The 64,748-nt window shown below is 38.1% G+C and overlaps 9 protein-coding genes and 1 pseudogene across 16 annotated transcripts; 5 read left to right on the top strand and 5 right to left on the bottom strand.

Moving 5' to 3' along the window:
- Nucleotides 1-4,058: 4,058 nt before the first annotated feature.
- Nucleotides 4,059-4,688, bottom strand: LOC129730410 (uncharacterized). Its single transcript, XM_055689726.1, has 3 exons — nt 4,521-4,688; nt 4,264-4,434; nt 4,059-4,204 (listed from the first exon to the last, which is right to left on the bottom strand). Exons 1-3 carry the CDS (start codon nt 4,578-4,580, stop codon nt 4,190-4,192), a joined length of 246 nt encoding a protein of 81 aa, XP_055545701.1. The 5' UTR covers nt 4,581-4,688; the 3' UTR covers nt 4,059-4,189.
- Nucleotides 4,689-10,262: 5,574 nt separating this feature from the next.
- On the top strand, nt 10,263-11,444 carry LOC129731431 (ATP synthase subunit b, mitochondrial). Its single transcript, XM_055691426.1, has 3 exons — nt 10,263-10,422; nt 10,593-10,912; nt 10,968-11,444. The coding sequence occupies exons 1-3, from the start codon at nt 10,395-10,397 to the stop codon at nt 11,334-11,336; spliced, it is 717 nt and encodes a 238-aa protein (XP_055547401.1). The 5' UTR covers nt 10,263-10,394; the 3' UTR covers nt 11,337-11,444.
- Nucleotides 11,445-12,026: 582 nt separating this feature from the next.
- Nucleotides 12,027-15,827, top strand: LOC129732862 (uncharacterized protein DDB_G0284459). Its single transcript, XM_055694215.1, has 4 exons — nt 12,027-12,483; nt 12,551-12,658; nt 14,156-14,200; nt 14,257-15,827. Exons 1-4 carry the CDS (start codon nt 12,141-12,143, stop codon nt 15,624-15,626), a joined length of 1,866 nt encoding a protein of 621 aa, XP_055550190.1. The 5' UTR covers nt 12,027-12,140; the 3' UTR covers nt 15,627-15,827.
- Nucleotides 12,648-14,268, bottom strand: LOC129732863 (uncharacterized). The gene is made up of 2 exons (XM_055694216.1): nt 13,637-14,268; nt 12,648-13,566 (listed from the first exon to the last, which is right to left on the bottom strand). The coding sequence occupies exons 1-2, from the start codon at nt 14,140-14,142 to the stop codon at nt 12,669-12,671; spliced, it is 1,404 nt and encodes a 467-aa protein (XP_055550191.1). The 5' UTR covers nt 14,143-14,268; the 3' UTR covers nt 12,648-12,668.
- Nucleotides 15,828-16,316: 489 nt separating the features above from the next.
- LOC129732859 (HEAT repeat-containing protein 5B) lies at nt 16,317-25,760 on the bottom strand. Of its 6 annotated transcripts, none has more exons than XM_055694208.1 (8): nt 25,624-25,760; nt 23,038-25,029; nt 22,707-22,980; nt 22,562-22,594; nt 18,688-21,829; nt 17,459-18,061; nt 17,368-17,382; nt 16,317-17,306 (listed from the first exon to the last, which is right to left on the bottom strand). In XM_055694208.1, the coding sequence occupies exons 2-8, from the start codon at nt 24,996-24,998 to the stop codon at nt 16,966-16,968; spliced, it is 6,369 nt and encodes a 2,122-aa protein (XP_055550183.1). In that variant the 5' UTR covers nt 24,999-25,029; nt 25,624-25,760; the 3' UTR covers nt 16,317-16,965. The 6 variants fall into 6 exon arrangements, with proteins under 6 accessions (XP_055550183.1, XP_055550185.1, XP_055550184.1 ...); XM_055694210.1 differs by having other exon boundaries at nt 17,368-17,379; XM_055694209.1 differs by having other exon boundaries at nt 25,545-25,748.
- A 4,526-nt stretch (nt 25,761-30,286) lies between these two features.
- LOC129732864 (putative glutathione-specific gamma-glutamylcyclotransferase 2) lies at nt 30,287-32,277 on the top strand. The gene is made up of 3 exons (XM_055694218.1): nt 30,287-30,463; nt 30,537-30,776; nt 30,841-32,277. The coding sequence occupies exons 2-3, from the start codon at nt 30,582-30,584 to the stop codon at nt 31,321-31,323; spliced, it is 678 nt and encodes a 225-aa protein (XP_055550193.1). The 5' UTR covers nt 30,287-30,463; nt 30,537-30,581; the 3' UTR covers nt 31,324-32,277.
- LOC129732861 (uncharacterized) lies at nt 32,162-36,855 on the bottom strand. The gene is made up of 4 exons (XM_055694214.1): nt 35,121-36,855; nt 34,980-35,049; nt 33,792-33,827; nt 32,162-33,722 (listed from the first exon to the last, which is right to left on the bottom strand). Exons 1-4 carry the CDS (start codon nt 36,705-36,707, stop codon nt 32,521-32,523), a joined length of 2,895 nt encoding a protein of 964 aa, XP_055550189.1. The 5' UTR covers nt 36,708-36,855; the 3' UTR covers nt 32,162-32,520.
- Nucleotides 36,856-42,804: 5,949 nt separating this feature from the next.
- LOC129728088 (lanC-like protein 3 homolog) lies at nt 42,805-44,378 on the top strand (annotated as a pseudogene).
- A 145-nt stretch (nt 44,379-44,523) lies between these two features.
- LOC129728087 (pyruvate dehydrogenase phosphatase regulatory subunit, mitochondrial-like) lies at nt 44,524-49,518 on the top strand. Of its 3 annotated transcripts, none has more exons than XM_055686472.1 (6): nt 44,524-45,648; nt 45,712-46,552; nt 46,614-46,753; nt 46,809-47,432; nt 47,494-47,684; nt 49,161-49,518. In XM_055686472.1, the coding sequence occupies exons 1-6, from the start codon at nt 45,052-45,054 to the stop codon at nt 49,414-49,416; spliced, it is 2,649 nt and encodes an 882-aa protein (XP_055542447.1). In that variant the 5' UTR covers nt 44,524-45,051; the 3' UTR covers nt 49,417-49,518. The 3 variants fall into 3 exon arrangements, with proteins under 3 accessions (XP_055542447.1, XP_055542448.1, XP_055542449.1); XM_055686473.1 differs by having other exon boundaries at nt 46,809-47,444; nt 47,509-47,684; XM_055686474.1 differs by lacking the exon at nt 49,161-49,518 and adding an exon at nt 47,755-48,551.
- Nucleotides 49,518-50,913, bottom strand: LOC129728090 (39S ribosomal protein L47, mitochondrial). Its single transcript, XM_055686475.1, has 3 exons — nt 50,383-50,913; nt 50,046-50,325; nt 49,518-49,975 (listed from the first exon to the last, which is right to left on the bottom strand). The coding sequence occupies exons 1-3, from the start codon at nt 50,475-50,477 to the stop codon at nt 49,550-49,552; spliced, it is 801 nt and encodes a 266-aa protein (XP_055542450.1). The 5' UTR covers nt 50,478-50,913; the 3' UTR covers nt 49,518-49,549.
- Between the last annotated feature and the right edge of the window lie 13,835 nt (nt 50,914-64,748).

Genomic DNA, 64,748 nt, shown 5'->3' with positions numbered 1-64,748 from the left:
CCTAGAGCGTGTTTAATCGAGCCCATGTCCTTTATTTTGAACTCTTGATTCAACTTAGCCTTTATTTCATTTTTCCAGGACTTGCAGTTTGTAAACATGATAACATCGTCCACGTATACCGCTACGAACAGTACTTTATCTTCGCTAATCTTGTAGTATAGTATAGGTCATACATGGTGCACTCGAGGCCAAATTTTCGAAGCGCAGTGTTCAACTTTGTATTCCAGACTCGACTAGATTGCTTTAAACCATAAAGCGCCTTATTCAGACGGAGGACCTTGGTTTGATTTTGTGCATCCATAAAACAAGGGGGTTGCTCCATGTAAATTTCTTCCGAAAGATTACCCTGGAGAAAAGCAGCGATAGCATCTATTTGATCGACCTGTAGATTCCATCGTGCTGCTAATGAAAAGAGATACCGCAAAGAACTGTGACGGACAACTGGGGCGTAGGTGTCTTCATAATCCACCCCCTTTCTCTGCGCGTATCCTTTTATCACCAATCTTGCTTTATACCGATCAATATTGCCGCTACCATCTAGCTTTGTGCGGTACACCCATTTACATTGGATTGCTTTGCGTCCTTCTGATAGATCAGCAAATGTCCTCGTGTCATTTGATATAAGGGCCTCGTACTCGTCCTTCATTGCTTGCTTCCAGCGTTCCGCATCATCACGGGACAGTGCTTCTTGATGCGTGGCAGGATCTTCCAAAATTGACTGTTGAAAACAGACACCAGACTCGGTACTTCCAACAACATTATTTAAATACTTGCCTTGGGGCAGGCGCCCTCCATCGCAGAGCATCAACCCTTCTTGCAAAAAATTGCTAGTAGGTCTTTGATTTGAAAACGATGAGGGCGCAGCGGATTCCTCGGTTATTTGTACAGACGAGATCGTTTTTTGATTATCTGTAAATTTTAAAGACGGCAATCCTTTGGTCTCCAATTTATAATCTTTATACTTGCCTGCAAGAAAGCGCTCCCTACCACTTTGCCCCAACGCCTGTGATTTAGGCGGTTTTGAAATTTGTTGTGGTGGGAGCGCAGGTTCTGTTACAGTGTCAGCAGCATCCTCGAATGATTCATCACTTGGAGTAATTTCATCATTTTCTCTCTCGTCATGATCGTCATTTTCTGGTGTTTCGGGATTAACTTCATCATCTGGCATTGTGAAATCCAGCTGAACATAGTTTCGCTCTGTACCCTTTGGTCTAAGTACTGTAATCATTTCACGCTCATCGATTCCTTCGTCGATAAAAGTTACATCACGGCTTCTGATGACTGTTCTTGTTTTCAAGTTATACAAGCGGTATGCTTTTGTTTCGTCGTCATAACCAGTTAACACGCACTATTCAGCCTTTTGGTCCCATTTTTGACGTTTCTGCTTTGGAATATGCGCCATTACAGTCGTACCGAAAATTCGAACGTGGGACAGATTCGGTTTCCGTTTTGTCCAAGCTTCTTTTGGTGTTGTGTCGATACCTTTAGTTGGTGATCTATTAATGAGGTAAACTGCTGTTGCTACAGCTTCTGCCCAAAATGTTTTCGGCAGCTTTGCTTCGTATAGCATGCACCTTGCTCGTTCCACCACGGTCCGATTGACACGTTCAGCGAGTCCATTCTGTTCGGGAGTGTATTCCGTTGAAGTCTGATGCCGGATGCCTAATTGTTTTAAATAATTCTCAAAGCTCTTATTTTTGAACTCCCAGCCATTATCCGTTCTGAGCACCTTCAACTGTTTACCACCCTGTCTTTCGACCATGTTACGAAAATGTTTGAATTTCTGCAGTACTTCCTCTTGTGCCTTGCTTCGCAAAAAATAGACGAAAATTTTACCAGTTTTATCGTCTGTAAATGACAAATAGTAACGAGCGCCTCCCAATGAAGTCTCTTCCATTGGCCCACAAATGTCCGAGTGAACGAGTTCCAGTTCGTCATTCGCCCGTGATCCAACATGGTTAAACGGTAATCTCGTTTGCTTTCCAATGGTGCAAATTTTGCAGCTTCCACAATCCACTGCGTCGTAATTGATACCAACAGCTAATCCTTTTCCAAGTTTAACTAAAGATCCGGAACTGAGATGTCCCATCCGTCGATGCCACAACTTTGCTGTTGCTCGAGTTGAACACGCAAGCGTCATGGAGTTTTTCTGCTCTAGCCTATATACCTAATTCGTTTGTACGGCATCCAGTAGCAATAATTTTACCGCTGGGATTTACCACTTCGCACCCAGACTTTTTGAAAACAACTGGCCTTGGTCAACAATCTTACCTACTGACAGTAGATTCACTGCTAACTCAGGAATTAGTTCTACATTTCGAACTTCTATCGTTTCTGAATTACAAGTGGGCTTAAGCTTGGTAGACCCTTCCGCAACAATTTTCATTACACCCTTGTTTGCCGCGTAGATACTACCAGCGGGAACCCAATTCCAATTAATTGATGTGCTGTTGAAATCATCCGATTCACGTATGCCTCCATTGAACCGCAGCTATTCAAATTTGTCATAATGAGCTTGTGCAAAAGTGCCCACTGGCGGGTCATTCCTGTGTCCTCGAAGGTGTTGGTCAGCTTTTCCCAAACTTCACGCGCCGTTTTCACTTCCTCGACGTGGATATAATTCACCGGATCGATCAGTAAAATAATTTTACCTCGCACAATTCTATCCTTTCTCGCATCCACTACAGGAAAACTTCCGTCGGCATTCGGGGTTGGCTGCACCACGTCCCAGAGGTCTTCAAATTCTAAATAAGTTTTCACTGCAAACTTCCAAGTTCTCCAGTTTTCGCGTCCAATCAAACGCTCGATTGCCAATTGATTTTGCATGCCTACGCGAGCTTGAGTTCCTGTTGAGATCGCCGTATCTTCGGAACCAGTCCTTTCAGTATTTGACTGCATTTTTTTTTAAACGAAACTACTCTGGGCCCATAACCTGATAGCCAGAGTTTATTAAAAAATACGTGTGTTTCGTTTGAAGGTTAAACACAAAGTGAAGATATTTTATTTTCGCTAACTGTGGTACAACTAAATATTAAACATGGGTTGCCTTGATTCATTCTAATAGTTTATTTTTGAGACAAAGTCTAGCTAGAATTCTTGTTGATAAGAAGATATAAACATTTGATATACTTATTGCACTTTGACTGGATATTTTCAATGTGCTTCTTGAAAGTAAGATTCTTATCATAAATTAGCCCTAAGTATTTAAATTGATCAGACCAATTTAAGACCACACCGTTCATCTTAATAACGTGGTTATGGGTTGGTTTGAGAAATGAAACTTTTGGCTTATGAGGAAAAATGATTAACTGTGTTTTAGAAGCATTAGGGGAAATCTTCCATTTTTGAAAGTATGAAGAAAATATATCTAAACTTTTTCGAAGCCGACTGCATATAACACGAAGGCTTTTTCCTTTGCGGAAATGCTTGTATCGTCACAAAACAGAGATTTCTCACAACCTGGTGGTAAATCAGGAAGATCAGAAGTAAAAATGTTATATAAGATTGGTCCCAAGATACTCCCCTGAGGCACACTAGCTCTAACAGGCAATCTATTAGATTTACCATTTAGATAGTTAACCTGAAGAGTGCGGTCAGTTAAATAACTTTGTATCATTTTTGTGAGGTGAAGCGGAAAACTGAAATTCGACATTTTAGCTATTAAACCTGTTAGTTAGTGATTGATTCCTGGGTAGAACCTCCGGCTGTAGGGTTGTTGCATTCTGACGATGTTTTTTACTCCCGTGCTTCCGAAGGATTTTATCTACAGACTTCTGTCCAAATCCATCCAGTTCAACAACTTTTCAAATTTCATCTTTTCCTATGCTAAATTCCTTTTTTCATTCTGTAGATGAGCATAATAATACTTGCAATGATGGTAAAAGATTGTTCTTCAAGTTAATTTTATTATGAGAGCAGAAAGTGTTGTTACCTGGTCCGGTTTACGTTTTAGGTAACGTGTTTTACTTTTTAGATAACTTGTATTCCTACTATAGTCATTTACTATTTATGTCGCATATCAATCGAATTTTAGAAAAAAAAATAATAGATACAATATGTACATGCATAGTATTTGTATTACATTACATTTTATAGTCATATATATTAAAGCACGATTTACAATATAAATAAAATCATTCTCATAATATGTACACTTTCCAATAAATTACCATTTCGTAGTATCAAATCATCAGTCTTGTTGCCACTGCGAAAATAAAAGTAATCAAAAGAAATTTAATTTACTTTTGTTTATATGATGCTTACTCTCAAACTTGGTTGCCCTCCGCCTATACGAGCTGCTTCTTCCTCGCGTTTTTCGATTTCCTGTGCTCTATACTGCATGCGCATAACTTTTTCAGGGTTCTTAATACCTCTAGTTTCGTTTTGAATGCGACGTCGTTCAGCTGCTTCAAGTTGTTGTTGCCGTCGAACTTCCTGCAATGTGAATCACGGACTTTTATGGTAGCCTTTGAAATATATAATTCGGCAGCTTCCTAATCTAGTTATTCGTGCATACCTACCGCACTTGGCGACAAAGTTTCAGTTTCAGCACTTTTAAAACACGATGAACATAATCCCATATCGTAAACAACTTTTTTTTTACAAAATGCAATAATAATATAACGACGCACTTGTACGGTCGCTAATGTTGTTACTGTTTCGTTGTTTTGAAATCCATGACAATTCTTGCACAAAACGAAAAAAGGGCAAATATATAATAGAGATACTCAGGGGGAGAGATATGCGCGAAGAGAATGTTGTGAGTCATACAGGGGAGTGCTTCCGTCAAAATTTTGCTTACCAATCATAAATTCATCACGGCATCTAGATTTTACTTAAGATGCTTACACACAATATCTTATTCATTGAAAGTGCACATTGTACGAAAAACAAACGTTAGGTCTTGGTATTTTTCATTTATAAACATATTTGTTTGAAAATAAGTCAGTGGCAAAAGGGTGTTTTAGGGGTATGTATATTATTCTTTCTTTTGATATGAAATGTCAGAAATATACATAATCCACTGACTTTTTTTAATTTAAACAGTAGAACTATTGAAAAAAATCGATTTCGAATTTTAACAACTGTAAGTGATTTTAAGACAAAACCTGCCGTTAAGAAATCATGACACAGTGGTGCCAGGTCATTTTTCAAATGTCTTTACACTCCATAAAAAATGTCTTCACACATAAGAAATCTGTAAACATGGTCCCCATTGAAAGTTGGCAAAAATCCCAGTGAAAACATTAAATCGGGTGCGTGTAATTAACCGACTATAAGGCTTCCACTCCTTCACACGAGCTCTAATGTCTTCGAAATTGAGACATGTCTCCACATTTAGCATCCCTGTCATAACACGCGTACCAGGGTTATATTTCGACAGGCCAGCAGTATAAATGTCACCTTGTGGTCTGTCAGAGTTATATTTTCCATAAGCCAGCAGCAGAAATGTCATTTTGTACCCTACCAGGGTTATATTTTCCAGCAGTAGAAGTGTCACTCTGTGCACTACTTGCCAGTTAGTGAAAATTTAAAAAAATCTAATTTTTCAATTTAAAAATTAAAGAAAAATCGTGAAGATTTAGTCACGGAGTTGTGATATAGGTAGACGGGTGCCTGAAATTGCAACGATAAATACTTTGTAATATCGAATACTGGAAAAAATTCACAATATATCAATAGGGTCTTGCCCCTAGTCAGATACAATAAAGAGCGGTCCTTATACGGTTTCTATTGCTAAATAAGCATAGTTTACAGTTTCAAGCAAGTGAAAAATTTGACAAGTGAAAAAGCGTAAATTTTCGCTAGCGAAAACTGGTATGAAAACCCGTTTGTGGAACACGCAGGTATTTCACCAGCCTGCAGTTTACAGTTTAACCAGGGGCCTATAAACGTCAACATTTTGCCTACCAATCATATATTCATCACGGCGGTAATATTTCATTTCAAATACTTACAAAACTTATCTTATGCATTAAAAGTGCACATTGTACTGAAAACAAATGTTAAGCTCTTGTTTTTTCCATCTAAAACGACATTTACTCGAGAATAAGTCTACCGAAAAAATGGGACGTTTACTCTATTTCACTTGTTTTAGGGCAAACCAACCAAAAAGTGGGTACCAGAAACGCTGGTACCAGAATCAATGAGTGGTAGATGGAAAATGTATGGAGTTTGACAGCCACAAGAGCCCCTTGAGTTTAACCCATTCCCCGCGGGTAATATCATATGGCATCACCTGACATATAAACTTTGATAACAGTTCAACAACTATACTGAAAATTCTAACGATGAAAATATTCTAAGCAGTTAGAGAACAGATTGATCTTCAACATGCAATATAGTTCGTGCCAATTATGCATGCAGTCGCTGAGTAATAAGAGTTCGAATGTCATTTTTCGATGAAAACCTGATTTCTCTCCGCGGGGATAGGGTTAAGGGAAGCGAAATTCACGAGTTTACACTCTGAGCGAAGTGAAAATTGGCTGCAACTGACATAATATAAACGCACTTAAAATCAAGTTTTCGCTTGCTGCTGCTTTTTTCACTAGCGTTTGCATGCGTGAAAAAAGTAAACTCAAGTGAAAATGATGAGATCCACAATCTTCGATTTCGCTGGATCGAATTTGTTTACAGTTCCAAGCAGCGTTGCCAGGTCATTTTTTCAAAAATCTGGAAAAGGCAAAATAAAAATCTGGAAAAAATCTGGCAGTGGGGTGAAAGGTTAATTTTTCGAATAAAAGTCTTGGGGTACGCAAAATTTGGGGTGACAAAATTGCAAAATTTCGCGCCGAAATTGAAGTGATGACCTTTTTGCGGAACAGAGAAAATAAAATCTGGATAAAATCTGGATCATCCATGAAAAATCTGGATGATTGGACATCAAAGCTGTCTACCTGGATACATGTTCAAAAGTCTGGATAATCCAGCTAAATCTGGATACCTGGCAACGCTGGTTCCAAATGAAGTGAAATTTTTTGCAGGTTGCATTTTCCACAGGCTTGAAAAAATTAACATTTTGTATGAGATTTTCACTTCGCTTGGACCTTCAATAGGATTTCAATTGGAAATGCTCTAAAATTGCATTACTCAAGTGGAAACAGCAAAAAACCGGTAGAGCACCCGAAATGTTTACTAGTACCGGTTTCAGAATCCAGTTCACATCTCAAGCTCTATTTAGAGTTCCAAGCGAAGAAAAAATCTTATTTCACTTCGCTTGGAACTGTAAACAAATATGATCCAGTAAAAGTCCAGCGTTGTGGATCGCATCTACACACTCGTGAAAAAAGAAGCTTCTAGCGAAAACTTGACATTTCAGTACGTTTATATTCCGTCAGTTCTTGCCAATTTTCACTTCCCCGTGGAATGCAGTGACTAAAAGTTTTTCGGTAGATCGCAATTTATTATCCACGGTTTGCGAATACCCATAACTGCTGCCAAATTTACTTTTTATATTACACGTTTTTGCCTTTGACTTTTTCTATATAAAACGATCTGAATTTATGTACTATAATAGACCATTTTATGAACTGAGAGTAGACAGCGTATTTTGTGGTTCCCCATTTGACATATGCAGTAACGCTGGCGCTGATGTCGAAATACATGACGCAGCGCGAACACGACAGCAGATGGTGCTAGTGTTACTAACGTAAAGTACTAGAGTCATCCTAACGATGATTTTATTGAAAATTTGTTCTAAGTGTTATGTCTGTTAGTCTGTGCTTCTATGTTTGCACAGACATTCTTAATGTGTGTGCAATTGTTTACCTATGTCAGCGCATTTTTTTCCAGACATGTTTTAAAAAGAATTGAAAGGTTTTTCGAACAGTTGCAAACGTTTTCAAAAACATCTGGCATCTCAGAACAGAAACAACACCCTAATTTTTTAGGTATGTCAAATATCACTATTCTTTTTTCGCCACATGATGTTAACATGAACATGATTATATAACGTAATCAGCATGAACACAATTAGAATGTTGTCAAATTTATTTATAAAAACAACTGATACTTTTGCGAAACAAACACCAATAGCGACAAACCCAGGGGATATAGTCGAGTTCGTTTTTGCGGTGTAGCTACATCAAGACTACACTTTTTTCCAGTATCTTTCTCCACTTTCCGGACTACACCCGAAAAAACGAGGCGTAGTTTAAAATTATCAACAACAAAGCCAAATGCTGTCAACTGCCGTACGAAGAAATGACAGCTGAATGTAATTTTGTTTGGCTATTCGCTGCAATGTTAAGTCTAGGACGGTGTAGCACCATCGCACAAACGAATTCAACATGAGCAGTGGCGTAGCGTGACCAGACTGATGTCATGGCAACAGTTTCCTGAAGCCGCCGCCGATGATGATGGCGCTACTGTTGGAAATATGGTCATAAGCTACGTTCATTGTGCCGCATGTGTTACTGTACGGATTTTTTGCGTGCTTCTAACTATATTGAATGTAGGGCTATCCGGAACGTGTTGAAACATGTTTGAACGTGACCATTTATGTCCTGCACAAAATCCATTAAACGTTCAAAACAAAACAATCGTTTCTCGCTTTCTGCATTTCTTCACACCACTTGCAGCAACAGTTGATCTCGCATGAACGGTGCTTAATCGGCTGTTTCGCAAGCACTGACAGCCTTTTGACGCGTAATCGAGCCAGAGAGCCAGAGAAAAACGGCTTCAAGCGAAATGTATGGGGATGACGTTCGTGACAGGGATTTGAGCGTGACCGGGTGACACTCGGGGCGAAAAATTTGGCTTTCTCCATGAGTGTCACCTCCGCCAGGTTGCAGTGAAATCATTTTGTTACCCAAAATTGTGAGAGATATCACGTTCGTTTTCAATTTACCCAAATCTACCCATTTTTGAAAAAATGGTTGCGATTATTCTCTTAAAAGCAAATTTATATAATTTTCGGGGTTACAGTGACCTACACCTAATTGATAGTTAATCTCACGGATATCACCCTTTTGAAGGTGACACGTATGGAAATTTTCCTCATGGTGTCACCCCTTAAAGGGTGACACCCGGGGCGGACAGCCCCCGCCGCCCCCACCACGCTACGCCAATGGACAAAAATTTCAGACAGAAAAGAGACACAGGGATTTGTTATATGTTCGTGATGTGTTTGCTGCGGCATTTTGTTGAATTTTTCTTTGAAAACTAAATTCAACATCAAGTTTTGAGAAGAAATTTCTTTTCCTATCTCATCCCTATGTAAAATCTAGGCAACTGAGTCAGGCAATGAAGTTTTCTTTATTGAGCTTTATTGATACCCAGCGAAAAAGATATCATAAACCTAGGGGCAAGGCGCCTTCGATATATTGCGAAATATTTCCAATAATTTATATTTATTACAAAGTATTTATCATTGCATTTTCAGGCACTAGTCTACCTATATATATATCACAACTCCTTGACAGCACATTATTGTCTGAGTCTGTCGGAGTGATATGAATGTGACAGATAAACGATAAATATCAAAATATAGCCACCACTATCGTATAATATTACCGAAATATTTCTCTTAAAAATAGAGTTGTCACTAGTCATAAACGGAAAGTGAGAACAAGTTACTACTGTGAAGCGAAATGTCACTTATTTTGGCGCAGAATCAGGTGTGGAAACAGCCAGGCAGTTTGTTGTTTGCTCATCAGACAAAGCGCAACCGCGTTCACTAATGACTGATAATCTCACTGTGGAGCTTTCTGAACTATGAAAATATCGTTTGATGAAAGAAGGGACAATTTTCACCCCCTTTTTGATTCAACTGCATACCGGCTCATTTCTAAAATCGTTATTTTCTTTCGACCTTTTTCACGCGTTAGTCTAGATTTTTCGTTTTTGACTGAGTAGCCAGCTGCCAGCAGGGATGCCACATGTACAGATTAATCTGTATTTTACAGATTTTTGGCCGAAGTAACGGTACAGAATCTGTATATACAGATATACAGATTTTCGTCGAAAAGTACAGATTTACAGATTTTCCGAAATTGACATTATTTTTAAAAACAATCCAAATTTTATTTCATTAAACATTGAGCAAATTGAACATATTTTCAACTCCTCACACGTTTCAAGCTAAAAATTTTGTTTATGTACCATAAAAACTTAAAAAAATACAAAGTTCTTTATGTTTAAACAATACAGATTTTTTTTACAGATATTTTTGTTACAGATACAGATGCTCATATTTTTTCAAGGGAAAACACAGATTTAAATGTGGCAACCCTGGCTGCCAGCTAAACATCGCAAATTTAGTGACAGTGACAGCTTTATTCGATTTCATTATCGCCTGGGCGACCATTTTTCCCGTGCTCGATCTTACTGGCAAGTGCGTGTGATTTAAGAACATTTTTGGGGTTTTGCGAATAAACCTTTGAAACATCTTAAATATGTTGTCAAGAGCTGCACTTTTAGCCGGTAAGTATGGTGGTTTTAGATTGTAATTGCCTTTTATAAAGCATATGTGAAAACTCGTTTGTAATAACTAAGTGAAAAGTTTATGTAATCATTTTGCAAATGTCAAAACTATTATGAACTAATATGCTTATGACATCTTCATATATTTCTAAATATGTAATCATCATCAGCTGCAAAAAGACCTACCGCGCTTGTTCTCGCTAGAGGGTCAGCGTCTGGCTCAGAAGGCAACCGACCAGTTCGACCAGAACTCCCCGGCAAGGTTCGACTGGGTTTCTTACCAGAAGAATGGTTTACCTTCTTTTACAATAAAACCGGAGTGACTGGCCCTTATGTGTTCGGTGCTGGTCTGTTAACCTATTTGTGTTCTAAGGAAATCTACATCATGGAGCACGAATATTATAATGGCCTTTCGCTTGCCATTATGGTCATCTATGCTGTAAAAAAATTCGGACCAGCAGTTGCAGCCTTCTGCGATAAAGAGATTGAAGTAAGTTTAAAGTTTATATTTTTCAATAGTAATTTTTACATACTTCTATGTATAGAAAGTCGAAGATGAATGGAAAGAAGGCCGTGAGGCCAATATTAAACAATTGGTCGATGCAATTGAAGACGAAAAAAAGGAACAATGGCGCGCCGAAGGACAAACTTTGTTGATGCAGGCTAAGAAGGAAAACGTAGCTCTTCAGCTTGAAGCTGCCTATCGTGAACGCGCTATGACCGCTTATCGTGAAGTCAAGAAACGATTGGATTACCAAGTGGAGCGCCAAAACGTTGATCGTCGTATTTCCCAGAAGCACATGGTTGATTGGATTGTGAGCAATGTAGTTAAATCGATCACTCCTGATCAAGAGAAAGAAACATTAAACCGGTGCATATCTGATTTAGGAGCCATCGCTTCCAGGGCTAAGTAAAAGTGCGCCCAATTGTGGCTAAACGTAAATTGTAACACAAATAAATTTCATGTTTTTGGTTTGGCCAAACAATAGTGGAAATAAATGATCGATTCATACCAAGTTGAAGCGAAATGTTTGGTGCTTGCGATTGGTTCACGATGACAATGATAAGTTTGTGAATCGATTTGTTATCAATGCGATATGTTTGTTTATGTTTACGGCCGCCGTATCGCAAATGCGAATTGACAATTTGCATTCCCTTTTGCGTTTGAAATTTGAATCAATTCGAACGTCTTTACCCGACTAAAAAACAACAGAAAAAACTAAAAAACTGCTGTCAAATATTGACCAGAACCCCAGGCCATGAGCGGCCTCAACCGGCGTAACAGGTTATATCGAAGACAAAAAACAAATTGTCGGTGGTGTGTTTACAAAAAACGTGTAAAATTGTGGCAACCCTGATCTGTCACTTCTATGCCAGGGATACCAGAAATTTGTCTGCAAAATGCAAATTTTTAAAGTCCGTGCTCAGATTTTTATTGATTCGCAGATATTTGCACTTTTTCCATAGTATCTGTAGATTTTTGTCAGACTCTTCTTATATTTTTTCGATTTACAGATTTTTTTTTTCAGATTTCAAGTAGATTTTTCCTGCGCGAGCAGTTGCAAATGTTTTTCAAAAACATCTGGCATCGCTGTTATATTTGTTTTGCTTGTGTCACAGTGTTTCTATAAAATATTTTTGTGGAACAGAAAAAAATAGAATAGCGGTGCATAACTTTTCAATAGAGGTTGAACTGTAATTAAACATCTATAGCAGATATGCCAAGTCAAAAAAAGAAAAGGGGCACAAAACCAGACACTAAGCCAACTCAGTCAATACCGGTCTTAGTCAAATCAGAGCCACTGGACATAAAACCACTGAGCGCATTCGTAGACGAACGCGTAAAATTGATTCGCCAAGCGTTCATGTGTCTCAAACCAAAGGAAGTTAAAGCGCTAGTTCCTGATTTTATGTCAGGTAAATCAATCGAATCAATCCAGGAACAATGTTTAGATGAACTGCTCGGAATATCGAAAAAGCGGTTGCTCTCAATTATAAATAGCACAAAGTGCCCGACAGACACAGAATCATCGTCGGATGAAGATGCTCAGCCTCAGACAGGTAACTTGGCTAATTTCTAGCCAGCTAGTTTTTTGTTATATTAAACGCAAATCACCTTCAATTCCAGAACATATTTCTCTTGATGAAATATCATCTGATTCGGAGGTAGAAATTAGTCAGCCGGCAAAGAACGTCAAATCAAAAGAATCCAAGAAAAGAAAAAATAAGGAGAAAGGTAGGTATGTTTATTCTGTGCAAGTAAACTGACACGACAGCAGATAATCATCCGGAACGTAACGTAATTCTATGCTTCGAACAGAATGTTGCCTAACACTGGTCACTGTCAGGTTGCCTGGTTTCAAATATCCAAACCGTCTACCATACACAGTCAAATACTTGATCAGTGCCTTGTGAGATTGTACATTACTCGGTATAGCAATGGGGATGCAATATTTTTTCAAAAGCAATTGATATGCTTGATCTTCATGGTCAATAGCTACAAGTACACAGCAAGGAAGATTTTTCCTAGACAAACTTTCAGCTTTGCTTACATCCTTTGAGAGATATAACATGATAACATTTGCTGCACATTGATTGCTGGCATATTCAATGCACTGTTCTATAACATCATTTTCTTGAACTATCACATTGTTGATACAATTTTTTTCGTTCGTTTTCATCTGGTTAAGCTTTTCTAATTTCTCTTTTATCAAGTCAATCTGTTCCATATTTGTTAAAACCCCATCAATGTTATGAAAAACAGTTTCATTGATAACCAAATTCACCTCATTAGTCATATCGAAAATTGTGGATATCTTTTGCTGTCGGCAGTTTTCAATTATTGAGTTGTTATTTGTTATAATTCCAACTGCATGTTCAGCAAATTTTTCTATCGTTTCCTTCGAAAGATACAAAGCAGTCCTAATCAAGATATTGGGAATATGTTGTTGACTTTGAAAGTTTTGTCGAATTTCATGGATTGAACACAGTATTTCTTGATTGTCTGCATCCGGTACCATTATATATTGACACTTATTCTCAATTGCGGTCCGGCACTCTTCAAGTTCTTTCGAACTAACTTGCCACTTTCGAGGACAATCAATAAGTAAAACTTTTTGATATGAATAAAGTTTTACTGGAAAGCTGTAACATACGGTTTGAAGTTATTTTTCGAATAAATATACTTTCAAAATACATTCAAATTACTTCTTACCTAAAGTTTTCCACGCATTGCTGTACGCGACAAACCGCAAATTTTCCCTGGATTTTGCAAGTTATCAATCGAACCTGCCCAATTCTCAACAGGTCTGCTCGCTGTAAACTTCGCATCTGATCGGCAAAATTTGAAACATAGATTACACTGTCAACAAATTTATTTTCATAGTTTTGATCAACTGTTAGAACTATTTTCTGTCCTGACATAACGACATGGAATCCAGGATTTCGCCCGAATTTTACCCTGGGAATAGATCCACTTAATTCAGCCGCAATTCCAACTGTGGGTTTCCATGGGGCTACTTGAGAGTGATATACCGCAATTGCTTCATTTGCCACCTCTAATATGTTTCGTGATTCATACTCTGAGTGAAGTCCGAATCTTACGACTAGAATTTTGGCTCCTCTATGTAAGGATGCCAATATGCTCGCGACAGACTCTGTGTTACACAATTCAATAGCTATCTTCTGCCACAGAAAAGAATTTTTAGCAATAAAAGTCATTGCTTTTTTCTAGAGTCCAATGTTACCGAAACTGTTGAAAAAAATGGAAACAAAAAAAGTAAGTTTTAGTTATACCTGGCTTACTGCGCTTTATATTAATTCATTTCATTTTAGATGAGAAAGAAATGACCGTTCTGGAAATACTGGAACTGCAGGCTCGGGCCAGAGCCATCCGATCACAATTAGCGCTTGAACCTGTTACGAAAATTGAGCTTGACTCTGACCAAGAACACGTTTCTGGAACAGAGGCAGAAATGCCTAAAAACTCAAAGTCTGCTCAAAGGATAGCTACCATGAATACCGACGCCCGTACTATAGAACAACCTCCTCCGACGAGCGAGCAACCGAAACGCGTTCGTTTGAAACGTAATTTCCGAATTCGACAGGTTGGTGATGAAGATGCACCCGAACAAATAACACCAGAACCGCAAAAAAGCAACGCATCTGATGGTAGAAGGAAATCTAAGAGCGCATCGCCCGAAAAAGAAGCTGAACCTAAGGTAGTTGAATTAGGTGATTCTGCAACTGAGAAAGAAAACAAGTTAAGCAAATCGAAGAGTAGAGATAGTTCCCCGGAAGTCATTCCTTTAATTCCGAGTCCGGAAACACTTCTTATTTCCTCAGATTCTGAGGAGGAAAAAACCAATAAAAAAAGGTTATCCATTTTTGTCGACAATGTTGAAGAGCTTGACAAGGAAAGACAGAAAAGTAAGTTGAACGAAACACAAAAACAAACTTCAAAACCTACTGAAAATGAAGAACCCGAGGAAGGGGAAATTTCTGCAGATGAGCAACCCTCTATTAGTAAGCAAGATTCTGTGGAGAACACTATATCCGAAACCGCGCGTCAAAATGAAACAGGTAACAATGATGACACCATTGTAACGACTTCACTCGGACAAATGGAAGAAGAGCTTGATTACGAGATCAAAGAAGTTTCTGATTCTGAGCCAGAATCGAATGCACAAGGTAATGACTCATCCAAAACGTTCGAAGATGCTGATCAAAGTAAATCAGAAGTGAATACCACTAAGACCTCCTCTGCTGACGGAAAAGATTGTGACAGTGATAATGATACGACTAGCACCAGTAATAGTGAATCCGAATCTACTCACGAAGAAGAGGATGATCCCGACATTGTTGAAATACACGACTCTAGTGATGAGACACTTTTGGATCAAAAGATGGCAGAAGATGGACCAGAAAAATCGTGGAATTCTCGTTGGCTAGAAAGCCACAAAGTGGCTAAGGTTATGGCAGCGTCTCGCCTGGGTAATAAAGTACGCGATAAATTGAAACGAAATAAAAAAAAGGAGCAAGAAAAAAATAAAGCTATCGAGAATCCTCCGCCGGAACCAGAACGTCCACCAACAGTGTCCAATGCAGTGGTTGGATCTGTGGAGCATTACAATGAGCTTATCAGCACTTCCACAGACGAGCGTGCTCCAACCGTAACAGCGGATGAATTAGTCGATAATAAATAATCTCACGTGAATGAAAAATTTGTAATGCTATGTTAGTACTGATTGTCGATTCAGTCTACGATTAGGTTTTCTAGCAATCTGTGTTACTTGCTTTTCTTCTTATGCAGGTTTAATTGTCAACTGTTGATGTAAAAAGGAATCCTCTTCTGTACTGTAAAGTTTTTTAATATGAATAAGAAAATTCAGTCGCAACTATTGTAATTGTCAATTTTCCTTAATCTCTTGTCTTGTTTTTCACTCCTCTTTTCAAAAGCTTTGGCAAGGTTGCTTAATAGTAACATGCGCTGTTACGAAAGGTACTTGGTAAGATTGTTTTCAGGAGTGTGTCAAGTAAAGCGGAACAACTTGAAAATGGCTTTTTGTTGACGACGTGTTGTCATTATTTTGTCGATCCTGTTCGAATCATTGCTGGTGACAGTAGAAACCCTTTCAATCATGGGAATTTGTAATGTTTTTTTAAAGTGATAAACCTGTTTCATGGACCAGAATCATAATACAGAAGATTGGTTTTTTAAACGAACGATTTTATACAAAACAGTTTCAATTTTCTAAAGCCAATGATGAGTTTTTCCCTCCACTCTGGCATCACCGTGTTTTTACTATTGTTTTTGTCATAAGGCTGTGTTCCAGAACTGAACCGTTGTGCATTTATATTTCGGAATATCAAAACAAAAGAAACTAACCATAATGTAAGTATAATTGGTAGTAATACTTTATTTGAATTACGTTGAAAATAACAATTAGTCATACAACTACAATAAAACGTAAATAAATTTTTACATGATTCATTTTAGTAGGAAACATTGCTAATTTTGTCTAGTAATAAATACAGCCAATACTTATATTTCAGTTACTTAGTTACCGTTGATCACCCACCGTCATATCATTTGTAACAAAATACAAATATCAATCCTTCGCAGAGTTTCAATTCAAATTTCTTTTTTTGTTATTAAAATTCGCGAAAGGATCCGTCCGAATGCTTAAGATAAAACAATTATTTGTTTGAGATAGAGAAAAAATACTCAAATTGATGCATCACATGTTTATGCAATCTAAATGTCAAACAAACTTGGCTTTTGAAGGTCCGGTTTAGTAGATACTTCTATTTATGCATACTGCCATCATAGTCAATCTGAATAAAATTATAACTGTTAGAAACTACTTTTTTTATTCCATCCGGTTCTTTAAACGAAAAGTAGATATTTGTATTTTACACAAACAAACCGGTAACGGGCGGTTAGGCATGCAGAATTATGGTTATGATTGTTTATTTTAAATGTTTTTTTAATAGTCATAATTCAAATTCCACATTTTCGTTACTTTCGAAGCGTAATGTACTTTACGTGCTGAAATTGCTAAAGTCAGTTTTCAATTGAATTGTAGGTTTCTGTTGTTGTGTAGCACTAGCTCGTGCCACCGCATTAGCGGCTTCGCTTTTATTTTTTGCTTGAATTGCGCTCATTTGATTTCGCTTGATTGCCACTTCCAATTTAATGCGCAGCTCTGGGGCTTGCGACATGAACGATTTGAATTCTGATGGATACTTTGGTCCAATTTTCATTAGCCACTGGATTGCCTGCTCGTGCAGTTGAACGCATTGTTTGGTCTTGTTTCTCAACTGGTCCGGTTCCAGAAGATAATTGATGAGTATAGGAACCAATAAAGTTAGCATTTGTGTACCTAAAGAAATTGGAATCATTTTAAAAGAGTTATCGGATTTCTTTACTGCAGAAGTTAGTACCTTGAATTGATTCTTCTGAACAAGTGCAGCAGTGCAAGGTTAAAGAATGGTGATATTTTAAAGTTATTTAAAGCATTCAAAAAATACTTACGGTTGTTTGGCTCAGCTATCGCTGTCAAAGCTTCTAAACTGGTTATGCCTTCCAGAATAAATGCAAGTTCCATGTCATTTTGGGGACATCTGTTGTTTTCAGCAAAAAGTATTTCAACGAGTCGCGGTGCCAGGGCATGGATATAGGGAGTTGCGATTTTCAAATCCGTGTTGATGAAAATGGATCGCATAGTTTGTACACACTTCAGTCGTACCATCGGGGATCCACTTATTAAGCACTGTCGAAAATGATTAATACAGGGGTACTGCAAGTTCGGTACCGCTACCAGGGACGATGGTGTGTGTAGTAGGAAGACAGCGATGGCCAGCATCATAGTCACTTCATCCAGTTTAGTCTCTTCGCATCCCGTTTTGGTGAGATCGATGATCTTTCCTAATGCGCTCTGTAACAATTTTTTCCATTCATCGGATGAAAGTTCGTGTTTGGCATAGCAATCGGTGGCTAGGGCTTTTAACAGTTGCAGTGCCGCTTGGATTATGTTAGAATTGGCTATGATAGTTTCATCAGTGATTGATTTGGTGGCCACTTCTTTTATGACACTGGTGGTGAGGTAAAGTATTGTCGGAAGAATAGACACTGCGCCTGAAATAATTAATTTGTAGCATTAGCATCCGGTGCAAAATATGTAATTTTGTATATAACTTTATGAAACAAGCACGGAATACTCCAAAATACAAAGTTTACCCCTTTCCTTACAAAGGTTGCTCTACTAAGACTTAAGAGTTAAGTTAAGATGTGAACAGTCTTTCAAAATATTGATCAATCCTACTCAATATGCATAAACATTTCTTGTACAATCAATGTACGTACTGGAAAATATTTTATTTTTCTAAATTATGAAGCCAATGATTTTTGAAAAAAAAAAAAAGTTATTTCGATTTTTGCTAGCGAAAACATATTGTGGTAAGGAAAGGGTTGAGGTGAAATTGTGTAGAAGCCACCATGTGGCTAACTTCAAATTTTCAAAGGTACAAAACTCAGGAATAATTATTGACAACATGCAAACATGAGAATATGTCTTCACAGGTAACGCATTTTTTATCTTCCGAGTCTTGTGCCTTCGAAACCACGAAGTCGGACATTTGTGGCTCCTAGTTCCAACAAACAATATGCACTGAAATACAATAGTCTAGTATGAGTACAAACCTGGAACATTCTATATTCGATGAAAAATATAAAATACTGTCAAACTGCGGTAAAAAACATACCTGTTGGTGAGCAAAGCTTCGTAAGATCCGACATACTTTGAATGGCAGTCGCCACCAGCAGGCTGTTGTCCTCGGATAATTTGAACCGGCCATTTTTTGCTTGCGTCATCTGACGTTGCAGTTGTTCGGTGGCAACGCGAGCGCTCTGCGATGGGTTCATGGCAGGAATTTGACGTGCCAGGAGACAGAGAATAACTTCCATTACCGCGTATACATGTGATTTGCCAGGCAAAATTTCGCCTTCCTCTCCTCCTTCCCCGAGAATATCAACATCGACATTGCTATCGTTCTCATCTTTAGATTTTTCTTCAGCTTGTTTATCTTGTTTCTCCAACTCCAAGGATTCACTGCTAGCTTTAATAGTCTGCTTCAATATCAGAATACATAGAAACTGAACTTCAACACTATCCCTCGTGAGTATCAAACGATGTAAAACATTACATAGCTCAACAGGCAGCGATTTATTTTTGGATAGCATTAAACGTGCCCATTTTGAATCGAAAATTGTATACAAAGATTGCAAACACGCAATAACACTATCCAGTTTTTCGTTTGTTCGAGTACTACAGAGAGCTTCCATACATATACCGAATACCAAATGAAAACGGTCAGCACTGAGACTACCGTGAGAGATCGTACCACACACCACCCCAGTTGCATTTTGGTGATTAAACCTATCTATAGTTTTACCACTAGGTATATCGTTTGCGTTTGTTTTATCATCGTTGCTGGCTTTTGTCACTGTGAAGTCATGTTCATTCTTAGCAAATCCTTCAGCATTAAGCCACAGCGCTGCAGCATGCAATATCGGTGGCCAGGATGTCAAATAGTATGGTTTTGCCAAGTTCATAGTGTCGTTGGTATAGAATGCTCCACCATCGTGTGGCAATTGACTCGCGTAATCCGCTGGCAATGAAAGCAATGCATAATCTTTGAGAGCTGATAACCAATGAGTAGATAAATTGTCTAATTCCGGTTGCACTAACGCCAACAAACTCTCTCCGCGACTTTCAAAGTCGCCAAATTCTTCATCACCAGTCGAACGACTTTCATTAGTCAATGATGTGATGGTGGTCGAGGAAGAAGACAACATTTTCAGCATCAAGCTAGCGGGTGCAGTACCGTTGCCCATCATTGCCATTATGTAGACTTGACCCCAGGCTTTCAAAATGCTTAATTTTTCCAACGTTGCCATACTTTCGTTGTACAATTGTGTACTATTTGTTTTATCATTAAGCTTAATTAAATTTGACACTAGCAACTGATGAACACGACGTAGATCATTGAGGTCTCTCGCAACTCCAGAACCAATCCACGCTGAACAGACTTCACATGCTGCTGCTGTCACATGAGAAGGAGTGTCTTGTGAAAAAGCTGGTCGCAACGCAGCACCAACTTGTGCCTGGAACTGTTCCAGTAAAAGATGGCCAGGAAATTCAGGCTCAGGAACTCGTGCGAATTTGTCTATTATTTCTTGTAATGTTTTCAGTCCTTCTAATCTAAGCTGATCGGAATCACTGGTTGCGGCCATAAAGGCCATTCTTATCAAATCTGACAAATGCAAGACCAGATAATCGCCACGGGATTTTGTAATTTGCATTTCTTTTGCTAGCAATAAATCATAATGAGCTGCGCTGGCATTTTCACAAGTGGATATAATTTTTCTCACGCACTCCGCTGCAAAAACACGAGTAGGCCAACGGGGTTGAACAGCCGGATGGGTTACCAAATTGTCTTCGGCATGGAACTCAATGTTGTCATCATCGCCCTCGTTATCTTCTGCATCATCGTCCGCATCTTCCTTGGATCCTGCCGTCTCGGTTGCTCCCGCTGTTAAAGCAGCTTCTGAAGCAACGGTCAGCACATTCTTGCACATACTCAACCACTGAGACAGATTATCAGCAGCCAGTATTTGTAACATTGATGTTATAGTGTCATGAATATTTTTGATCATTATATTATCACTTTCAGTATCGAGCATTCCAAACAAAACACCCGGTAAACCATAGTCAGAAAGCGCGAAACCATCAACGTCACTAACCAAATTCAAAGCATGCTCACAAACTTCTTTCGCTTCACGGGTGGTTAATTGTCTTAGACAGGAAACGGCAGCTTTACGTAGCATTAAATAATTGCTGTTTAGATTTTGACACAAATTAGGAACTAACGTGGATAAATTGACGTGTCGAGGAGCGAAGAGATGAAGTTGTTGCAAACAACCAGTAGCTTCTGCTTGTACTAGAGGATCAGAATGAGCTTGCATGATGGCTGCCGCGCAAAGTAGCGAAGTCCGAGCAGTGCAAATTGAAGTACTGTTACCTTGTAGCTCAGGACCCATGGTTGTTATAAGTGCACTCAGTACACGCCCAATACACTGATGAACATCCACGTGTGATTGTGGTACGGATAACAGTAATTTCAAACAAAGTGAGAGTGTTGGCTCAACGTAACCCCGAAACATAGGTCCACCAGAATCTGCAATCAGTGACAGTGCGTATAAAGACCAAACCTGCACAACAGGTGAGCTTCCATCTTGAGCTAATGCTAGTAATATAGACACGCTAGTGTTGAGATGTTGGGATGAACCCATTCCGCCTACATAACGATGCAAGCAACCCAATGCGAGAGAGTGACCGGTTCTAGTCACAACATCGCGTGCCGACTTGAGACGATCGAAACTAGTCTGAGCAAGCTCTGCAGTGATTCGAGAGTCACCCAGCACCTGCGCAATACGTCCCAGAGCTTCTCCAGCGGCACACCTCAATATAGGATTAGTGCAAATCAGGGCGTTAATTATCAAGTTCGTGGCACTCTTTCTTACTTCTTCCTGACCAATACCAGATTTAGTTTCTGTCAGCCCTTTCAATCCACTCAACAGAGCAGTAAATATATTCATTTGCACAGCTTCTTGGCGAGAGCTCTTGGCATGTCTGATGCATTCCCCAAAATGCTCTAGCATCTGCAGCCGGTGTTTATTGGCTACCTTTGGGAAAATCAATCCAAACAATGTAACCGACTGATCTATTACAGCGACACCCAGCGGTAATGGACCGGGACATTGCTCTCCACTTGTAATGGTACGATACAGACAACAAGGATCATGCTCGAGAGCTCCGGAACCTGCAGCACTGTTGGGTTGAAGCTGAAAATAAGAAAAATTGTTTATCAGAATTTACTTTGAAATTCGATGAACGTGTTGTCAAGCAGAGCTTGAAAAGCGACGAACACAAAAAAACAGCATGTGACGATGTAATTGGTTGAAGATGACACATGTGAGTCTGCATAACAATTCGAAATAAGCTAAGTGTAAGTAAAATATTTGTACGCGGCACCAAGATTTTCTTACGCCTAATTTCAAATCAAAAGACACAATTGTTTCTATTGCTAATTGCTTGAATTTATTGAAGTAAACTTGTAGCAAATGTCTGCAAATTAGATTATTAGTCATGTTCACACTGAATAAATCAAAGGTAAGGGAACACAAAATGCTTGCTCTGTGTCCTAATGTGGCATTTGACGATGCAATAAATAGTTAATTTATTTTTTGTCTAATGTATGCCACATATTTACTAGACGAGTAACATTCCCTTAAAATTCATTTTCCACGCGTAACTTTAGAGCATTGTGTTTTGAACTTATGCAATATAATGCTCAAAGAATCTTGACCGTTAAAGTGCAAGTATGTATTATTTTTTAAACTTTAACAAGTGATAATACAGACAAGATTGCACTGCGGTAAAAATAACTGCCTTATACTTCAAACGATTGCTGGCAGCAATGCACAAATTAATGAAAAAACATGAAGCGAAGAAGCATGAACGCCATGTCAGTGCTAAAAAATTGTTCAGGTTCATATTTGAATTGGGAAACTTACATATTCGCGGTCGGCTTTACGATTTGGTTCCATCTTCAGATAATGAAGTTTGGAATTATGATAAAAAGAAAATAGAACAAATGAAAATAATCGTTTCTATAGAATTGAAATATTCGTTACAGTTCCTTAGCTATTGTTCACGTACCTGATCTTCAATACTGCGATGATCCGTTTCTTGCAGCCATGTCCCCAGAATAATGGAATCATCCGCATGGCACATTTGCCGTAAGAGAGAGGTTGTCGTGTTTGCCGGATTCTCTGTGAGAGTGAATTCTGACACCAACATGCGTAGCAGATGGGTATAGGAAGATTCCAGAGCATTCGCTGGCAGTAAAGTGAGGGTCTCATACAAACGCAGTCGTACCATCGCCGTTGGTGCTTTCAAGTGTTGTCCATAGCTTTTCAGAACTGATGTAAAACTAAAAGGAGAGTATTAGCTCAGGTCATATATATTTTTTGAAATAAACAATACTAACTTTATCAACATAGCCAAAGCACTTTCGATGGGTGTAAGAAGACGTCGTGTAATGTCATCCGTAACCAATTCCGGATAATGGAGCAAAAAACTATGCATAACAGACAAAGCACCCGCACGACCTTCGAGTGTGACCTGCCAGGTGAAAGCATCTCCACGGGCTTTTTCCGAATCGAGTTCTTTGGTGGAGCGAGGAAATGCATTGCGCCAGAGCAACAACATACGTGGTAGAAGACCTTTCACAACAGGCACTCCAAGTGTCATTATCGCTCCGATCAAGAGCCAACCAGCTTGCGTTCTGTTCAGGGATAATCGGCTATTTTGACTCGCTGTTCGTAACAGTTCTTCTGCAGTATTAAATATCACCTTTCCTCTTGTATGCGGAATGCCTAGTGGCGAATATCTTACGCCTCCCAATACAGCGGCTAGCGCGCTGCTATAACCAGATATAGCATCTGGTGAGGTTCGCATTTTCTCGATAGCCTCTATAAATCGATCAACAAGAGGTGTGATCTGGCTAGGTACAGCAACGCAGACGCACCTCAAACACCAAGCGGCCGCTAGTCTGGCAGCCAGGCAAGGATGAATTAACACTGCACAAGTTGCATCGATGAAATTCAGTGACTGATCGGTGAGTAGATTTTGTGCTGTCGTTCCTAAAAGCAGCACCAAACTACCAAGTTCCTGCAGCGCACACACCAGTAAATGTTGACTAAATAATGTTTCCTGGTTTGAATCTTTCGCGTTCTCTGGATTGAAATCGATAGAGTTCATCTGTTTCGCTATGATATGGATTAACTCCTTGCAGGCTGATGCTTGTGCTTTTTCTCCAAGCATTTTTCCTATCACTGAACGCAACATAAAATTAGTACACTTTCTCGAGTATACAGCATCCATGTGGGACGAAGCAGCTTTAGGATTTGCAACAAGGTCTAGAACGTGTATTAAAAATGCTTGCAGGTTACGTTCTAACCATAGGCCGCCCATAGTTTGCACGAAAACCACATACGCATGAGTTACACCAACCCGAACTTCGCGGTTAACTCCTGAGCTTCCCTTGATAATTTCTCCTGTTCCTTTGAGGAACGACACTCCACCACGGAGAAAACCAGCCATTAAAACACCTAACGCTTCATCTAAAGATATCGGGCGAAAAGATCTAGTGCTCGATGCCGAAGATGTCATATTAGTGAATTTTTTTATACTTCCATTTTGTGTACATGCAATCAAAGTTCCTAAAAGTTTAGCAACAGCGCATCTCACTTCGTAGTTACAGCTGTCGAATGCTCGAAAGCACAAGGCTGCTAGACTCTCAAGTTCTGTGGTATACAGAAACGGGGCATGTTTGGTCATTTCAAGTAAACAATTTGAAGCAGCTACACGAACTGCCATGACACGATCCGTAAGACAATATCGAACTGCTTTATATATGTCCTTATGGACATTAGAAATCGCTGAACTCATTCCAGAGCACACCTTTTCCAACGTCAGCATTATTTCGATTCGCACTTGTGATTCAGCGTTCTTTAAAGATTTTATCAAAATTTGTACTGTATCTTCATAGGAACGCCCCATCATTCGTCCTAGTTTTTCGTACATACAACCGACGACACAAATAGCCGCAAGTCTGGTTGCCAAGTAGCTCGGCGAATCATCCTTGTTCTTTAAAATGTCGTTACATTTGTTCACGGTTTCAAACAACAAAAAGGTATCACCAACAGAGAACAAGGTTGCAAGACATCGAGCGATTAGTTTTCGCATTGGAGGTCCCGGAGAGTCTTGTATATGTTGTGTCAGCTGTTCCACTAGTTTCTTTTGGCAGCCTTTTATATCCGACTTTTGAGCTGCCACGAGAACCTTGTCCAAGAAACGAAGCCACTCAAAGATGAATACCGGACGTTTTTGCTCTGGTATCTGACTTAGAGCGTCTTCGTTCAACGTAAGGCTATGTGACAACTCCATGTTGCAATTGCGATGGAATCAACAAGAAATTCTGAAAGTAAAAATACAGTAATGTTGTGAGAAAACCCTTGTATAGTGAAAAAAAGTTTGACTTTTTTCTGTTTGTCAATTGTGAATACCGTTTCAACAAAATAACATTTTCTTTGTTGCCATTTTTGCGTAAATTGAGTTAAGATTAGTGATATAACCTTCCTCGTTTCACATTACCTTCACTTTTTGTATTTTTTTTTATTTAACTTGAACAGAATTTGTATAAATAATTAAAAATAATTGTGAATTAGTGAAAATGTTTCCATTTCTAGATAATCCGCAGTCATATCTGGTAGAAATACATAAATGTTACTTCACATATTCTATATTGAAAGGACATACTAAATCTAGAGTAAACTAGAACTTTCACATTCTAAATTATCAGTGATCACGTTATTTTTGACAAATGTAACAAATTTAGCTTTACGATTTTGCCGTATTTAGCATACAAATCAATACGTAGGAAGCAATCTGGAATGGATAAAAGTGATATCATCGAAAATGGGTCACACCAACCTCAGCGGGATACAATATAATAAACGTTTTAGACCCTCGTCCACGTAAACATAAATGAATAAGCTAATATTTCACTCACAATTGTTAACCAATCAATGCCAGAATTGATTTAAGAATATTCAAAGCTTTCCATTAAAATTTAAATTAAAATGTATTATTCGACAAGACATTGAGCTGACAACTTGATCTTTTTACTTTTTTACTTGCACTTTTCACACATACACGCTGGTGTATTAAAGATAAATAAAAGGTAAAAAGTAATTCATAGACCAAAGTACATTGAAATGGTGTAGACCTATTCACGTACACACTTATAGCGATTTTTTTTTATTCCACTGCGGCCGGGCAAATGCCGAGCAATAAAAAAACGGCATCGCGATTTACGACGCAAGTGAGAAAAAGATGCCAGATAATTGCTTACGAACTAAGCCCGTGCGGTAGTGGGTTGAAGCTGACAAATTTTACAGTGCGCTTCGGGCAGCAAGCCAGGTCAAAACTGGGTCAAAATCGAGCGAATAAAGGAGGGTTTTGACAGCAGTTAGTGCACTTCCAGGTCAAAACGAGGTAAACTGGTGGAATAAAGAAATTCGCTATTAATTTATCTCGGCAAACTTCCCAACAGCTGATGGAGCTCGGCGAAATTTTTACCAAATGTCAGCAAAATATTTCGACGAACATTCAGCAAATATATCGATCCACCGTATTAAATATCGTTTGCCGAAGTTCTTGAAAATTCTGACGAAAACTTGTAGAATTTCGCTGAATTTATCAGCTGTTGAGTTCTCAGCAATAAAATCTAAGTGTGAAAGCAACTTCACACAGCTGTACACGTTTACTAGTGTGCGTAGGTGAAGAGTCTTTTATCTCTTTAAACCTAATTACGTACGAATGTGTTAGTGACAGGCGTTGAGGGAAACTTAAACAAATCACTGTTTTGGTTGCAATGGTACGTTTTGAGTAAGTGGACAAATTATCAGTGTGCCGTGTCAAATTAATATATTATAAAAAAAATTATCAGTTGAACATTTATTGTATGTTATAAACTTCCGATTCTTGATCACGGATGAAAATATACTTTTCATCCGTGACCAAGAATCGGAAGAAGCTGCTGGATGGAATCGGCAGATTTCGTGATGAGGGCGAATCTAACAAATTGTAAACAAATACACATACTTTTTAAGTGAAAATGAACGTAAATGCTAGAAATAATCATTCACATCTGTCTTGCGTGCAGCATCTGCAATTTATATGTGTATTTGCAATTTATATGTTTATGTTTTTCAGATGAAAAAAAAAAATACTCTCTATACGCGCAGTATATTATATTTACGTGATTGTCACGTACTTTTTTTTGTTATATGCAAAAGAACATGAATATTCCTAAAGCCTGTATTACACTCTTTGACCGAGCGTCAAATATTTGTCATTTTTTGACAGACAAAAATTTGGTCAAATATAATTGTTTGTCACTCTCCAATTTTAACATGGGGCAAACACGGGCAAACTACAACCATGATTTCAAATAAATTTGACCATTATGTCAGAAGGTCAAATATTTGACCATTAGACAAAGAGTGTACTACAGACTTAAAGCCCTAGAGTTAAAGCACATACATAAGACATACGTAACACTCAGGAAGAAATCTTCCAAAAAAGTTGGTACAAAATGAACTCCTCGAATGGTACCAACCTCTGTAAAAAAAAACTTTGTTTGAGTTGTTTTTGAAGGCAGTGTTCCTGCGCAGCCTTGCATTTGTCTCGTTCCTACTCGAAAAATGCTGCATTGATTTTGTAAATAACTTTTTAACAGTTCCTTATGGCATTTTCTTTGGGGCTCGATAAGGCCGAGAAAAAGAAAATTCATTCTGTTCATTATTTATCGAGCAGTTTGACAGGGCGAGGTACGGAGTACTATGGGGCAACGTGTACCAGAAAAAAAACGCCAGTGTTACGTATGTCTTATGTATGTGGAATAAATAAACAAGTGGAATTTATAATAAATGCATCAAATCATAGGAAGAATAAACGGGAAAGGAGCATACAGTAGAAAGAGTTCAAGAAGGACAAACATCGTATCGTATAAGGAAGGAGGATACTATTTGAGTAAAGCCCTATTTAGAGTTCCAAGCGAAGTGAAAATCTCATACAAAATGTTCATTTTTTCACGCTCGTGAAAAATGCAACCTGCAAAAATTTCACTTCGCTTGGAACTGTAAACAAATTCGATCCAGCGAAATCGAAGGTTGTGGATCTCATCTTTTTCACTTGGGTTTATTTTTTTCACGCATGCAAACGCTAGTGAAAAAGGCAGCAGCAAGCGAAAACTTGCGTGCGTTTTTATTCTGTCAGTTGCAGCCAATTTTCACTTCACTCGGAGTGTAAACTCGTGAATTTCGCTTTACTTAAACTGTAAACTGCAGGCTAGTGAAATACCTGCGTGTTCCACAAACGGGTTTTCACGACAGATTTCGCAAGCGAAATTTCACGCTTTTTCACTTGTCAAATTTTTCACTTCGCTTGGAACTGTAAACTATGCTTAAGTGATGAACATGTAAATCGCAAACAAAATGTTAATTAATATGCATATTCTAGTTTTGAGCAACTCCAAAAGTGCAGCTACGAAATATTTAGTCATCCGAACACGTAATATTTAAAGGCCTAGAGTTAAAGTTTGGCCGACTGAAATTCCGTCGATCTGGCAGCCATTCTAAAATTTCAAAGACCTAGCAACATTGCGAAAAATAAAATTCATCACATGACTACTCGTATTTTCAGTTTCATAGTTTTTTGTTTCAGTTTGTTTTGCTACATATAGTAGTGAAAAAATGAAGTGCTGTTTTCTATTTTGTTCAAATCGAACATCACGAAATTTTGAACACATAAGCTGTTTTCGATTCCCCACCAATAAAAATCATCGCCGAAAATAGCTTGAGTTTTGTGAATTACCGGAGGATTTTTCAATAACAGAAACGACACGTCTTTGTAGCATAAGCTTGGCGTTTTGAAAGTATCAATCCGAATAAAAAAATGTTTTGCAGTTCCACTTTAATCACGATGATTTATGCTTTGCGTCGCAGAATGGAAAAGCACTAAAAGTTACTGGGACCTGTGTTCTCCGTACCTCGCCCTGTCAAACTGCTCGATAAATAATGAACCAAATGAATTTTCTTTTTCTCGGCCTTATCGAGCCCTAAAGAAAATCCCATAAGGAACTGTCAAAAAGTTATTTACAAAATCAATGCAGCATTTTTCGAGTAGGAACGAGACAAATGCAGGGCTGCGCAGGTACACTGCCTTCAAAAACAACTCAAACAGTGATTTTATTCAGGGTGTGGTACCATTCGAGTAGTTCATTTTGTACCAACTTTTTTGGAAGATTTCTTCCTGAGTGTTACGTATGTCTTATGTATGTGTTTATTCTCTTTACAGATACTCACACAGATACTCTACGTTACGTTACGGTACTACTCTGGATGGTCAACCACAGCGTTTCAGTAGCCATTAAACCTCCTGAAACGCTGCGATTTCGACTCTCTGCCGCTGTAGTTCTCGAGCAAGCAAGCCAGCTCGCGCCGATTCATTGAGAGATCGCACGTTCCAAGTACACAATCGTTCACCTTAATCTTTTTCCCTGTTTGTAGCCTATGTCAGTGCCAATTGATCCGTTCCGTATTTCGTGTCGTTGTTCGTGGTTGAAAAAAAAAAAGATTCCGGTACTACTTGTGGATGGCGGGATACAGCATTCCATAATTTAGCTGCCCGCTCCGGGTCAGACGCTGTTGCAGGCGCTGTTGTTAATATGGGAACACAGCCGCGTGCGATCCTCTTCCCAGTCGGCATACGACCATAGTTTCCACCGGGGGTTGGTTACCCGATCTCCGCTAAGGTTACTCATATCCCGGCACCTCGTGGATGTTGGGATAGGAGGAGAGTTAAATTTTGAAAAAATCACGTTTGGCTCAGAACATTACGCTCTTCTAACTGAAATTCGTGAATAGTTAAACAACCCAATTGCAGAAACCATTGAAAATCGAAAGACTCAGTAATGAAGCCTTCTCCATAGAGTTCTGCAAGCTAAAACACACGAACACTACGACACGACCCGCTTTACACTGTATATTGAAATTTGTGAGAGTGTGAATCAAACTCGGTAGTTTTTTATTCTCTCTTTTAGATGACAGTTCTCACAGGTGACAAAAAATTCTTACAGCTAACAAAGGAAATTCGAATGCATCGCACTAATACAAACGCGCCTGGAGAACTCTATACAAAATAGAAGGCATGATGGCGATCACGCCATAATGGGGTCCTAAAGTTTTAACCGGTTTTCTGTTTTTTATTTATCAGCTGGAAGAGTGCAACTTTCTGAGCAAAACGTGATTTTTAAAGAATGTTTACCGTTTTTCTTCGATTTTTAAATGAAGAATAAAAAACTGCTCGAAATGCCTAAAATGATAGTTCTCTCATATACCGTACATGGGCGAAACGTCATCCAAGACTTTTCGAGCAGTGCTTTTATTCTTAATTTAAAAATCGAAGGAAAATGATAAACATTTTTAAAAAATCACGTTTTGTTCAGAAAACGCGGCTTTTTCAAATGATGTATAAAAACTGGTATAGCTTTAGGACCAAATTCAAGTTAAAGTTTACCCATTAATGGGTTTTAGACTCTTACCATGTAGGCTCTCGAGTTTTTTTATAAGAAAAATTCAATAGTCGTTTCGTCTCAGTGTAGGTTAATTGTAAATAATGTGGTAAATATTTAATTGAAAGAAAAAAAACAACGAATTTTGCTTTCTGTCAAAAAATTTTCGCTTGCACTCAGCGATTCATACTGTGCTGTGGGATTTTTCTCACATAAGTTCCTGCCAAACAGTATGTTTTCAATATATGCAGTATGTAATCGTTAAGCAATCGAAGTAATCGAATACATTTCGTATTAGACGAAAAAATACTGTTTAATGATACAAAATTTTTTGGTGCATCCGATAGAATCGAGCTAATTGTACAAATTCTACTATTTAGTCAAAGCTTAAGATGCTGGAGAATCGCGCATTAAGCACTCGTGATAGTGATAAACGTTGTGAAGACGAAGAGACTTGGATTTTTGGGTACGGTTCTCTGGTGTGGAAGGCCGATTTTCCTTTCGAAGAAAAGCGTACAGGGTATATCAAAGGATTTTTGAGAAGATTCTTTCAAAATAGCGTCGATCATCGAGGAACACGTAGCAAGGTATGGTTTTCTTATGAACATTACAGGAAATATCTAAACTAACTTTAATCTACTTTTTTATTAGCCTGGTCGCGTGGTTACACTTATTAGATCACTCAACCCGGATGATAAAGTTTGGGGCATGGGCTATCGAATCGGTAAAAGTGATTCTGCAAAAGTGCTGAGTCACTTAGATTATAGAGAGAAGAATGGTTACGAACGACAAAACGTACTTTTTTATCCCTACCCTCGAAGCAGTTCTCAGACAAATGAACCGAAAACCATTCTACTATATTTGGCCACTCAAGATAATCCCTCATTTGCCGGTGAGCAAGATAGCTTGAACACAATCGCTACACAGATCCTAGGTGCAGCCGGAGAGAGTGGTGATAATGTTGAATATGTCTATGAACTGGCTAACGCCATGAGATCTCTATATCCAAACGAAGTTGACAACCATCTATTCGAACTAGAAAAAATACTAAAATTAGCTAATAGCAACAATAAAGATCAACACAGTCAGCTATGTACCGATGACAATAGATCACTGAAAAGTAAAGAGGGATGATTAAAAACTGCAAGCATAGAAAAAATCACAATTGCTTTATTCCAGATTGTTAGTTTTCAATAAATTAATTGAAGTAAAACCACCAGATTAAATTGATATCCTTTTTATTTCACTAGTCCATTCAGTTTATCTTGCTGAGAAGCTGGTATAGGCAGTGTAGAAGACATACATTACAATTTATATGAATTTGCTTTATTATCAACCTGTTGTCCTTGTGTAGCTTGGATGAAAAAACTGTAGGAGTCAATTCATCTCGAAAATGAGCCTGTAAATTCGAAGCCACGAAGTTTTTCTTCACAAATAACGGCTCAACGATGCATAATCATGTATCGAAATCATCACAATACATCAGTAAAGACACCTTGAAAAACAACCCATCATTTTTTACATTTATTTCTATATTTATATGTGTAGTACTGTGTATTGTGTATTAGATACATAATACAGGTATTTACAGCTATAATGATAGTTGACTGATACAAACGTTATTTTACTTTTATTCTTTACCGTACTGTTCATGTTATTTCAGATGAATATGGAAAAAACTATAAACGTTCAGTATAGAACATTATAGTGTTCATTCTGTTCCTTTCACACTTCTCTAATAGTAAAGGCGAATATAAAATAAATAATTTTAAAGTATAAAGTAAAATAAGGTTTGCTTCAGTTTACAATAACACTATTACCACGGCACTAAATGGTCCAATATTGTCATCCGTCGAATTACTGCGCCTCATGTTGCCGTACGATATTCTTCTACCGGTGAGATCGATCGAAACAACTGCTTATTGTTTTGTTCATTGTTCTTAGATAGGGTTTTTAAATATATATAACAACGTACTGTGACAGGCATAATTATGTTTTTTTATTAGAGTTTTTTATATTTACAATAAATTGGTTTTTATTAGTACATCCTTGTTGTACATCCAATCTTGTAGTGTCCAGTAGTATCTCATCGGGCTGCATGTCGTTCTGCGCAAATGTCCAGAGCATCACGATTACAGTGTGGTCCAGATGCAACCATACAACTATAGTATTGACAATGAAATTGAAACCGTGTAGTTGACATTAAAAAATATTTTTTTTTATTTTGCCTACTTCATGATAATTCAAGCATTTTGAATTCACAATTCAAAGATGGATTAGATTATACAATTTAGTTTTATAGCTAAATATAACAAAAGTTTTTTTTTACAGCTAATTTCTTCTGTTAATCGACGAATGTCCTCTCCTATTGTATTCATGTCCATAGCTGTTGCCTTGGTATTGCTGGTACAATTCTGCTTGATGCGGTAGGCCGGAGTATCCATCATTGGATCCATACGATGAATCACCAGTTCCATAATTAGCTGCTCTAGAGTTACTGTTGTACCCGAACGTTCTCGGGCGGGACGCCGGTGGTATATGCTGAAACCCGCCAAAAGCATCACCTTCCTGTATATCGTGATAATCGCCCTCATTGTAATTATCCTGGGGGTCCTCGACTTCCGTATCAGGCTCACCTTCACAGAATGCTTTATGATATTGTTCATATTCATCTTCCTCATCCATCGGCCCAGCAATGGGAATTGAAGCAGGTTCTACAATATCATCGTTACGATCGGTAATCTCGTCGAAATCGTTACAATGTGACAACATTGTAGGTGGGTCTTGAGGCACACGTGGTGCTAGATCAGCAGGATTTTTGCGCTCAACCATCGCATCGAAATATTGAAATGCAGTTCGTAAGTCGCTGTTCAAGTTATAGACCTGATCGTCACGCATGCTGTTACGCATTTCCGTTAATGTTCCACTCGTCACCGTTAGTTTTATGTACTTGATTAACTCGCTTACGGCTCGTACCTGGTTTGGTGTCAGTTCAGTGATCGAACCGAATTCACTAACTGTTTGCACTGGCATTGGATTTGTCTGTGTCATGGACTCTACCGAAGGCGGCGAAATTGTTTGTGTTTCACAGTTCACTTTGACTTTAATCATCCGCATCAAACACTCCTTGCATACCGTTGGATCAGTCTGAGTATTTTTTTGCAACGTCAATTTTGGCTGTAATCGTTTCTGTCGTTCTTCGAGTTCTAGCCTTTCCCGGTAGAGAAGAGCATTTTTTGCGTTTGTTTGTGCTCGAAGGAAAATTTTCCGCGATATAGCTCCTTCGTCCAAAGAAAGCAGATTGATGATAGGTTTTAGTTTACGAGGAATATTTCCAAATGGATCACTGGATTCGCCACATCTGCTACTGAACGTGAAAAGAGGATTAGTCGGACTTTGCACTACTTTGGACCGATTGTGATGCACATCATTTTTGTAAAAGGTTGGCGCACGATACATAAATTTCGAGGTCCTACTAACTGTGAGTCCCAACTCGTCTAACAGGTCGAGCGCCTGAATAACATGATTTTTAACTAGAAAACGAATTTGAAAGTATTTGCTATATTTTCTACACACTTTAGAAACATGACCTGATCAATTACCTTCACCCTTAGTGCACTTTTTCATCTGTTGTGGTCCTGGTGATATGAAGAAAACTAGTTATAGATTTTGTATATGAACAATTTGGTATTTTTTAAAATAACATAAAAAACTAGTCATTGGAATCTATTAAAATATATCTTCTGTGTGAACACTTCCAACATCCAAATTATGTCTGAACTTAATGCAATGTATTATTTTACATCAATAAAATAAAAAAATGCCAATTTCGACTGTATCTTGATTTACTTGTAAGAAATCATAATGATATCGTAGCAAATAACAAAAGTTTTGCTATCATCAGCTTTTTGAATACATTTTGTCATCGATTGTGATCTGATCAGTATGCAGAAAGTACGCTACAAACCTTAGGGCATACCCAGTTTTGACCTGGAGGCAACCTAACAGCTGTCAAAACCTTTCTTTTTTCGCTTAGTTTTGACCTTGTATTGACCTGGTAGCACCTCCAAAGTGCACCATAAAATTTGTAAATTTGGTAGTTCATTAACAACTATCTGGCCTCTCTTTCTTACTTGCATCCTAAATAACAGTACCAAAGAAATAATATTGTACAAGTACTAGTTAGGTAGGTTATGCTTTAACTGTAGCAATAATTCTGCAAAATTACCCATCAACGATGAAATATAACTAAAAAATAAACAATCGTATCTTGAATTGCAACGCTCAAAGCAATAAGAATGGAAACACTATACGTCGATGTTGCCAATTACCAATAGTTATTCAGCACCTCTTTATTCATACTCAACCTAACTGAAACTTGTACAATTTCTACACTTTTTTCCTTCATAACTACTATTTTTACCTGATGATAGCTTTCCTTCAATCTACCCTCGATCTCGTCAAAATGATTCTAACAATTAAAAATGTTATATTACTGTAAACTGATAGCTTCTGCAATCCGCGTTAACTTTTGTGAATAAAGATAATGCTATAAAAACTACTTGTACACCATAAAGTAAACTCACTGGGGCTAAGGCTTTTGGCTAGTATGATTACAGCGCACCTAAAAACTTCGTCGGATAAACTCAAATCTGCCGTATCTAAACCAATAGTTTCTTAAAAACATTGTGGAGCCTAGCATCTAGCAGACATATAAAATTTGAAAATTTTAAAATAAGAGATAATGACCTTTTACTACACTTGATTGTTCAAAACTGAATATTACTTACCTAGAACTGCAGCTTTTTCAATGCTTGGAAAGTCCGCAACTACTTTGTTCTTCGAGGAAGTATTGATCTGCTGCTCATTTACAAATAATATAGTTTTGAAAGTTTTTTTGTATTTTAAACATATTTTACAATAATACTTACGGTTAACACCATATCTTGCGAGTCTTCGTTTATAAAATTATTGGGTTCCATCATTTGTTGCATTCCAGGAATTGGGTAAGAAATTAATGGAGGGACATCGATAACTGGCTCAGGTTGCATAACAGGTGGAAATTGATATCTTGGAGGATCGAACTGATTACTAAACATCATTGGTCTATTATCCATGGGCGGCCCATCATCCATCATTGGGAATCTAGGCCCATCAAACCCTGCAGAATATGTGTGTTGTGGGTTTCGTTCGGCAGAATACCGCTGTGGGTATGACACGAATTGACTGTTAATTTTGCATCGAAACTGCTCCAACTCCGGAAATTCTTTTCCCTGTTGAGCAAACTTAACAGCTAAATCATCCAGAAAACTTTTCTTTGCAATCAATGCTTTTGAATTAATCGGGGAACGACTGCGGTCATATCGAGGACGACTAGGTGATAGCAGACGTAGCGCATCGCGATACGAACCTCGTATCGGTGTTCTAGACCGTCGCGGTGGTGATCGATCTGGTGAATAACGTCTCCCTGTATATAAAGGAGAGTAACGCCTGGGTGCATATAAAGCTCTACTGCTTCTATTTCTTGGACTTCGACTTCTTTCACGATAAGTCCTAGAGCGGGATCTTTCACGGATGCTACCATTACTACGTCCTCTTTCCAAATTTGACTCTCTTGAGTTTCTTGCATAATCAGTAGTCTCTCGATTTTTCTCGGTTTTATTAGTATCTTTCTTAGACTCTTTGTCACTAGAATTTTGGCTTTTGTTAGTATTTCTGTTATTATGTTCTTTATCTGATTTAGAACTATCTTTTTTAGTGTCCCTCTCATTGATACTTTTACTACCTTTACTGTCGGACTTGCTATTGCGATCTTTATCGATCGTCGTTTTACCGCCCGCAGCATTATTAGATATATTTTCATCTTTTTTAGAAATGCTTGCATTCTCTGGCTTATTTTTTTCATTCTGTGCACTGCTGTTTTTGCCATTCGTTTTAGAAAAAGATGGATCAGTTGGTTTTTTATTCGTATTCTCCGATTTCTTTTGATTCGATTGTGATTTCGTGGAGTTTTTATTGGCGTTTTTTTCATTATCAGCTTTGCTTTTAGCTGCTGAAGTTTTAGCGTCGGGTTTATCACCTGTCTTTTTATCTCCTCCCGGTTTTGAAACATTTTTGGTTTTTGATTCGGATGATTTGACTTGTTCTTTCTTTTCATTATTTTTACCGGAAACTAAGCTTTTGCTTTCAGTGTCTGTTGCACCAGGTTTTTTATCGTTCATGTTTTTTGAATTTTTATTGCCAACTATTGCCAATCCATCAGATTTAGTTCCGGAACACCGGCTTTTGTTTTGCTCGCTAATATTTTTAACAGATTTTGAATCCGCTTTTTTAGAATTGGAATTGTTTGCTTGAGTCGAATCCTTATTACCTGCCACACTTTTAACTTGTTTTGCTTCATTTTCTTCAGACTCCTGCTTTTTGTCTTTTTTACTCTCATTGGTTGTGGTTGACTCGGTTGTACTGCTGTTGCGAGCTTCAGCCAATTTTCGGTCAATTATCTGTTCAAGCTCACTCATTGTTTCAATGGCACAAATAACGCAGGCACGCCACAATTTATCACTATTTCACGAGTTCAATTATGCTGAAACCAATGCACCTTTTTTAAAATGAATACACAGCGATTAAAAGTACATGCACAGCGATTGTCCATAATGGCGGCGAATTTTACATTACATCAGAGATGCCAGATGATTAAAAAAGTCCGCAGCACATTCAGGGCTGCTAGTTGACTTGTTCTAAAATTGTACTCTAAACTAGCAATACTCAGAGGGAGGGATATGCGAACATGTCAAAATCTGAGCCAAACGAGCCATTAGGCCGTATGAATAAAATAGTTTACTCTGGTTCTCCCATAAGATTTGCACGGGATGAGTAAAGCAAACGTTTTTATTCATACGGCTCATTGACATTGACGTGGAGCCAAACGAACAAGAAAGATAACACATTGAGAGGTATTGCAGTCAGGTACAATAAAGCATATATTTATTTTCACACGTTTTTCGTCTTCTATTGCCAAACAATTGGGTTGTTTAGGTATTCACGGATTTCCGATTTTTATATATCATCTGAAAGAGCGTTATTTTCTGAGCAAAACGTGATTCATTAAAACTCGATATCATTATCCTTCGATTTTTAGGTGAAGAATGAAAATTCGCTCTCAATCGCTACAATGACAGTTGGTATATGGGCGAACTGTCATTGTAGCGATTCGAGCAGATTTCGAGCAGTTTTAAGTCGTGATTTAAAAAGCAAAGGACGATAGATTTTTTTTTAAAATCACGTTTTACTTAGAAAATTCCGATCTCTCAGGGCATCCTCAACAGTGCGCTACTATTTAATTTGTTATGGCGACTGTGTACAGCGCGGCTATTTTACGCACTCACTCGTTTTCACACCGGTCGCTGCCATCGTCTCTGTTTGACGCTGCTATCGTTATCCAGCATAAACCATAAACGCTGCTATCGTCATCCAGCATAAACCTTTAGCAGCGCTGTTACCGGGCTGCCAAATTTGAGAGCGCGATGCTTCCCGGAGGCCCGGCTACCATTTCTCTAGCGCGTTTAGCAGCGACCGGTACGGTATGAAGCGATGATAGAGCGCTGCCAAACGGGGTATAGAAGCGCACTGTTGAGGATGCCCTCAGACGATATAAAAAGCTGATATAGCTAAACAACCCAATTAATTGAGAATGCTCCAAAATTGTTTTATCACAGTGATTTTCAACTGGTGGTTCACAAACTTTTTGTGTGGTCAACAAAATAATGATCAATTATGATAAAACAAAATTATGATAAAACAAAAGTACAATTGGGTTATTTAGCTATATCAGTTTTTTATATCATCTGAAAGATCTGCATTTTTTAAGTAAAACGTGATTTAAAAAAAATCTATCGTTGTCCTTCGCTTTTTAAACCACGATTTAAAACTGCTCGAAATCGCTACAATGATTGTGCGCCTACTAACTGTCATTGTAGTGATTTAGAGCGAATTTTTATTCTTCATTTAAATTTCGAAGGTTAATGATATAAAGTTTTTAAAAATCACGTTTTGCTCAGAAAATTACACTCTTTCAGATGATACATAAAAATCGGAAATCCGTGAGTAGCTAAACAACCCAATTTTCTTTGACCAAATTTTTATCTGTCAAAAAGTGACAAATATTTGACGCTTGGTCAAAGAGTGTATTAGAGCCTTTATAGATCATTGCACACGAAAAATAACCTCACTTTTCTGCAGTGGTGGGCACCATTCCGCTAATTCGCTAATCGCTAATTAGCGACGCTAAAACTCAGTTAGCGGTTTAGCGATTTCGCTAATTTTTTAGCTGGTTAGCGAAACTGTTAGCGTCGCTAAAATTTTGGCCTTCGAAACTTTGTAAAGAAGCGACAATAGAAATATTTAGAAAAACTGTGAATTGCTGATGGCGTACGTAAATTGCTTTTCTTTCCTGTGTGGACTTATCACTGCGACCAGAGCTTAGATCTATTGTGATATTGCCCAGGTGTTTTCTGTACTCCGCACTTCATATTAGCAGTAACACTATTGAAGCAAGTGATACGCTTATCATTCATATCAGTGCTTTTGTGTAATTATTACCTTTCCGTTTCAAGCTTACTGCTCTACTATACCGAGCCTCTGTCCATCCTAATAATATCGCCTAGTTACAATTCCCTGGAGAGAACTTTCATATGTTACTCACACCAGTTTTATTATAATAGGGACTTATTCTTATTGGGAGGAGAGTCAACAGGGATACTGTAGAGTCCAGATTGAAGGAAGGGTACGTGGTGGGGAGCCTGAGAATAAACCTATGCTTAAAGTCCTTTGACAACTAAATGGCCTGATTCTACTAAGATTCAAACCCACGACCACCCGCTTACCAAAGCGGACTCTGCAACCTTGCGGCTACGGAGCTCCCCTAATCGTAAATTGTTCCGAAAGATGAACATACTTTACTGCGAAAAGTTACTTTTGTCAGTCTTTTTACCCTAGGATGGAGTTCCAGTTATCGTACACGCCCCATGAGCATTTTGAAGAACAAGCTCAAGGTCTAGATTGAATTTTCGGCACACCAAGAACTTTTGTAAATTGCAATGCGCTTGAAATTTAGACAACTTTGGTTCTACTTTTTCGATTCAGATAATAATTGAACTTTTATAAAAACATTCCTAAGAGTATCTTTTTTTTAATGCAAGCTAAATAACTTTTGTCATTCTTGTTTTTACAAAATCAAGTATGAATACCGTTTCGTTAACCTCTTATTGTAAATAGCTTTAAAAAGTAATTGTTTTCGTTTGTTTTACCAAAAAAGATCAAAGTGGTCCAAATCTTTTAATACACAAGCAATAAATATAGCGATATGACTATTTACATATTGAAAAGTTAGCGATTATCGATTAGCGAAAGTTCCGCTAATGTGGGTTTAGCGTTTAGCGATTATCGAGCTAAAATTTCCGGTTAGCGGCTTAGCGATTAGCGTCGCTAAATTTTCGGTTAGCGGTGCCCACCACTGCTTTTCTGACACTTCCCACGGGTTTGTTTACAAAGTGTTAGATTTTTTTTCCATTCACTGTTTAGCGATAGGAGTGAAAATGAATGATACGAGTACAAAAAAAGATGGGAAAACTCTCCGCCTATGCGAATTCGTTACTGTAATTTTTTGGTTTATTCTTTGAAACGCAATTTTCATCAAGACACTTTCGCATTTTTATTCGAGCCGAAAACTTTAATATGTAAACGAATCCGCGACGACTGTCAAATCTCTTTCTTCTTCTTTTTTTGGACATCATCGTGCAATGATCTATGTACGTGATGTATGTGGTTAGAGATAAGATTTTTTAGTCCCTAGATAAGTAATTTCGCTGGCGTCGCTGGATTTTTATAGGTTATGTATAGAGTTGATCTGCTGGGGAACGTAACGTCAAACGTCGTTACACTGAACGGAATCATGGAGCCTTTATTAGATGATTTATTATTTAGAAGTATTAGACGGGTGAAATTTAGAAAATCATTCGGAATACTCGATGCACTGATAATTTACGTCAAATGATATGATTCGCTATGCACACTGGTAAAAAAATATTATCAATGAATGATTTCGCATTTATATTTTTGGTGATATTTGTCCATAGTTGACAGCATGAATTCAAGCGCATATGTGAAATAGAATCATCCAGGGAACCATTCACGGCGGGTGTTAAGTTTAACAATTATACTTGAAAATTTGCACGATGAAACTATTTAGTATGGTTAGAGAACAGAATAATCTTCAATATGCAATGATAAGTAATATGAGTTTGAAGTTCACTTTTGGAGGTAAAATTTGATTTCTCTCCGCCGGGAATGGGTTGAGGAAATCGTACACAAACATGAACTGTTTTACGATTCAGTTTCACACCGTTTCGCTTTCGATGTGCGGGTCTATAATCTTTCCCATAGGTAATAACAATCATGCTATTTTTAACTGTTAAGTGTATATTTTTCTTCTGAAAAGAATACTTGGTGTTTGGACTGAGCAAGCAAAAGATGATAATCAGTACATGAGGTACATTCGTTATTCGGGACTTATTGTTCACACTTAAAAAATTTCGCCGAATCTCGGCATTGTTTGTGCCGAGATTTGGACAGCCGAGTGCTCGGCAACCATCTCGGCTGAATCTCTTTTGCCGAGAATCTCGGAAAACCAATGTTGGTTTTACCAACGGGATCAAAAAGGGGAAATTTTTCGAAATAATAATCTCCCAATAAAACACGAACCGTTTACTTAATAGGATGATTATTCTTTTCCTGTAACGAACACATACAGGATTTAGCAATTATTGAATATTAAACTCTTAGTTTCTATTTTACATAGAAATCAACTTACGTTTAGTTCCGATTAGTTCTATCACCAGATCAAGCCTAGTTTTTTGGACTAAGTCTCGGCAAAATGATCTGACGACATTCGACAACCGGCATTTTTTGCTGAAATATCGGTTGAATCCAAAGTTGACGAGTGAACTCGGATGTTTTTTTTGCCGAGCTCGAGATCCACACACTTAAAACTGGATATCAAGCTCGGCTATATTCTGACAATCTATATGAGAGTTTACGTGAGTGTGAGCAGCTTTTAAAATCTCATTAAGCTTCGTAGTCGTGAATGGGGCTTAAGTCAAGTAATGATAATACATTTACGTACGAGCAATTTGGTTCAGTGTAGTCTGCTTTTTCTTTTGGCAGTTTTTACCCATAACAAAGCACAAAATAGAGGTGGGTCTACTAGATCAAGATTCTCAAAGCAATTTTTAAGTCGAATCGCGCAAATCGACTCTAGTGCTTGGGATCTTTTGCGCAACATGATTTACCTCGAACACAATGGGCACACAAGCGACATTACTTATCTAGGGACTAAATCAGGGGGATGGCAACATGCTATCTTTTTCTATGTTGAATGAGCGAAAAGTCTTCCCGACTAAAGCAAAAAGTATATGGAACTTTCGCTGGAACTTTTTAAATATTAAAAAAATAAAGCCCCGATATGTTGCCTGGAGGAAACAAAATCAACTCTACACGGGTTCACACGTTTACTAGTGTGCGTAGGTGAAAGTGTTTTTGCACTCTACTCAATTCGTCACCTCACACTGCAAGTTGAAGTGATTTAGTGTTGATTTCTCGATGATTAACACTTTCCAATGAAATGATTTTGCGTTGAAAACTGGTTAATGGAAATCACCATCGTATTATAATGAATATCTCTTGTATTAGGTGTCGTACACAATTTACGTAACGCATGAAGGGGGGGGGGAGGGGGGTTGAGTCTGCGTTACTTATCGTTACGTATGGGGGAGGGGGGGTAGTAGTGATAGTTACGTAGCTGTGATGTATGCTTGAAATTGAAAATTTTGGAGGGGAGTCAGGCTGTTCAGCGTTACGTAATTTTAGGGGGGAAGTCATATCGAACGTTACCTATCGTTACATAGGGGGGGAGGGGGTCTGAAATCTAGATTTTTAGCGTAACGTAATTTGTGTACGACGCAATATCATTGCTGTTTAAATCAATTGAATTACAGCTGCAATTCCAATTGACAAACGTCAAAACCATAAAGCGAAACAAAAATAGTGACAATGGCGAACGGTTTATCCAGAGATCGGAAATTTATTTGAGCGTAAATTTTATTGAATGTTTTAAATTAAAATAACAATAAAACGACTCTTTTACAGATCCTGAAATCGATTGCATCGATACAGTAACAGGGAACATCTCTAGGATCATTTTGTTTTTAAATTAAAAATCTAAAATAAAATAAATTTAAAAATCTAAAATAAAAAGAAGTCTCTTGAATTTATTGTAAATTTATATAATTATCCAACTAACCGACATTCCGTATCTCAAACATAAGCATATCAACAAAGTTATGTTCAACAACAGAGAATAGAGTGATTTGCTGTTGATTTCATCGTTCTTAAAGATTTTCATTCAACTCTGAAATGTTAGGCAAGTAGTGCGAATTCAATAGCAAATCACTTTACTTCGACGTGATTTTTATTTACAGTGTAGAAATATGTACTCATTAATGAGTTTTTCCGTCTTACCGTATAGTTTTCTTTCAGATTTCAAGCAGATTGTTTCGGGTTTTCGAGCACCTGCAGACATTCAAAACATCTGGCATCTTTACTCGTATGTTTATATTTATGATGTTTATATTTCCCGTTTACACCCAAGTGGTGAAAATTTCAAATAATTACCAACCATTAACCAAACCACAAGATATAGAGTTTAAAATCAATGATGATTTAACCTGAGGAGTTCATGCAACACTAGTGATCAAATTGTGTTTCGAATACGATCAGCGTTTACAATATTGAAAGAAACATGTCCAGATTTTTTGACAACCCATACGATGATTATATTGAATCTAAACATGGTACAGAGTCTACTATAGTTAATAGGAATGTGGTAGTACGATTGGTGAAAAGCTACATCGAAATAATATTATCGGAAACCAAAAAAGATAGCTATAAACTTAGAGATGATCTTTATGTTGGCGAAGCCGGTAAGGAATTGAAGTTCTACTCTCTAATTTTTTTCATTAAATAAACTTACAGGGATTGCTTTTATGTTTTGGAAATTGAGTCGATCTGAGGAATTCAAACATGTGTTTCCTTGCTTGGAGCATGCTTCTTTATACATTCAACGTGCACAAGATATTTCTGAATCAAAATCCGCTAGAGATAGCTCAAGCATTGCCGCTTTTTTATGTGGAAAATCGGGAATACATGCGGTATCCGCGGTTATATCATATGATTTAGGTAAGCATGCAGCAGGAAAACACCACATTGCCGAGTTTTTGAAAGGCAGTGCTATATGCAAATCCAAAAACTATGATGCGGATGAAATCCTGGTAGGAAGAGCAGGTTTCTTAAGTGGTGCCTATTGGTTAAATCAGTCTTTGCCAACTAAGCCGATTAAAAATGAAGTAATTCAAGAAATATGCGAAATCCTGACAGAACGTGGCAGACAAATGTCACGTTCTAAGCGATTCCCTTTTCCGCTTATGTATGAATATCACGACAGCGATTATCTGGGCGCAGCTCACGGTCTCTGCGCCATTCTTCACATGTTACTCGAATCTCCTTGGTTTATGAAGACAGGTAGCGAGTTTAATAATGTATCAGTGACCAAATTTGAAGACATAAAAGGATCAGTAGAACATTTTCAACATATTCAAGATGCAGAAGGAAACTACCCAACTAGGTATTTTAACTCAAACAAAAAACTTATTCACTGGTGCCATGGATGTGCAGGAGCGATCTACATGCTAGCGAAAGCATATCTCATTTTCGATGAGAGCAATGCAGCAAAGCATGCCGAAAATGTGCCGATTCCATCTGGCGTCAAGGATTGCTACGTAAAGGACCAGGAATTTGTCATGGCGTAGCGGGAAACGGATACGCATTTCTACTTATGTTTCGTTTAACGGGAGAAAATAAATATCTTTATCGTGCTGCGAAGTTTATGGAGTTTCTAACTACCGACTTATTCAAAAACGGTGCCCGGAAGCCTGATCGCCCTTACAGTTTGTATGAGGGATTAGCCGGAACAGTGTGTTTTCTTGCAGACTTGCTGCAGCCATCCGTTGCATACTTTCCTTTCATGGATGTGTTTGATGTTAAATGTGATTCAATGTAAAATATACCATTGAATTCCAGTTTAGTTATTTTAACTTTCAAAGAAAATTGAGAAGTACAGTTGGTGGGTATAAGAACGTGTTCGGTTTTTTATAGGTTAATTAAGATTTTATTGATTAAATTACCAGTGCCCATCAAGGTTGTTTTCAGTTCTGCTAAATCCATTAACTAGAACACAATTTCTAACTAATTTTGTATGCTTATTAAAATAGTAAACATTTTGAAAATTTTTTTTTGGCTTATATTAATTCTGATTACGTGTTGACCAAGTGAGAGAGTTTTGATGATTTCAGATGCAATTCAATCTTGTAGCACAATTTGCCCCACTGTACTTAGAGATTGTTACTCTGAAGAAGCTAAAAACATCTGTTGTTAGTAAACAATCATTACACATGATACCGTTATGTACTCTCTGTTTCACACACACACACTGCGCCGATGCAACCAAGCCTCTTTATATACAACGGTTCATGCACAAAATCGATTTCGCTGCAGAAGAGGATTAAAATAAGACATCAAAACATGAAATAAAGTGCAGCTGAAGAAGCAAGTACACAGCCAATGCATCTAACATTAGTGTGCGTTGGTTGAGATTGCATTGAAAATGCTTATTATATAAGTGCTTTTATTAGAAAGACATATTACGGTGCAGTTGCAATTTGCATTTTTCTTCCTGGAATAAGACGATCCAAAATGAATTACTTAACTAAGTTTTCCCATCCAAAGAGATTCCGTTGGAAATGGTACAGTACCGGTCATACAGAGAATTCTACACAAACTGCGAGAGTGGTGATTGCCGGGGCAGGATTAGTGGGCAATTCGGTGGCTTATCATTTAACCGAGAATGGATGGAATAACGTGGTAGTATTGGATCAACACAAGATAGGAAGTGGTACGTCGGATTTCGGATCGGGAACTATAGGACTATTCAAGCCTACTCCAGAACGTAACATTATTATGGAAAGTGTAAAACTGTACGAACGGTTGCAACATGCTGGTCACAACGTGGGGCTACAAAAATGTGGCAGCCTTAACCTAGCACAAACGCACGACCGAGTGATAGCATTCAAGCGAAGAATTGCTTACAATGTGCCGACAGGTTTATTCTGTGAATTTATTGGTGCGGAAACTGCAAAGCAGTTACATCCGCTCCTGAATGTGGACGATATTCAAGGAGCCGTACACGTACCTGATGATTGCATTGCAGATCCAGCATTGGTTTTGAACGTGCTCGTTAGTTTATCTAAGCAAAAAGGAGTCAAATATTTTGAGGGATGCGAAGTTAAGTGGGTAATATTTTAATTTTTATCGTTTAATAATTAAGACTATCGGTAACTTCCGTTCATTTTGTAGATCAATACTATAGGAGGTCGTGTTGATAGTGTGGAAACAGATATTGGAACAATAAAATGTGAATATTTCATCAACTGCAGTGGTATGTGGGCTCGCGAATTGGGGTTGAGGAGTAGAAAACCAGTATGTATTCCAGCTTATCCCGCACAGCATTTTTATGCACTTTCAACTAACTTAAACCTGGCGACTGATAGTCTTCTACCATGCATTCGTGACTACGATTCTAACATGTATGCTAGACAGTATGGCGGGGAAATGTTGGTAGGTTGGTTTGAAAAAGAAGCAATACCTGCCTTCGAAAACAAGAAAGACATACCTAAAGGCTGGAAAGCTTATTTATCGCAAAACATGCCAAATCATTGCACACCATTATGGGAAAAAGCAATAGATCGCATGCCTGCGCTGAAAACCACAACCAATCCAAAGATTACTAATAGTCCAGATAATTTCACTCCAGACGGGCGATTAATTTTTGGAGAAACAGCTGAAGTTAAGAATTACTATGTCGCCTGTGGTCTTAATGGAAATCCTTTGCAAGGATCTGGTGGTGTTGGAAAGGCACTTGCTGAATGGATTGTGGCAGGAACACCAACTATAGAAATGTTACCTTTTAATATACAACGCTTCTTAGATCTCCACAACAATCGACAGTATTTGCAAAACCGTATTAGAGAAGTTGTTGGGCGGCAATACGCCATTTTGTACCCAAACCAGAGCGAATACAAATTTTCACGAAAGCTTCGCTGTTCTCCACTATATAGTGTTCTGGAAACACGAGGTGCCGTGTTTGGAACAAAAATGGCCTACGAAAGAGCGCTGTACTTTGATACCGACTACAAACGTAAGTACTAACACATTAAATATGGATTACTGATTAACAATCCGTTCCAAAAATTCCTCAGGGGGGAATCCTCCTCCAACAATGCCACCCGGCAGTTTCTACAAACCAAAATTTTTCATATTTATGGAAAAAGAGTACTTTGCATGTGCACAGCATGTCGGCATCATCGATATATCATCATTTTCTAAAATCGAGATCCAGGTAAAACCAAAACATTAATATTTGTTTTCAGTAACAAAGTATAACGTTCCTTCAGCCCGGGATACAAAGTAGTAGTCATAGGAATAGTGTTCTAGATTATCTACAAAAAATGTGTGCCAATGATGTTAACATTCAAATCGGACATATCGTGCACAGCGGTATGCTGAATGAGCGCGGTGGTTACGAGAACGATTGTATGCTTATACGCCAAAGCGATGATCAGTACTTTATGATATCGCCGTCATCCCAACAGACTAAAATTTACGAATGGATGTCGCGTAATCTCCCGCGAGATGACAGCGTTAAACTTAATGACGTCACATCGATGTATACTGTACTTAACGTTGTGGGACCTAAATCGACCCAACTTATGAGTGAACTATCTAACTCAAATGTAAAGTTACAACCTTTCACATATCGAAAATTAAATGTTGGCTTTGCCAGTGATGTGATGATCATGACTTTTACACACACAGGAATGCCAGGTTACTGTTTGTATGTTCCGTCCGAATATGCGTTACATGTTTACGACAGGCTGATGGCAGTGGGACGCGACTACGGTGCACGAGATGTTGGTACATTGACGCAGCGTTTCCTTAGAATCGACAAGTTCATCCCATTTTGGGGCGACGAACTGACTAGTATGACAACCCCCTTTGAGGCTGGTGTTTTTTACTCAGTACGATTGGATGTAAGTAGAACGTTTGATGTTTGTTTTCTGAGCACAAAGTCATTTACAGATTTCCCAATTGAAGAAAAAAGAGGATTTCATAGGAAGATCTGCCCTCGAAAAACAGAAACAGGATGGCCTAACAAAACGTTTAGTTCTGTTCCATCTGGAGGATATTGATGTCGATAAAGATGTTTGGCCCTGGGGTGGTGAGCCTATATATCGTAATGGGGAGTATTGTGGTACTGTGACGTCTGCCGGGTAAGATTAATGTTCGATTGGGTATATGTTTTTTCCGGTAACTAACAATTTTCTTTTCCACGTAATCTAGATATTTTTGTTCGATTTTTTGCATCATCAATTCTCGTTATCTTGTCGTAACGTAACGTAACGTGAAGATTCTTCTAAAAACGTAACGCAATGTAACATAAAAATGCTTCTACTAAAAAGAAGAAAATTTTTAAAACGGAACATAATTATTTTTACTATTGAATTTAGTCAATTTGGTGGTTCCATCAATTTTATAAGGCTCGTACACAAATTACGTAACGCTAATAATCTAAATTTCGGACCCTCCCCCCTTCCTATGTAAAAATAAGTAACGTTCGATATGACTCCCCCTAAATTACGTAACGCTAAACAACCTGGCCCCCCCCCCCCCCTCCCCACTACAAATTTGCAATTTTAAGCAAATATCACAGTTACGTAACTATCTGTAACAATAACTAACACAGACTCAACCCTTCTTCCCCCGTCATCTGTTACGTAGTTTGTGACGCCTAATGGCAGGAAAAATAATTATTACATGCAAATTAGCTGAAATGTTATGTAGAATCTATTGTTAGAATTATTATTGTTCGAAACATTGTTATTGGTGTTCTCAAGACTAATAGTCAAAGCTCAAATAATCAAAACGTTCAAATTTTGTTCGCTTCTGGCTATTATAACAAACCGCATTGATAACAAACCGACGCGCAAAACTAATGAATACCTTTTTCAAAAGCGAGTGTATAAAATATTTGAATAATTTCTGTATTTTGGGATCTTGGCTTCTAATTTTTGCTTTGAATAAAACTGAGATATACTCACTAAAATCACATGGAGCCGTAGCCGTAGTGTAAGACAGTAGACACTTTTGTTTAATTTAAAAGAAATTTTATACTGTAATCATAATGTTACCGTGCTCTATCATTATAGTCTTGTTATCGTTTTCTCCATACGGCTTTAACGTCGACGTATGGCTCTGGTGTTAATTGTTAACGGCAAACTAAATACATGGAAAGCTAGAATTAGCATCTCAATGGTAACATGTGCCGGTTTGAAAACTAGCTAAACATGTTACGTAACTATTCATAACAATAACATAATAAACTGTGGTGTGACTAATTTCAAGTCGTATTGCCATGTTTACTATCTGCTACTGCATCTTGAAATCACTTCTCTTCATTTCTCATTGACATCGATATGAAATGAAAGCTACTATACTAATATAACACGTATTCTAAGTAAAATAGGAAATGTAGTACACTTTTTTTTTCTTATCCCTGGATTTATACCAGGCGAGAGGTGAATAAGGAAACTAAACGACAGAAGAGCAATGTTTGCGTTGTTACCTAGAAAAAAAAAACGACTAGGATTTTCAAACGATTGTGTACCTTGTATTCAAAGTTTGTTTGGAAATACTTACTACCTATTTTCTATTTTGCAATCTATCATTCGTTTTGTCGATTTTCACAGGTACGGATTTGCATCCGAAAAGCTGGTCTGTTTGGGTTACATCAGCCGATCACAGCGAGATGTGTCCAAAATAATAACTACTGAGTTCATAATGGACAAAAATGCAGTATATCATATTGACATCGCTGGGCGATTATTTCGCCTAAAACAGCACGTTCATCCGAAAGCGGCAATGGCGCAGGCAACAGCGGAACGTGACGAACGTAAATCGTATCGACCGACAGTTTTAAAAATAAAAAAGCAATTTCAAGCGTGAATAAAATTGCCACTTATTTGTGATTGTGATATTTAGTTGATAGAATGATATCAATAAATTAGACATTTCGGACTGCTTAGAGGAGACTGATACAGAACATAATTAACTACCTACATTATTTGATTGGGCCAACTCATACCTTGACAGGATCGTAATTTCCTCGTATTTTATCCAATTTTGATAGTTTATCTATATCCACCGACGGATATTTTGCGGCAATGATATTTCTATCCATATTTGGAAACCTTTTCAGTAAATGCATCACTTCATTTCGGTCACGATTCCTCTGTTTTCGTTTTACGTTATAGAGTTTTTCTCGGTAAAGCCGCAAAAATTTTGTTACCGCTGCTCCTTTATAGAAAAATTTATGTGTTTGATTCCATTTTCCGTTTCGGTGCTTGGGGATGACGTGTTCAAACATTCTATAGTAAAATCTCAGGCCAAGTTGGTTATACTCCAGCTTGCCAGGACGTTCTCCCGTTTCACCTGTTCCAAGCTCGTAGTAAGCACGATTACGTTCGCGAACAACATGTTCTATATTTTCCATAGATTCTTTGACCTTACAAAAAATATCAGATGTATAATGCATGTAGTTAGTAAGTTATTTTTAGTTCAATCAAAACTCTTACCTTATCGAGTCGTTCAGGACTTGGAAAGAGCTCCATTTTGTCATTACACTCATGCTCCATGGTAAGCAACATATTCCGTTCTTTCAGCAGAATAAACCACAATTTATGCAAATCAGAATTAGCTTTAATCCTCAATTCATCCTTAGTCCAAGCCCGTCCATGTTTAACCTCATTCTCTCCAAGGTTTTTCTTATCTTCGAAAAATTCTGACAAATCGAATCGACGACTAGATAGTGAGAAACATTTTACCGACGAGATTGACTGAATTTCGGCTCCGCAACTGTTGAAAATTCTGCGCATTTAGTCAAATGCTCTGTGTAGTAAAATTTATACATACCTTTTTCTTAATAAATGTACCATACCAAACCGAATAACATTTGAAAATTTACAAATTTGTATCGATGGTTGCCAAATTCGGTTTATAATATTCATTTTTATAAATTTGTGGTCTATATGTTATCTAAATTTCCACGCGATGTTATGGACAAAAACGATAGACAAAACATTGAACTTGTCAATGTTACACGGTTGAACAGAATTACCAAGATTCGCTTGTCTATTTTCACTCTAAATTGAGTAAAACCTCACCTATAGCGAATTTCTTTATTCTACCAGCGCACCTCGTTTTGACCTGGAAGCGCACTAACTACTGTCAAAACCCTTCTTTATTCGCTCGATTTTGACTCAGTTTTGACCTGCCGTGCTGACCGAAGCGCACTGTAAAATTTGTCAGCTTCAACCCACCACCGCACGTGCTAAGTTCGTAAACAATTATCTGGCATCTCTTTCTCACTTGCGTCTTAAATGGCGATGACGTTTCATTATTCCTCGACAGTTTTGCCCGCACACAGTGGAATAAAGAAATTTGCTACTAGCACATACATAAGACATACGTAACACTGGCGTTTTTTTCTGGTACACGTTGCCCCATAGTACTCCGTACCTCGCCCTGTCAAACTGCTCGATAAATAATGAACAAAATGAATTTTCTTTTTCTCGGCCTTATCGAGCCCCAAAGAAAATCCCATAAGGAACTGTCAAAAAGTTATTTACAAAATCAATGCAGCATTTTTCGAGTAGGAACGAGAAAAATGCAGGGCTGCGCAGGTACACTGTCATCAAAAACAACTCAAACATAGGTTTTTTTCACAGAGGTTGGTACTTTCGAGTAGTTCATTTTGTACCAACTTTTTTGGAAGATTTCTTCCTGAGTGTTACGTATGTCATGTATGTGCTACTAGTTTCACTACACTGCAAAATATTGTTATATCTTTTTCTAGTGTTTCAGGCCTGTAGTACACTCTTTGTCTAATGGTCAAATATTTGACCTTCTGACATAATGGTAGAATTGGCCAAAATCTGTAAAAGTATCGATTTTTTTTTGTTAGGGAATTAGGATTACGTTGTCCATTGATGTGAACTTTTGTAATATATCCCAGTCAATTGCTATACGTGTCCCTTTGCAAAATACAATGACCACTATTGTTGTGAGTGATCAGGTACCTGCACCGACACGCTCCCAGTCAGGTAAAATATGGTTTATGAAGCCAATTACCTTTCCAGGATTCAAAGACCAAATCTCTTTGGACTGTAAGAAGCCACTGCCAAGAAGCCTTGATCTGCGTTTAAATAATGCACCACAACTGCAAAGCAGATGTTCCGATGTCTCGCGTTCCGTATTACAAAAGCGACAGATATCATCCTGAACCCGGCCAATGTTCTTTAAATGATATCTACTCGGACAGTGCCCCGTTACTAGGCCGACATGTGTACAAAGAGCTCTTTTGTTAAGCTCTAGGAGCTTTTTTGAATGGTTTTCGTTTGGTGTTATAAATCTTTTAGATTGGGAACACTTTTTGACATCCAACCAATTGGTTGTCACTTTTTGTTACATCCAGCGTTTAAGCTCCATTTTCACTGCACAGTTTGATATACCACAGAAAGGTTCTGGGCCGATAAACTGTGAGTTAGATCCTTGTTTTGCAAGTTCGTCTGCTCTTTCATTCCCACCAATGCCACAATGTCCTGGAACCCAATACAAACTTTCTGAGTTTGTTTGACACAGCTGTCGTAATGTGAGAATACACTCCCAGACAATCTTGGATGTGCATTTATAAGCATCAAGTGCTTTCAGCGCTGCTTGACTGTCAGAGAAAATACAAATATTTACATGTTGTATTTTCTAGTCAGACAAACATACGCACATTCAAGGATTGCAAAAATTCTGCATGAAACACTGTTGGCCAGTGTCCCATTGCAACTGAAATATTAATTCCAGGGCCAAAGATTCCTGCACCAGTTTTTGTACCTATTTTTGAGCCATCTGTGAAAAATATCGTTGAACCGGGACGGACATCAGGAACTCCGACTTCCCAGTCTGTACGCGACGTTTCGCATACCTTGTAGGGAATATCATGGTTATCCTGAGGTGCCATCCAGTCTCCATTCATACTCATCACTGGCCCTCTTTTGAAAAAGTCCAGTATAGTCAGGTGACCCACAAGATCACCTGACAAGATAGTTTTTGTTCGTTTAAGTCTCAATGCACTCTTTTCTGCTTCTAGTTGCACGTATTCGTACAATGGCAACAGATGAAGAATTGCATCAAGAGCTTTTGATGGGGTGCTGCTCATTGCTCCTGTTATAGCAATGCACGCAAGTCGTTGAACGTTATCTAGCTTTGTTCTGGCGGTGGATTTCTTGGTTTTCGGCCACCATACTAACGAAGCGTAGGTCAGTTTTGGACGTATAATCGATGTGAATATCCACATCACCATTTTTGGTCTCAAGCCCCACTTTCTTCCAACGGTTTTGGAGCACAACCATAATGCACTGACCGCCTTGTTGATTGCATAGTCAAGATGTGCATTCCAGTTTAGCTTGGTATCACTGTTCACTGAATGGAATTTCTACTCCTCCAAGCTTGAGAGTTTTTAGATTGAATTTCCTCTTTCTAGTGAAAGGTACGATTACAGCTTTTGACGGATTAATGCTGAGACCCTCCTTTATACACCAAGACTGGGTATACTCCAGAGCCTCCTGCATTCTTTCCGAAACTATGTTGTCAAACTTTCCTCTTACCAAGATGACTATGTCATCTGCAAAGCCCACAACTTCGAAACCTTTTGCTTCTAAGCTTTTGAGAAGATCGTCCACCACTAAAGACCACATAAGTGGCGAAAGAACTCCTCCTTGCGGACATCCTTTCGTTGCCCTTATCGTGATAGACGAACCTCCTAACTCAGAAGTGATTTCTCTTTTTGCAAGCATGGTATGAATCCAGTCAACAATACTCGTGTGAAATCCTTTTTTCCTCATTGCACTAGACAAAGACAAAGTATCGATACTCGGGCATCAATAATTTTTTTCTGGTCGTATCGATACCTAGCTGATATTGAACGCGGAGCATCGATATCAGCTGTATTGATATTCTACCTGCTACTTGAAACAGGTCTATGAAAAGCGGCATTTTTTTTAATCTACGTTACGGTCAGTCAGAGATGGCAGATGTTTTTTAAATAAGTTTGCAACTGCTCAAAAAAATGACAAAATCTGCTTGTAATTTGAAAAAAATCTGGCCGTGATTTGAAAAAAATGCGTTTGCGTAGGCAAAAGTCAGCAGAAATCTGCAAAGATTTTGAGAAAGTCTGCGCAAGTATAAAGAGACTCTGACAAAAATCTACAGAAACTATGGAAAAACTGCAGTTCTTTAAATCAAAAATCTGCGTTTTGCAGACAAATCTGCACATTTGGTATCCCTGCGGTCAAAAGACCTAATGGGACCACGCTGGGAATTATATGTCACATACAAATCAGTGGAATAGCATAAGCGCGTCTGCGGCCTGATTTGAAATTTTGGGCAGCACAAAAGTTGTGGCGTTTTATTCTTTATTGTCTGCCTTTCTACGAAAAAAAAATATTACGAGTCCCTATAGTGTTGAGGAGATGACTTATAAAAGAAAGAAGATACAGTTCAACAATGTTATGAATATGTCAAACAGAGAACAAGGAACATTCTGCAGTGCTCCAAAACGGTACAAGACATTGCCCTAATTTTAGTTATGCTTCCGTTTTATGTTTAGAGTTATTTGTTTTACAAACAAATCACAATTTCTGGTGAAAATGTTTCATTTTGGTCTTTAAACTGATCACTCTTATATTCAAACATAACTAAAACATTTTAAAACGGTTTTCTAAATTATCTTTTCTACTCAATTTAGTCATTTTTTACGAGTTTTCATAAAAATTTGAGACAAAACCCTCGCATGAAAAAACTGCTGTATAATTATTGAAATACTAATTCATTCACCACAAAATGCTTGTCAGGTGAGTGACGCGGCGATTCCGATTTTGCTCTGCATAAACAGTATTGTCAATTGCGAAACAATTTTTCTCGCAAGAGGCAGGAAAACCATCTTAGAAGTGCGCGGGTATATGCAATCTGTTGGTGTCTTTTACAAAAAGAATCAAATTTCCGCGCTGTTTGTTTAAGACATTCAGGCAATTGGTCATATCCGTAAATTCTCCGATTTTATAGTTTTCTTCAGTATCGAAAAAATATCGGGGCGAATGTATCGATCCACCTTAATAGAGTTCTCCAGGTGCGTTTGTATTAGTGCGATGTTTACGATTTATTTTTTGTTAGCTGTAAGAATTTTTTGTCACCTGTGAGAACTGTCATCTGAAAGAGAGCATAAAAAAACTAGCGAGTATGATTCACACTCTCACAAATTTCAATATACAGTGTAAAGCGGGCCGTGTCGTAGTGTTCGTGTGTTTTCGCTTGGAGAACTCTATATCAACGTCAGTTGCATCGATAAAAAATACCGATATTCTGGCCTCGCGGTATCGATACCGAATGGCATCGATACGGTATCGGCCAATGCTACATAATGGTCAAATTTATTTGACATCATGGTTGTTGTTTGCCCGTGTTTGCCCCATGTTAAAATCGAAGAGTGACAAATAATTATCTTTGACCAAATTTTTATCTGTCAAAAAGAGACACTTGACTCACTCCATCTAGCATTGATAAGGCAATCCACGAGACAGTTGCGATCAGCTGATTTCAGTCTATTTTCAACTTATTACAGCTTTATGTATGTTTGATCGGTCGCAACTTGGATGCTATCCGGATTCAGAAGCGTGAAAAACAAATGTGATCCGATCGGTAGCTCTAGTATCGCGATTACCAACCCTAAATACATCATAGTCTTTTCGGCAGCCGAGCAGGAAAGTCGTTTTTCTAGAGTGCTCTGTGGATTACCGAAATTAATTTCCCGCTCTTTTTTTAGCGTTCGCGTACGAAGTTGTGTTGTTTGGTGTGCGAATACGCGTCGTTTTTGGTGGGGGAGCCCCGACAGCCGAACAGCGCCAGTGGTAGTGTAGTGGTGCTAATCGGCGCGATTGCGGCGTTCGCGTGTGAAGGTGGTGAGTCGTGCTTGTTTTGGCGCGAGTGCTGAAAGGTGTCGTGCTGGTCCAGCATCAGCGAAGGTCGATTCCCGCAGCAGAGGAATCCGGAGCTGTGGTAGTGGTTAGTTGGCGTGTATGCTGTGGAACCCCGACGGGGGGAAAGCGTACGGCATCGCTGCTCTGGAGTTGAAGAGACAGCGCAAGCAGTGCTGCTGATTCATAAGATAAGTGACACCACCCCTAATTTTTTTACATTTTTTATTTCCATATATACAAATATATATATATATATATATATATATATATATATATATATATATATATATATATATATATATATATATATATATATATATATATATATATATATATATATATATATATATATATATATATATATATATATATATATATATATATATATATATATATATATATATATATATATATATATATATATATATATATATATATATATATATATATATATATATATATATATATATATATAAGTAATGCTCGAATGGTTACGAGTATTATAAAAAAATATTTATTCACGTTTAAGACCGATTACAATAGAACGCACGCTTAAGACTGACTCGATATTCCTATCGCTAAACCTTTTATTAACTAAATCTACCTAGTCAGCACAACCAATATCGTTCGATGGGTCCTCCACGTTGGTACTCGTTGGTCGTGTCTACGTTGCCTTCCTGGGTTGTTGCTACGCTGGATTCTTCCTGGCTCATCATTTCTACGGTGTATCGATCGTTGCGTCCGATCGATGGGGCAAGTTGGCGTTGGTCGTCTCGATGTAGTTACCCTGGCTGTTGCTACGCTGGTTTCTCCTGGCTCATCAATTCCCTGGCGCATCGGTTGCTGTGGTCGATCGATGCGGCGTGTTGGCATGGTCGGCTGGGCTCGTCTTTTCATAACGTCTCCCCCCATAAGTATCAAGCGTCCTCGTTTGATGTTTAAGGACCTCGGATAATGGCGTCATGGTGTGGACTCCATTGCTTCCGTGCTTAGGCGTATCTTCATTTGTCTTAGCCGTCCCGTCTATTTCTCCTATATGTTTGGGGGTAAGAAGTTCTGGTAGCTTGGTGTGATTTTCCTTGCTCACCCTCGCATGTATTTTTCTGTAGAAAAATGCAGTGAAGAAACAAAAAAAGGTTAGTGCGAGGAGGATGACACCTCCATATGTTACCCGTTTTTGTGTATGGTTTAGAGATATTTGAATCTAGCTGAGTTCTTCTAGGTTCAGGATCCGAAGCATAAAGTTTTCTTCGTCATCTTTTGAGTAAGATGTGTTTTGTAGAGGTTTGCTGTAGATTGGAACCAGATACTCGTCTTGTTGAACTACGTCAAGCCTTCCAGAGAATGTAAGGTTGCGAATTCTAATGGTACAGTTTTCGGTTTCTACAATGGTGGCATCCCGTACCATCTTCGAGTTTCCACAAGAGTCTCTTACTTCAGTGTTTTCGGAGGTATCGATCAGGATAACGCCTTTTACAATTTCATTGACTTGGAATGCTTGTTTCGTCTTTACAAGCGGGCATGTTGGTGTTTGATGGGTTAAAATTTTGTAGATACATTCGTCTTCCACCAAGTTGTTACCCTCGCATATGTCGCATTTTGATGTTTGGGAGTAAATTAGATCGTCATGCTTAGTAACCAGGTTGATATGAGTGTCGATTCGTGTTTCGTTGATTTTCAAGGTATGAAGTTCCAAAAGGTCGTTCGTCTTCTCGTCTAGAATTGGTGTCTTGATGAGTATAACTGCTTGTCCTTTGCTGATGCCGATACTAGCTGTGCTGTACTGAAAAATTTCGTTTAAATAATTCAATTTAAGGTTTTGGTTTACAAGTTTATCGAAAATGTACATTTTCTCTTCTACTGAGAGAATATTTTTGTTTAACAAGCCTATTCTAGAAAATTCTATCTGTTCCTCGATGTTCTCTAAAATATGAATAATTTTATCTGTATTCCAAATAAGGTTAATGAATTCTAAATCTGATCTCAAGCCTTGTACTGAATTATATTCTTTTGATATTTTGGAGCTGATTTTTCCAAGTGCATCTGTAATGTTGTTGATTTTGTCTTTAAAAAGTTCATTGATTTGAATTTGTCGGACTTGGTTGCGGACTAATTTGTTTTCTTGTGTTTGCAATTCTCCTAAGCTTTTATGTATGATTTCGAGATCATCATTATCTGGGTTCCCTGCAATGATTTTAATAGCCGTTCCTAGTGCATTTATTAGTGCTCTTTTTGTTCTGTGTGTATTTAAACTCCTAAGTTTTCCGTTGGCTACTTTAATTTTTTCTACAAGAGTTTGTTCTAAGTGTTCAATTGTTTTGAATGACTGGGTAATTTTTTCTATATATTTTACGTTGTCTTCTAGCGACCTAAGATTGATTTTGTGTAATGTCCTGTCATATCCAGTTTTGATCCTTGCTGTTTTGATTTTGAATGCAACCAGCCTATTGCTGTTGGGAATTTCTTTGTATGTGGTAGCATTAATTGTGTGGATGAAAATTATTCTGAAAGGAAAAAGGGATGGTTTAAATGTTTAGTTTTTTTTTTTTTATTATTATTTTGTTAGTTTTTAATTCGGTTTTTATGGATTTTAATATCGTTTGCATCAGTAAAAGTGAATTCATCATTGGATTTAACAGTTGCAATTTTATAAAGGTTTTGATCTTTGGTTTGTCTTTGACCAATTTTTATGTATTTTTTATCATTTATATTTAAAGTTTTTGGTGTTTCATTTTTATCAAATTTATTCTCGTGTGCTTCCTTTCGCTTATTGAGTTCAACTTTTATCGCGGATTGAATTTTATCAAAATTTCTTGCGATTTCCTCGCTATTTGTAATATTTGTTTTGTTAAAGACTACATCGCGTGGTTTTTGAATAATTGCCGAATGAAAAGTATTGTTGTAAATGTCGGTTAAAATATTCATTATTTCGTTTAATGCCAAATCTTTGTACTTCGCGTGTAAAGCTCTGTACAGCTCAATCAATGTTGAGTGAAACCTTTCAACAATGCCATTCGATTCGGAGGAACTAGCGTGATGAACGACTATTCCTAAATCGTTTAGGAATCCGATAAAATCAATGGATTTAAAGGAAGGTTCTTGATCGCACACAATCGTTACAGGTCTTCCAAACTGTCTAATGTGATCCGTTATTGCTTTTTTCATGTCAATAATGGTTCTTGTTTCGAGTGCAATTATATTCGCGAATTTGGAAAATGAATCAACGATTGTGAGCCATTTATGACCTTTCATGAAAAAGACGTCGATATGGATTCTGTCAAAAACAGTTTCACCAAAGGTACTTCTTTGTATCAGTTTTGGAGGTTTTCTGTCATATTTGCTACGTTTGCAAATATCACAGGATGTGATAAAAATTTTCAGCTTCCTTTCAAGCTCGGGAAAGAAGTATTTTTGGAGAATCTGTTTCTTATTTTCCTTTATCCCCCTGTGACCAAATTCGTGGACTTGTTCGATAAGTTCATCTTGCTCGGTATCTAGACGGATGTCTTCTAGCAGCTTCTCTGAAATAAATACTTTGAAAATTTTATTAGTGGAAAAATGTGTTTTATAGGTTTCTTGAATTAATTGTAGCAGTGAAACTGGAGCTTTTATGCAGTTAACTCCTTTGGGGTTCAGATAGTTTTTGAAGATGTTCACAATATCAACCTCTGTATATTGAGGTCTAGCAATTGTATATCTGTGATATTTTGTGAAAACCTCTTCATGAAGATCGGTATCTATATTGCCAATTTTAAAGATCAATTGCGTTTTGAACAGATTAATTGGTCTTTCCGTGCAACTTATAAAGTAGTCATCGCTAGTGTCCGCTGAGTGGACCGTTTCTAAGTCGTCGCTTGAGGTATTAACGTTGACTTCTTCGTTTGTTTCGGTTCTAATTCTTGATAGTGCGTCTGCAATGACGTTCTGTTTGCCCGGTTTATATTCGATTTCATAATCGAATTCTCCTAGGTTTAACTTCCATCTCACTATCTTGTCATTTGTGTTCGTAAGGGAATAGATTAATGGTTTGTGATCTGTCACCAACTTGAATTTCTGTCCGTATAGGTACGGTTTAAAATGCTTTACCGCCCATACAATGGCTAATAGTTCTTTTTCTGTTGTGCTATATCTCTCTTCAGTTTTATTTAATGTCCTTGATGCGTGTGCTACTGGACGATCTTTTCCAGGTGTGCCCTGCGAAAGAACAGCTCCAATTGCGTAATCGCTTGCATCGGTTGTCAAAATAAAATCTTTGGAGAAGTCCGGATACATAAGTATCGGGTCCCTTATTAATATTTGTTTACATCTCTGAAAACATTCGTTGATTTCAGGAGTGATTTCGAATTCTTTATCTTTTCTTAACAGGCTCGTCAAAGGCTTTACTAGTTTGGCGAAATCTTTGATGAATCTCCTGTAATATCCTAAGGTTCCGAGGAACTGTCTAACCTCTTTTTCATTCTTAGGTATTGGCCACGATCTGATACTTGTAATTTTATCCTCGTTTGGCCGTACTCCGTCTTCTGAAACGGTGTGTCCTAAAAATTGAACCTCCTTTCTAAAGAATTCGCATTTGTCTAATTGAATCTTTAGTCCAGCGTCTTTAAGTCATTTTAAAATCATATCCAGATGTTTTTTATGCTTCTGGAGAGAACTAGAGAATATTATTATATCGTCCATATAGACGAAACAACACACTCCGATAAGATCTCTCAAGATACAGCCCATAACGCGTTGGAATGTAGCCGGAGCATTATTAAGACCGAACGGCATTCTGGTAAATTCGTATTTTCCTGAATTTACTGAGAAAGCGGTCTTTTCGGTATCTTCCCCTGAAAGTTGTATCTGGTGGAATCCGGAAACCAGGTCAACTGTCGAAAAGTAACAGGCTCTTCCCAATTTGTCCAGTATATCTGTGATATCTGGTATTGGGTACTTGTCATTGATCGTTTTTTCGTTCAGTTTTCGATAGTCGATTACCAAACGAAATTTTTTTACACCTGAGGCATCTGCTTTTTTCGGTACGACCCATACCGGGGCAGTGTATGGAGAGATAGACTCCTTAATGATACCATCATTCAGCATTTTCCTCACTTGCTTCTGAATTTCAGCTTCAAATATTTGTGGACATTTATATGACTTTACATGAATTGGTATGTTATCAGTCGTTCGTATGCTATGTTTGATTTTGTGTGTAAAAGTTAGTTTTTCAGATTCTTCATACAAAACGTCTCTATTTTTGTTGATTACTTCTTTAAGAGCATCTTTTTCTAGTTCATTCATGTGTTTGTCTCGAATGTTGTAGTTGATTTTCTTCGATGCGATGTCTGCATCAGGTAACTTGATAATTTCACATTTTTCAGTTTTAGCTTGAAGTTGGTTTATGTTGATTTCTATTGGGGACTTGGTATGATTTTGCACTGCTATGAAGGCTAAATTATTCTCACTCTTATAGAGGCCTGGTAATATGGTGAAGTTTTCGTGGTGCTTTTCTTCTTTAATGAGAAAATCTACGTCTTTTTTTTTTAAATCTTTACAAATTGAAATTCCTGTTCTGTTATATTTATTCTGTGATTATCTGGGAATCTCTTTTTCATCTGAATGGTCTTTCTCCCGATTTTTAATGTGTTTTTGCGAATGTCAATTTGAGCGTTCAAGTCTCTTAACGACTCATAACCAATCAATCCATCAAAGAAGTTGTGAAATTTAAAGATGAAAAACTTCAATTTCTTGTTGATTTGAAACGGGTCGAAAGAGGCCGATCTGTTTATTGAGTGGGTTCCTTTTATGTTCGTCACCTTAATTCCCGTTTCGGTTTTGCAGTTTTCTATATTGACGTGGTCTGGTGAAAGATAGTTTTTGTTCGCACCTGTATCGACCAAAAATTTCATTTCACCTTTCGACGTTGGAATTGTAATATAGGGTATGAAGTTGTTGTTATTCTTTACCTTTTTGCTTTTAGTGCTTCGCTCACCTGAAAATTTAGCTCGTCGTCGACGAAGTAGTCATCGTCATCCGACTCTAGAACGGATTCCTCCAGCTGATTTGAGGTGTCAGGTTTTTCCTCAAGTTTGCTTTCGCGTTCTGTTTTATTGTCGTGGTTATTCACCTCGACACGAGATTTCGCCGTCCTCATGGAGACGTCATCGTCCGATGGTGAGCTTCTCGTTTTAAATTTTCCCGACCCATATGTTTTTGAATGGTTTGGGTTGTTGGAATTGGAGTTGGCAGGTTTCGCATTAAGCGAGTTGCCGTTGTTGTTGTAATTGTTTTGTTTCGCCTGTCTATTATGAAAACTTTGTTTGTCCATGTTATCTATTGTCGGCTTCTTATTTAGCGTACGTCTGTATGCTGCATTCGCATACTGCGTAGTGATGGCGTAGGCTTCCTCTAAAGATTCTGGCCTGTAGCTTCTCACGTGCATTGAAAGGTCATCTGTTAAGCCATCAATAAACCTGGTAAGCGTCATAAGACTAACGAGGTTGTTAATTGCTTTTGTTGAATGTCTGTAATCATCCATCGTCGCTGCCGTGGATTTAATGGCAGTGTCGATGGTCTTGATTTTATTGTAGTACTCTGGCAAACTTTTCTTGCCCTGATTTATGTAGAATAGCGACTGGATATGAGACGTGAGATCACGTCTATCTCCAAAAGAATTTAGGATGACATCTTTAATGTCGATCCAATTGTTAGGGTTACCCGCGGCAATCAGGATTTCCTTTGCCTCCCCTATGATTTTGTTCTTAACTGCTCTAACGAGTTGAGAGTATACTGCCTGGCCACGATACCGTTCGAACAAACCGAGTGTGTTCTCAGCGTCTTCGAGCCATGCACTCGTTTCTTTTTTATTACCGTTAAAAGTTGGTAAGTTTTTAATCGGATCGGGTGTCTGAAATTGCAGGAATGGATCATCTGCTTTGGCTTTCATTTGCCTAATGGTTGAAACAAGATCCTGCTGGGTGTCAGTCAGGTTTCTAATATGTTGAAGCAATTGCTCCACTGTTATTTCTTGTTGTTGCACCTGTGGTGGTGCATTTTGATGGTCTCCTAACTCGTCCAGTTCTGGTGCTGGCATAAGGTCTGGGGAGATCATAAGTTCACGCTCCATTTTAAATGAAGTGAGATTTGTTTGTTCACTTGTTATGGGAACTAAACAATATGCGAACCAGTTTTAAGTTAGATATGCGCTCACACTTGCACTAGCTTCACAAATTTATTTTGAGTTTCACACACTTCGTTGTGATATGTGGTATTCAATCGGCAACTAGTCTCGATGAAAAGTGACGATTGAATTATGTTTAGATTTAGTTTAAGAGTGTTTTACTTACAGAAATGCTTTCAGCATCATCTGGAGTCTCAAGTATGGTCCTCTGGTAGGTTGTAGGTAGATGTGTGTGGGTCCTTCCGTCGCTCCGAATCACGCAAACTGAGTGATATGCGCTCACCAGTGGCTTCGCCGATGATCCGGTTATTCTCGATGAATGTTGCTCGGGTTGGGCTTTCGTGAGGTGCTCTGTTTCCAAGCGCTTTTATTTGTTAAAACTGCGCTTATTTTCACTAAGTGCAGCTTCTATTTGCGATATCACTTGATAGTCACTTTTGGTTTGTTTAACTAAGTCCTAATTTTCACTTGGACTTGTATTTTTTCCGGTTCACTTAGCACTGCTTTTTCCGCACTAAGTCTTTTCCTTAATTCGCACTTAGGAAATTTAGCGTTTCACTACTTCCACGCACTTGCCGTCGACTGCGCCAGTAATGCTCGAATGGTTACGAGTATTATAAAAAAAATATTTATTCACGTTTAAGACCGATTACAATAGAACGCACGCTTAAGACTGACTCGATATTCCTATCGCTAAACCTTTTATTAACTAAATCTACCTAGTCAGCACAACCAATATCGTTCGATGGGTCCTCCACGTTGGTACTCGTTGGTCGTGTCTACGTTGCCTTCCTGGGTTGTTGCTACGCTGGATTCTTCCTGGCTCATCATTTCTACGGTGCATCGATCGTTGCGTCCGATCGATGGGGCAAGTTGGCGTTGGTCGTCTCGATGTAGTTACCCTGGCTGTTGCTACGCTGGTTTCTCCTGGCTCATCAATTCCCTGGCGCATCGGTTGCTGTGGTCGATCGATGCGGCGTGTTGGCATGGTCGGCTGGGCTCGTCTTTTCATAATGTATATATATATATATATATATATATATATATATATATATATATATATATATATATATATATATATATATATATATATATATATATATATATATATATATATATATATATATATATTGATTTCGCATTTTCATTCCTTTCTTATATATAATCATTCTTTTTAGCATTAAATATATAAGTATTTCTCTATATATTTCATATATTAGCTATTAGCGGCATATAGTTCACAACCGCTATGGCGGTGGGTGGATTGCCTATTCCACCGGACCTCTCATCTTGCTCAGAAGGTGACGAGTCCGGGATGGATTTCTCTGACATCCCAAATAGCGAAAACAACGCTTTTTTTGACGTAGTTAAAAAGCGTAAAAGACCCCGTAAAACTTCCCCAATTGCCCCACCCACTAATGACGGGACAACTCGGGTTAAAATGTACCAGCTGAATCAACCTGGTCTACGTTGGGTCGTGTATTTCCGACCCAAAAATAAGCCTCTTAGAGTTTTACAGATATGCAAAACTCTAAAAGAAAAGTACTCAAGCTTGACCGAGGTTCACAAGGTCAAAGCAGATAGACTCAAGGCAACATTCTCGGATCCCCGTCAGGCAAATGCTGTCGTCCAGGATCCAAATTACAATATCGAGTACCGCGTTTATATACTGGCACGCGTAGTTGAAACAGAGGGTGTTATCACCGAGGCTGACCTCACCGAAGAGGATATCATGAAAGGTGTTGGATTCTTTAAAAATCCATCCCTTCCTGAAATCAAGATCCTTGAGTGCAGGAGAATGTATTCCAAGGATAATACGGGCAAGTGTTCCCCAAATGACTCATTCAGAATGACTTTTGAGGGGAAAGTACTCCCGGATTTTGTCGAGCTTCACAAGCTCCGACTACCCGTGAGACTTTTCTTTCCGAAAGTCATGACGTGTACGAACTGTTTGCAGCTAGGGCACACGAAGACCTACTGCAACAAAAAATCCAAATGCTCCAAGTGTGGTGAAATCTCCGAAATTAACCACGCTTGCGGCGATCAAGAGACAAAATGCTGTCTTTGTGGTGGTGATCCACATGAAGTCGAAGCAT

This window comes from Wyeomyia smithii, chromosome 3 (assembly GCF_029784165.1).
Source record: "Wyeomyia smithii strain HCP4-BCI-WySm-NY-G18 chromosome 3, ASM2978416v1, whole genome shotgun sequence".
NCBI lineage: Eukaryota > Metazoa > Arthropoda > Insecta > Diptera > Culicidae > Wyeomyia > Wyeomyia smithii.
The sequence above is the reverse complement of the archived record's forward strand: the minus strand, read 5'-3'. Positions and strand labels throughout refer to the sequence as shown.

What these genes read in the sequence shown, in the direction of transcription:
- LOC129730410 (XM_055689726.1), bottom strand. Translation starts at nt 4,580, where the DNA reads ATGGGATTATGTTCATCGTGTTTTAAAAGTGCTGAAACTGAAACTTTG. An exon ending in AAACTTTGTCGCCAAGTGCG is followed by an intron (nt 4,435 to 4,520) that starts GTAGGTATGCAC and finishes TTCACATTGCAG; the next exon opens with GAAGTTCGACGGCAACAACA.
- LOC129731431 (XM_055691426.1), top strand. Translation starts at nt 10,395, where the DNA reads ATGTTGTCAAGAGCTGCACTTTTAGCCG. An exon ending in AAGAGCTGCACTTTTAGCCG is followed by an intron (nt 10,423 to 10,592) that starts GTAAGTATGGTG and finishes AATCATCATCAG; the next exon opens with CTGCAAAAAGACCTACCGCG. An exon ending in TCTGCGATAAAGAGATTGAA is followed by an intron (nt 10,913 to 10,967) that starts GTAAGTTTAAAG and finishes TTCTATGTATAG; the next exon opens with AAAGTCGAAGATGAATGGAA.
- LOC129732862 (XM_055694215.1), top strand. Translation starts at nt 12,141, where the DNA reads ATGCCAAGTCAAAAAAAGAAAAGGGGCACAAAACCAGACACTAAGCCA. An exon ending in AGATGCTCAGCCTCAGACAG is followed by an intron (nt 12,484 to 12,550) that starts GTAACTTGGCTA and finishes CTTCAATTCCAG; the next exon opens with AACATATTTCTCTTGATGAA. An exon ending in AAAAAATGGAAACAAAAAAA is followed by an intron (nt 14,201 to 14,256) that starts GTAAGTTTTAGT and finishes ATTTCATTTTAG; the next exon opens with ATGAGAAAGAAATGACCGTT.
- LOC129732863 (XM_055694216.1), bottom strand. Translation starts at nt 14,142, where the DNA reads ATGACTTTTATTGCTAAAAATTCTTTTCTGTGGCAGAAGATAGCTATT. An exon ending in CAATGCGTGGAAAACTTTAG is followed by an intron (nt 13,567 to 13,636) that starts GTAAGAAGTAAT and finishes CGTATGTTACAG; the next exon opens with CTTTCCAGTAAAACTTTATT.
- LOC129732859 (XM_055694208.1), bottom strand. Translation starts at nt 24,998, where the DNA reads ATGGAGTTGTCACATAGCCTTACGTTGAACGAAGACGCTCTAAGTCAG. An exon ending in ATCGCAGTATTGAAGATCAG is followed by an intron (nt 22,595 to 22,706) that starts GTACGTGAACAA and finishes CATTATCTGAAG; the next exon opens with ATGGAACCAAATCGTAAAGC. An exon ending in GAAGCTTTGCTCACCAACAG is followed by an intron (nt 18,062 to 18,687) that starts GTATGTTTTTTA and finishes TAATTATTTCAG; the next exon opens with GCGCAGTGTCTATTCTTCCG.
- LOC129732864 (XM_055694218.1), top strand. Translation starts at nt 30,582, where the DNA reads ATGCTGGAGAATCGCGCATTAAGCACTCGTGATAGTGATAAACGTTGT. An exon ending in ATCGAGGAACACGTAGCAAG is followed by an intron (nt 30,777 to 30,840) that starts GTATGGTTTTCT and finishes CTTTTTTATTAG; the next exon opens with CCTGGTCGCGTGGTTACACT.
- LOC129732861 (XM_055694214.1), bottom strand. Translation starts at nt 36,707, where the DNA reads ATGAGTGAGCTTGAACAGATAATTGACCGAAAATTGGCTGAAGCTCGC. An exon ending in TGAAAAAGCTGCAGTTCTAG is followed by an intron (nt 33,828 to 34,979) that starts GTAAGTAATATT and finishes TCATATCACCAG; the next exon opens with GACCACAACAGATGAAAAAG. An exon ending in AAAGTGCACTAAGGGTGAAG is followed by an intron (nt 33,723 to 33,791) that starts GTAATTGATCAG and finishes TTCGTTTTCTAG; the next exon opens with TTAAAAATCATGTTATTCAG.
- LOC129728087 (XM_055686472.1), top strand. Translation starts at nt 45,052, where the DNA reads ATGAATTACTTAACTAAGTTTTCCCATCCAAAGAGATTCCGTTGGAAA. An exon ending in CTTTGATACCGACTACAAAC is followed by an intron (nt 46,553 to 46,613) that starts GTAAGTACTAAC and finishes AAAATTCCTCAG; the next exon opens with GGGGGAATCCTCCTCCAACA. An exon ending in GGTACTGTGACGTCTGCCGG is followed by an intron (nt 47,685 to 49,160) that starts GTAAGATTAATG and finishes CGATTTTCACAG; the next exon opens with GTACGGATTTGCATCCGAAA.
- LOC129728090 (XM_055686475.1), bottom strand. Translation starts at nt 50,477, where the DNA reads ATGAATATTATAAACCGAATTTGGCAACCATCGATACAAATTTGTAAA. An exon ending in GTACATTTATTAAGAAAAAG is followed by an intron (nt 50,326 to 50,382) that starts GTATGTATAAAT and finishes AATTTTCAACAG; the next exon opens with TTGCGGAGCCGAAATTCAGT. An exon ending in GTCCTGAACGACTCGATAAG is followed by an intron (nt 49,976 to 50,045) that starts GTAAGAGTTTTG and finishes ATTTTTTGTAAG; the next exon opens with GTCAAAGAATCTATGGAAAA.